Source organism: Leopardus geoffroyi, chromosome C1, assembly GCF_018350155.1.
Source record: "Leopardus geoffroyi isolate Oge1 chromosome C1, O.geoffroyi_Oge1_pat1.0, whole genome shotgun sequence".
Classification (NCBI taxonomy): Eukaryota; Metazoa; Chordata; class Mammalia; order Carnivora; family Felidae; genus Leopardus; species Leopardus geoffroyi.
Genome location: NC_059328.1, coordinates 24953518 through 25023765, shown reverse-complemented (window position 1 = coordinate 25023765; position 70248 = coordinate 24953518). Strand labels below are relative to the sequence as shown.

The following is a 70248-nucleotide window of genomic DNA, read 5'->3' as shown; positions in this document are numbered from 1 at the left end:
GCCAGTTCACTTCCCAAAGAGAGACCAGGGTAGGTTTGTTTGTTTTCATTTTTAATGTTTGCCTCGGTTTCCAAGTATGAACAAAACAGTAATTTGGAGGTGATCTATTCTTGGCCTCGTTTTTATTAGAATTTACTCAAACCTAGTCTCTCCAGGATATGAAACCCAAATCAGATGTGTCCCTTTTAAACTCAAACTCTCTCCCCTCCAGATCTAATCCTTCACCCCTGACTTCATGATGGTGGTAGCCACAAACTCCCCAAGAAAAGATCACCCAAAAATAAGACCACCTATGACAGTAACCGACTTGTATTCCTAACTTCAGCTTCTCAGCTATCAAGCATTTCCTGAGGTCCATGCTGTGCCTCTTGAGCTCTGGTTTGATTTGTGGCAGACAGATGAATTAATAGACTGTTAGGGGCCACAAAACAGTGGCCTCTGGAAAAGCCATTGGAAAACCAGGGGCAGGTCCAGTATATAAGGCCACCTGCCCCAGCATAATCTGCCGACTTGGTGCATTGGGCTCTAGAGTCCCCGTCCCCATCTGACCTGAGTCTCCTGCTGTCTGTGGAACTGTCAGAGGGCTTGTCCCCTGTCCATCTGGAAGCTGGGCATGGGTATGTGGCCATCTTGCTTCCCTTTTGTCTGGTTCAAGTGAGTGCCTGCTAGCTGTGCTCTGCCTTGTTTCCCTGGCTGTCACCTAACCCCACCCATTCAGAACAGAAACCTAGTCTGTCACGGGGCATTTCTGGGAAGCATATGACTTCAAGGAAGAGGAGTGAAACCAAAACTATGAGCTGTGTCTGCAGGGGCCTGGAGTCCTCTGGGTGAGGGTGGCCTCATAGGCCTTGGAGTTGATTGATTCCCCTTTCACTGGGGACAGTTGCAGGCACTCGGCCTCAAAGTTGAGGTCTTTGATTGTTTGCTAATTGGATGTGCATGATCCTTGCTCAAATATTTGTCACCCATCCGTATACATTCACATGTGCATATTTGGGCTGCTGATGAAACTAGATCCTATGGGACACATATGCCCTTTTGGGGGTGGTTAGGATTTAGAGTTTTGCTTCCTTTAATTACAGAGCCTTAACCTTGGCAGGCATGAGAGCTTTCTCCTGACAGAGAAATGTCCAGTGTTTGATGCATTTGGTTGCTGGGGCATGCATGCCAGCCTTCCCTGATATTTACTTGGTTTTTAAAAACCCATTTTGTTCTCTCTTGTTTCCTCTCTGTTTCAGCCTAGTAACAGAAGGCCAGGCGAGACTGCACCACTGCTCATCACCCCGCGGCGTGATCCCTGCTCTTAGGTGCTGGGCGGAGGGGAGGGGTGGTCAGGGTGAGGATGGAGAGGGAAGAGTGGTGAGGGCCCAAAAGGAGTAACAAAGAGCAGCAATGTGGTAGTGAGGCCGTCTCCTTGACACATAATAGAGGAGTCTGGAAGAGTACAGAGGAAGGGGGAAATTAAACTGATTAGAGTGTGTAAGTAGAAATAGGGAAGTGCAGTATTGTTTCTAAGAAATTGAAGTTTGATTTACTGTGGATTCGTGACAATATTTTTTAAAGCCAATGCCCTAAGACCTCAACTTTTATCTCAGAACCTCATGGGCTGCCAGCCTAAGAGTGCAGGAAATCAAACTGTTCTGTCTCTCCTAAAGCTTGGAACAGACAGGGTTTGACTATTGACCCTGACCCTGGTTCCCCGCACCATGAGATCAAAAGATCATCTCCACATGGGAAAGAGATGGGGGGTGGGGGGTGGGCGGGTATGGGGTTCATGGGGGCGGTGTGCTCAGCCAATCAAGTTTACTGCAGTTGTGGGGAAGGCAGGGCTGGTCTCCCTCCTTAAGAGTGCACCACTGTTTACCAGGCCACCCGTTCTCACGGGTCAGCTCTCAGCAGCCACCCAGCATCCCTACACTCTTGCCATCTTCCATCCACAACGTGTGAAGGGACTCTTGTTAATAAATGAACAAGTGTCCTAAGCAACATCATCCAAAGACTGTCCTTACCATCCTCAAATCCTGTGACTGGGATCACTCGTCAGCACTGTGATGTATTATTTTCAATGAGGTGCCTTTCTTAACTGACCAAATGCTGCCTTGTTTGGCCACTAAATCAATAAAGTATGTTAAAAATTTGTATCCCATGTTGTGGCATTTTTTGAGAGGATCTGGGCTAGAAAGATGGCATTGAATTCTGAATCTGGCTTGGAAGCACCTTCTTGTCACGAAACAGGGAGGTCCAAGTGTGTGCTCTTAGGATGAGCCGCACCCTCTTGAGCCTCAGTTCAGATGCAGGCTTTTCTTGCACCGGAGGACAGGGCAGCTTGGCTTAGTGGAGACGGCGCTGTGCCTGGAGCTCAGAGGATGTGCGGTGAATCCCGGCCAATCATTTACTCTGCTCCTGTTTCCTTGTCTGAAAAAAGAGAGGCGTGATGCCACCTTCTCAGACTTGTTGGCATTAAATGAAGTTTATAAAAAGAAGCTTTGTGCTTGGTGGCTGGCACACAGCACACTCTTGATAAATGTTAGTTGGATCCGAATAGATACAAAAATATCTGCTTCATGCCGGGCTAGATAATTGTTGAGTGGACAGTTGTCCACAGCCTAGAAAGCCAGTGCTTCTCATTCCTAGCCAGACTTTTGGCTGCCTCTTCGGCTGCCTCTTTAACACTCCTGGTTGCTTCTTTGTAAATCCATTTCTTCCTCAGCAAAAGTGCCAAAATGAAGCTTTCATGCTCTTTGGAAGGGCTGCCTTTGCCAGTAAGATTTCTTTTCTTTCTTCTTTCTTTTTTTCTTTCTTTCTTTCTCTCTCTCTCTCTTTCTTTCTTTTCTTTCTCTCTTTCTCTCTCTCTTTCTTTCTTTCTTTTCTTTCTTTCTCTCTTTCTCTCTTTCTTTCTTTCTTTCGAAGTTTATTTGTTTTTGAGAAAGAGAGAGCATGAGTTGGGAGGGGCAGAGAGAAAGGATCCCAAGCAGGCTGCACTGTGGTGTCAGCACAGAGTCCAACACAGGGCTCGAACTCACGAACTGCAAGATTGTGACCTGAGCCAAAATCAAGAGTCGGAAGCTTAACCAGCCCACACATCCTTGCTAGTGAGGTTTCTGAGAAGTGACTGCTGTTCCCCAAATCAGAGGAAGCTGTGCTGGAAACACCGCCATTCTTCAGGCTTTCTTGTTCCAGAGAGATCCAGAGTGGTCACAGGCATACTAAATCCTGCTTCCTGAGCCAGCTCCTCCCTCCACTTCACCACATCCCCACCTGTACAGTCATTTCAGGTGCCAACACGACTCATTTGCTCTGATCTTTTCATTCCCTGAGCTGTTTAAATGTCCTGTGAAAGTATTCTTCCTTTCTTTGATCATCATGTAACAAACTGGGGGAAATATTTGTGAAACAGCCAGGAGACCACGTGGTATGATTGAGAAGAATGGCCTGAGAGAAGACCACATCTTTAGGCTTGGTTTCCTCCTCCAGAAACCGATTGGACAAGGGAACCACTCCCCTGCCTGGAGCACCGGTGTCAGGCCAGGTACTGTGCACAGGCTGCAATAGCCACGACCTCGCTCAGTCCTCCCAGAGCATCTGGGGCAGTCGAAACTAGTGTCCTCCTATTTTAAGGTAAGGAAACCAAGACTCGGAGCAGCGAGGTCACACGGAAGAGGCCAAGTTGGCACTCGAAAAGCAGTCTCTGACGCCACAGTCTGTCCCCTTGACCTTGTTGCTGAAGCGATTTAGTGACCTGTGCAGCGCTCTGCAACAAGACGGGCCCCTCCAGGTGGGTTCTTGTTCACGGACGCTCACTGCCAGTCGGAGGACCCAGGGAATGTGTCTTGGGCCCTCTCGTGGGCACGGAGCATTGCAGACAGAACAGAACGGAATGAAGAGCAACCTTGGCCCTCAGGAAGCCTCACCAGTCTTTCTTAGACCGCTAAATGAAGACAGATTCTGGCAGCACCTCCTCCGCCACGAGGCCTCGGGTGAGTTATCTCCTCATCAGTAGAACAGAAATGACCCTTGCCCCTCAGGTGTGCTGGCAACACTGGTGACCCGGATTCCCTGTACACAGCACATGCCCAGGACATGACGATGGAGTTCAGAGAGAAAATGCAAGCATTGGCGACAGCTATCATCTTCCTGACTTTCAGGAACCAGGCCAAGGACTCTTAAGCTAGGATCCACTAGAAGTCCATGAACCTGTAAAACTGCCTGCAGAATTCTGTATTTTTGTATTCTCATGATTACTCACGGGTTAAACGTCTACTTAATGCTTACTGTATGATAGGTTCTGCATACACTATCTCACTCAGTAACCCTGTGGGAGTGAGTGCTGCTGTTACTTCCGCGTGATATCTGTGCATTTTGAGGTCCGCACATCTAGGAGTGACAGAAGCCGAGAGGGAGCCCATCGGCGGCTCCACAGCCTGGCCTCTTACCGCGGCACCGTTGCTTTGACACGTTGCTGGGAGCAGGGAAAGACTCTCCAGGCACTCACGACTCACGATGCAGAGGAGTCCACGAGCCGTACATCTGAATGAAAGGAGAAGAAAGTCCAGGCCATTTGCCAGTGTTGCCCCAGGTAAGACAGTTTTCTATTTCGTCCTTCCCTCGCTTCCCTGCTGTGGGTGCTGAAGCCCCAGTGCACTGGATTTGCAGAACTCTAGGAGCCACTCCTGTTCCAGAAGGCCAGAGGAGCAAGTTCCTGGGGGGAGAGAGGAGCCCGTTTTCCCGGCCAATACCTTCTGGAAAGGGCTGCAGCAGGAGGGTGTCTGTACTGGTTCCACTTCACGGTCACTCCTTTCAGACCTCGGCTCCACACAGCTAGTGGCGTGGCATGATCGTAACCCCGAGGGACCACTGCCCTGCTGGCATCTCAGGAACATGGCAGTTCTGTGCTTAGAGTCACGTGAGGCAATGGGACGATAAGGGCAAGACCAGATCCTCTGCAGGTAACCCTCAGACTGAATAGATCTGCACTTTGGGGGTAAAATCGCTAGGGGGCAAATCATCACATTGGATGGGGTCCCTTAAAGAAAGGCTTTGGGGACAGATTCCTCTGAGCTTAGAGCTAGGAGATCACTTACCTTCCTGTTCAGTTGGTGTGCATTCTTCTACTGGTAAGAAATGCTCCATTTTCTGCTGTTTTTCTCTTTGCCCTGGCTGTGAGGAAACCCCTTGTGTTTGATACTGTGCTTTTCCTCCGTCAGGGTTTCGTAATAAAATTCTTACCCGCCTTACCCAATGTCAGTCATTTTGTTTGGTGTTAATGTGCTTGGACATGTCTCGAGTCTTTCCAAACTGCCTCGAGTCTATTTTGGAGAAGCGGAGAGTGAAGAAAGGGCTGCTTATGTGGTACAGGAGGTGAGGCTGCAGAGAAGAGGGTCGTGTAGTTTCCAGGAGGAGGTGGGACTGGGGCGGCTCTGCATAGAGGGTGGGGCATTCCAGGTGGAGGCCGTTGGCACTAAGGGCTGCTCTTATGTAGTGAACCCCTAGGGTACTTGAGAAATCTGCTTTCGGTTGGAAACCATGTTTTTCAAACAGCATAGGGACATCAGAAGGGAAGTTTTTCTGCTCAAGAACCCGGAAGAGCCAGAGGCAAGGTTATGTGGACAGAGTTGATGGCCACTTTCAGCTTGGCCCACGTGCCATCCTTCCCACCTCTCCCAAACACATAGCATCAGTGCTTTGACTGTGAGTTGGGGTGGCCCTTTGCTGTGGGACTGGAAAGAAGGGAGTCTCTCGGTTTTAATGTCTGCTCTATGTTCAGTCATTTGCCTAGCGATGTGGGCATGGGTTCTATGGTGACAGAGGTGACCTGTGGTTAGATCTTGGCACTGACGTAGCCTTGGGGAGCTGCTTAACCTCCAAGCCTGAATGAACTCCTCTGTAAAAGGTTGACCATAGCACCCATCTATGGGTGGTACAGTCCATACGAATTGAAAAATAGCACCTCAATAAGTAGTCCTTTTTTTATCTTTTTTCCTATGGTTCCTTGCCAAGGAAAAGACCCTGCCATGGCTACCAGGTGTTTCAGACTGTGTATCTTTGTCCCTGTTCCCCAGCGCCATATCCATCTCTCCCTTGGACTGCTGGACCAACCCAGAACAGTTTGCTTTTCACTGGGGTGTTTCCTGAGCTGCTAGATGTGCCCCCGGTGGGGGTGGGAATCCGAGTCTCTTCCCCAGAGGTGCGGACAGGAAGCAGTCTGTCCTAACATGGCGGCCTGCCGGGTATTGACGACCACAATACCCAAAAGTCACTGCGAGGAGGACCTTCTGTCATTGAAGATGGAAACAGGAGCTGTTGAAATCACACCTTGGGCCAGCGGGACCTGCTCGTACTCCATAGACCACTGCAGTGGCTGCCTGCAGGGAGCTGCCCTCCTTGAGGCCAGGATGGGAGGGAGCACGGAAGGGCACCGTTGGGACAGGGTAGATCCATGTGTGCTTGAGCTGGGTGTGACACCAGCGAGGGGCTGCGGTGGGCTGAGAGACTCTTTGGTGAGAATGTGTTGGCTCATCCTTTGAAACCCTCTGACAGTTGTCCTCTAATAAAGGAATGAGATCAGTACTTGTTTCTTGGTGTGCCTGGCAGGACTTAAGTTCACGTATATCCAGGGCTTGAGGACGTTGACGGCTTGTGGTGCTCAGTATGTTGTTTCCTAGCTGGCAGTTCTGGCTCAGCACTTCCACTTTGTTAACGTACCCTAAGGAAATGACTAAGGATGTGCAGCCTTTTTTTATAACACTGAGAATTGGAAACAACCTAAATTTCCAACAATAGGGGAGATAGGCTGTGATGATTCATTCAAGGAATAGTATGTGATCATGAAATAGATTCTTTTAAGACAAGAATTTCAAGATAAACTATTGAGTGAATAAACATAGATTACAGAACAATAGAGAATGAGTTCATTTTGTAAAGTAAACTTTTTATTTTGGAATAATTTTAGGCTTACAGGAAGTTCCAAAGATAGTACAGAGAGTTTCTATATGCACGTCACCCAGCTTCCCTACTATTAGCATAATCATGGTATTTACCAAAACTGAGAGATGAACGTTGGGACGTTACTAGACTCTGACTTTATTTGGTTTTTACCACTTCTTCCACTAGTGCCCTTCTGTTCCAGAATCCAACTCAATATACCACACTGCATTTAGTTGGGGTTTTTTTTAAGTATAGTACATAGAAAAGCATCTGGAAGATTATAGACAAAAAATATTAAGCATGATCATAGCTGAGTCATGGAACTAAGGGAGATTTTTATTTTTTTTTTTAAGTTTATTTATTTAGGCAATCTCTGCACACAGTGTGGGGCTCAAAGTCATGACCCCGAGATCAAGAGCCACACACTCCACCAACCGAGCCAGCCAGGTGCCCCAGGAAATTTTTATTTTTAAGTTTTGCTTGGGTCTTCTAATATGTTATACTCTGTATAACATATCACATAATTAACAGCAACAACAACCAAAATGAATGCCTTCGGGCTAAGCTAAGATTACTCCTAGTATGGCTACTGTGGATTACTTACTCATTTGTCCTCTTTAGACTGAGCTCGGAAGAGGGGCCATGTCTGCTTCACCCCTCCTTCCCCAGCTTACAGCACAGGGTCAGGTGTGGGAGGAGGCACTGACATCTGGTTGAATGAAGGAGTGAAGTCAGAGAAGTTTACTGCTACCAACTCTCAGAGACTAACTAGTCTTGCACTCTTTCAGCTCAAGGAAACCCCAGTCTTATGTTTCCCCAGATTAGTCACCCTCAGCAGAAGTACAGGACCTGTTTGTAAAGCTTGCAGGCTCAGAGCTGACTCTCATGCCCATCACTGAATGAGTTGCTGTGGTCAGTTGGCCAGGCCTTTAGATGACATCCAAAGAAAAGTCAGGGTTCTGCTATTTAAAGGAGGGAGGATAAATGCTAAGCAGGTTACCTATATCAGAGCCAGCCCTCCAAACAGGCATTTTAATCCCTGATGCTGTCCATCAGACCGTAAGCTGTTTGAGGAGGATAGGACCACATCAGTACATTGTGCTTGGTGTGGAGCAGAGGCCTAGTCGGTATATAAGTGAATAAACATATTTGTTGGTAAACACAATTGTTTACTGGATAGTGTTTGAACCAGGATGATTTTAGTTGCAAGTAATAGAAGATCGACTTAACAATAAAGGAAGTTTGTTGGTTCGTGCAACCGAAAAGTCTAGTGGAGCCTGGCAGTCGGGCATGGTTTGATCAGAACTCCATTTCTCTGCTGCTGTCCTACCTCTGGACCCTCAGTATCACCCTCAGGCTGCCTTCTCTCAGTTCCTGGCTGCAGCGGTTCCAGACCTCACATTTGCACTGCACACCATGTGGAGCCACAGAGAAAATAGAATCTGTGCCCCAGCATTCCCAGCAAGTCCTAAGATTCACTGTGGACTACATGAGTTCACCTGCCCACCTGTAGATTAACCCCTAGGGGCAGAGGTTGTTTAGTGGCTTAGCTCAGAGCATGTGTCTCACCCTTAGAATGGGGAGTAGGTGGGAGTAGAATCAGCTTCCCTGAAACTGTAAATTCCCAATGGGAATTGAGACTGGAGAAGGAAGAGCAGTCTAGATCGTGGGGAGACGACCTGGAGAGGTGACCAACAGGAATCCAACTCAACCGAATATGCTGACTTATGCAGCACAGACGAGGGCCCCAGGAGGAGGAGGACGCAGTGAGTGAGGGGTGCGGCAGTCAGAAGGGCGGCTTCACGGAGGAGAAAGGGGTGTGTGGAGAGGAGGGAAGGGCACCCCACAACAATATGTTGAGCATTTCCCACGTGTCAGATGTCACGCTAAACTCTGTATGCATCATCTCGATGAATCCTCACAGTGACCTGCAAGGTCGCTATCCTCATCACATCCATTTCACAGACAGGAAACAAACACGGATCTCACGGTAAATGTCGAAAGTGGGGCTTCGACCCAGCTTGTCTGGCTCAGGAGCCACAATGCTAGTGAGTAAAGGGGGCCACTGTTGCCCAGAAGGTCTGTGCACCAGTGGAGTGGCCTAAGGTAGTGAAAAGTGGAAGCCGGCTTCCAGAGTCTCCTCTCCCAGCCTGTGTCCTCTGTCTGCTGTTGTGAGAAATTAAATGAGTCCGGATAGAGCTCTCAGCACCGAACCTGGCACGTGGTGGCTCTGCAGGAATTGAGGGGGTTTCTTATCAGAGTTGCAGCCTGTGAGACATGGGAATGCCAACCCCACCCAGTGGGGCCTTTGGGGTCCTGTCCTCTTCTACACCCTAATCTACACACCTTCTCCTCAGAGCAGCCAAGAGACAAAAAGGAAGTCATGTGACCTTGCGGTGGGAGTGGGCCAGAGTCCCCCTCCCTTGGGATGCTGGCTAGGGCTGATATGACCCCCTTGTAGGTCCCAGCCACCACTACCCCCTGCTGCTCCTCTGGTCTGAGGCCACCAAGGCTGGGCCCGGAGCCTCCCCTGCTTCTGCCTCAGGCTGGGGCAGGTGTGGGGAAAGCTGCAGAGCTACACGGACTCAGGCTGGAGCTGGGCCAGAGCCGCAGGCCGCAGTGGCAACCGTGCATTCCCTCACGTGCTCCAGGGAGACCAGCATAGCAGCACGAGTAACAGCACTGGGCAGATGCCCAGATTGCAGGGTCCTTGGTCTAGGGCCAAAGGACATAATCCCAGGAGTAGGCCCCAGTCCCCCACAGAACTACACAGCCTTCCCCTTTGAGAGTCCCCACCAGGCCCTTACTCCTGTTCATGTGAGCCCCTGAGCCCCAGGCAAGGAGGCACTGAGCCTAGAGTTCAGATCCTGGCTCTGCTTCTCCCTGACTGGGAGATGGTGGACAAGTCACTTCCCCCTGGTGAGCCTCAGCTTCCTCCCTGTACATTGAGGATCACAATACCTTTTTCAGAATTAAATAGAATTCTCTATATGAGAATGTCCACGCTAGGTCTTCACCCAGTAGGTGCCCAATATATGTCTCTTCCCTTCTCCCTCAAGCATGCCATCGGCAAGGCAACAGGGATCAGAACTAAGGCATGATTCCTTTGAAAGTGTGCCAAGCTCTCACCTTAGCCATCTGAAGCCATGCCTTCTTTCCCCACCAGATGGACTCCCCAAACCTGGGCTCAGTCCTGGTTCATCAAACCATCATGCTGTGCACCTTAAACTTGCAAAAAATTTCCTTTTGTCTGTGCTGGGCCCTTGGACCCAGAAACAAAGATAAATGAGACAGTGCCTGCCATCCAGGAGCTCCCAGTCTAGTAGAGGAGACACATGTAAAATCAGAGACACAGAGTGGGAAGAACAGAGCAGGGAGTGAGGAACCTAGCTCAGGTGGGTTGGGGACGGCCTCAGAGAAGGGTTCACTTCTGAGCCACAGCTTGAAGGATGATTAGGAGTTTACCAGGCAGTCACTAGGGAGAGAGTTTTTGTGTCACATAAACATGTTTTATAAACTGGGCTGCCTTTTCCTGCTAGGCTCCTACTTGAGCACCCATTGCTTCTGTGGGAAACAAATGCCCTAGAAACCCCTCCCCAGGTCAAAAGTGCTGAGAATAGTGGGCAGGGGAGGGATATCATCTGCTAGGCAAAGTCTGAACTCACTAGCCGGCCACACAGAGGCCTGGCGAGCTTCATCTCCCCTTTATATTGTATGCCCTGGCAAAATGGAACCACTTAGTCCATGAAATCAACTCCACCATTTCTCCTCCCTGGGTCTCCCCACACTACCTGGCAACCTCCAGTTTATCTCCTGGAATTGTGATTAGGCCTACACCCAACTCAAGCCACCTGGCACTTTTCTATTCATAAATACACGGACTTGTAAATACACAGACTTGTCCTAGCTCCCCAGGTGACTGGCGCTCCTTCCAGGACAGCCTCTGCCTGCCTCCTTCGCCCCCACCCCCACCCCCCAGTGCCCAGCACTGGGACTGACCCAGAGCTGCATCTGGATGGATGCTTGGAAGTCCTCCCCTTCCACAAACATCGAGCTGCTCCGGCCTGCTGGTGCTGAGCCAGGCACAAAGACAAGGGCAGGGCACAGTCCAGGGAGAAACATTCACAGGTAATTGCAGTGTTGGGTCATACGCTGGGAACAGGACAGAGCAACTACTTCAGCTGGGCGCAGCAGGGAAGGCTTTCAGGGTCACCATCCCATCTGGGCCTGGAGAGTCAAGCAGGGGCTTCCTGGGTGGTGAAAGAAGGAAAGACTGTAGCTCGTACAAGGCACGGAGGCATGGAAAAGCGCAGCAGCCTCTGGAGACAGCAAGTGTTTGCTATAGCTGGAGCATGGGAGGAAGGGAATGGGGCTGGGAGATGAGACCAGGGAAGCAGCCGGGGGCAAAGGAGGAGCAAACTGCACCCTCCTGCCAAGGCGTCTGTGGACACCTGGTCTTGAGCCCATTTATTGGAACTTTTCAAACGGGGAAGGGCTGATGTGGTCAGTTTGTGTTTTAATGTTGAGGACAGAGAGGTTAGAGAGGACAATGAGGAAGTCGCTCTATCCGTCCAGGGATTTGGGCCACTTAACAAGTTAACACTTACTCAGTGATCACTCTGTTACAGGCCCTGTTCTAATTACCTTTTACATATTAACTGATTTAATTCTCCCACAGTCCTATTTGCAAGATTGAAAAAATGAGGGGGCACCTGGCTGGCTTAGTCAGTAGAGCATCTATCTGACTCTTGATCTCAGGGTCGTGAGTTCAAGCCTCACGCTGGGCATGGAGCCTACTTAAAAAATAATAAAATAAAAGCAAAGATATTAAAAATGAGGCATAAGGCAGCTAAGTACCTTGCTTAACTTTGTAGGTAGGGGAGCCTGGATACACCCCCTGGCTGGCACACTTTCAGGGCCTGTGCTTTTAGTCACTGTGCCACGTGGGTTCTTGTTATCACAGTAATAATAATGATGCCATGCTAATGAATGCTGAGTGCATATGACATGCTGGGCTCTGCTCTGTGTACTTCAGACTGTTAACTCAGTTTTAATCGGGTTGGCAAGGAGGACACGGTGCAGCTGAAAGGCCAGGCCCAGAGCCCACAGTCCAGTGGAGACACTGTTCTAGGCCTCGCTGTGTCTGAACCACCCAGTGGGAAGTGGCCTAGTCACCTCCCCAAATTGCTGACAGCGACCTTTTGGCAGGGGCAGCCAGACAGAGCCTCGTGCTGCAGTTGGCTGAGAGCCCGGCCAGAAGGGCTGAGCCAGTGTGGAATGAGCAGCTGCAGGGCCTGGGCCCCTAGGGCCTCCGGGCACCCTGGCTTGACGCCCGAACACTGTATGAGGCTGCTACAGCCCAGAGCTGGGGACCGAGCAGCAGGACCCCTGGGTTTGGAGCCGAGCTTGGTCACTGATGTGCTGTGGGATGTTGGGCAAATCCCTACCCCTTCATGAACCTCAGTTTCCTAGCGGGTGAACGAATAAGGTTGCCCTTGTCCTTGGTCCTTGATCTTCTTCCCACATAATGCCTGATGGTGAGGTACTGTAGATACCAAGAAGTAGTCTCTCCTGCCAAGAAACCCAGGCCCTGGTTACTCAGGACCTTCCTTGGTGTCAGACCCTGTGCTGCTGTGCACTGGGGCTGCAGTGAGGAGCTGAGCTGATCCCTGCCTTCAAGCATTTCCCAGTCAGTTGTGAGGTTGGGGATAGACAGGAAGCCAATCCCAGCCCAGTGTGGTGGGTGCTGTACTGCATAGAGAGAAAAAAACCCAAGCAGCTCTGGGGCCCAAGGCAGAAGCAGCTAACTCCGCATGTGGTGGCCTGCAAGGCTTCCCAACAGGAAGAGCACGGAGTCGAACGTGTCTTGCACCTTCCAGGCAGAGAAGGGGTGTGCACTGCCATTGAGGGGACAATGTATGCAAAGCCCTGGTGGGGGAACAGACCAGGTCTGTTGAGGAATTCGTGTGCTCCCCGTGGCAGATGCTGGTGGGGGGAGTGGGTGTCGGCGAAAGGAGACGAGTGGAAGGGGCAGGCGAGAGGCAGCAAGGGGCTGAGTGGAGCACCAGGCGCCAAGCCACATCTGAAGGTTCTTAGGCCAGAAAGAGCAGAGCCCCCCCACGGGCCTCACAGGCATCTGGGGGCAGCAGGGTGCCAAGCCTGTGGAACCTCAGCTTGCCCACACCACCCCCTCCCTTCCCCCAATGCCAAAGCCATCCTGCCTCCTGGTGAGGGCACTCCCTCCCTCTAGTCTCAGAGAAAGACCTTCACAGGGCAGCCCATCCACCCAGACACTTCATGCTTGGGGCCTCATCCTTGACCTTCTGGGTTTCTCCAGCAGCCCAGTGAGGCAGCTAAGACTCAAAGAACCTGACAGGTGATACAGAAATAGTTATTGAACACCTATGGGTCAGACCCCGTGTCGACCTCTGGAGAACAGGTCAGACAGGATTCCTGCAAGGAGCCCATGGGCTGGCTGGGAGGACAGACACTAAACATGTCAGCATGCCAGTAATGAGCTATTTGTGATTATTTGGGTTGCTTAGAAAAATATAGGTAGCTGGAGAGCTTTATAACAGGAAGCTCACCTCTCTGGGCAGGCGGGAGAGGCATTATTCCTAAGGAAGTGATGTTACAGTTCAACCCTGACATGTGGAGGAGCGACTTCCTCAGTGGAGCAGTGGAGGGGAAGAGTGTTCCCAAGCCCAGGATGATTTGTCCGAGGTCATCTGGCTGTAGGGGGATCTGACTCCCGGCCCACCACCTCACAGCCCCTTCCCGTCAATAATTTTCTCCCATCCTTCAAATGTCAACAGCAAAGAATGTCCATATCTTTGATCTTACTGGATCCTCTGTGAGGTGGGGCCCACAGTCCCCACTCAAAGGCAAACTGAGACCTTAGACAGTCCAAATTACTCGCCCATGTCCACACAGCAAGTCAGAACCAGCGCCAGAACCCACATTTCTGGACTCTGAGCTACATGGTAAAATCGCCACTGTCTTTCTCGGCTTTGCCTTGGGCCAGGCTATCCCTGGGATGACAGACACCCAAGGGACTTTCCTGGAAAAGGACTTCTTGGAGGGACAGAAGAATGGCTCAAGAGAGATTTTTGACTTGGGGACGGCCCTGTGCGGAACCTGAGGGTGCCTAGGAACCCAAGCAGATTTCCCAGCCTTGCTGGCAGCCCAGAGCTCAGAGCAGATACCTGGACTGTAGTTCTTTTTGGCCTTGAGGGTGCAAAAGCAGGACTGTTATTGAATGAAATGGAGCACGAGCCCCACACAAAGTTCATACAGTCCTCTCCAGGGGATGTGGGCACCACCATTAAAAGGCCTATATACTGTAGGAAGCTCTAAGCCCTTGAACACTGGGCCCTCAAGCCCTGAACTGGGATGGGTCTCTCTGGGTCCTTATGGAGAGGATTTTTGGGTTCTGATGAGCAGGTCTTTGGATACTCTGGCCCCAGGGGAGGGTTTCTCACAATAACAGATGAGTTACGAGAAAGACAGGAAGAGCTAGAGTGTCTGAGTCAATCTGAGTGCACGTATTTCCTGTGTCTGTCAAGTTCCTCGGTGCCACTCCTTCCCCAGATCACTCACCCCCATGACTATCTTGTGCCCTCCACATTGGCCTTCCAAGCATCACTTTGTAGAGCTAAAGAGTAAAGCTGGAGAAGTGAGGAGAGCTGCCCAGGACCGCACAGAGAGGGACACATCTGGAATCAGATCTGACCCTCTCCTCTGGTTTCTATCTGCCCTTGTACCCTCTGCTAGCCCACCCTCCCCAATCCAACCCAGCCTTGCCTTTCTAGCCTGTGCTGAGCTGCAAGCCTGAGAAGCCAGAGAACCAACCCCTGCTCTCCGCCCCCATCCAAGTTTTCCTTTCTGAAAAAGCCCTGTCTGGGAATGAACTGGGGGCTCTTATCCTGGCTCTGCCTCCTTTCCCATGTTGCTGTGAGTTTAAGTGAAATCGTGCATCTATAAAAGTACTTCATAAACTGAAAAACACTGCAGCGACTCAAAGGGAAGCCACCCTTTCATGCACAGAGACAAGAAGCTCACAGTCTGGGGAGACAGACACGCAGACCCACAACCCCAACATGGCACAAATAATGCTACAGCCCAGAGGTGTGCCAGGCACCGCGAGACAACTCCTAAGGGAGTCAGGGAAGGCCCTGAGAGGACGCCTCAGAGATGGCCCTTGAGGGATGTGTGAGAGTTTAGCAGGTAGATAAAAGATGAGACAAGGCATGTGTTCCACAGGAGGGAGCAGCAGCTGGTGCAAAGACGGGGTGGAAAGGGAACGGTGTCCAGCTAGCGCTTCCAGTCGGTGGTGAGGACACGCGTCTTGGCAAGGCAGCCCAGGGCAGGGTGGAGGAGAGCGTGGACATGCTTGCAAAGAAGATTCGGAGCTGTTCTCCACAAACAGTGGGACTTCTAGAGGAAGGAGTGGTACTTGTGCAAGGAATCATGGCTTCTATTTTTTACAGATTTCAAAACAGAGGCTCAGAGCGAGCCAGCAAACTGCCCAAAGCCTCTGTATTCGCATAGGGCCAGTCCAAGTCTGGGTTCCCTGTGAGCCGGTCAAGTTGACACATAAAATTAACTATAGCAGCCTCATGGCTAAAAAGTGGCAGGGCTGGGGTTCGAACCCAGGCCTGGGACTTATGAGCACTCTGCTGCAGCAGGCACTGGGCACAGAGAGATCCAGGCTCTCCTTTCCTAGCCTGGGCTCCAGCCCCATGCCAGCTGGAGAGACGCAGACAGTCACCAGCCAGAGTGGGCTGTGGGCCAGTCAGATAGACCAGCAGGGCTTCGGGAGGAACCAACCAGCAGCTTCTCTGTTGTAGGCCAAGCTTTACAACGGCTTTACACCACCTTGGGAGGAGAGGTGAGGGCAAGGGAGCGGGGCCTCCAAGAAAATGCCTGGCAGGAGCAGGGAAAGCCTCCTCAGTCAGGCATCTGAGCAGCCCGCCTCTGTCTCCCTCGTCCTCCTATGGCCTGGCCTGGAGAGTTGTCTCTTCCAAGATTGTTGGAACTAGAAAAGCCCCCAGCCATGCTTTTTTCGAATCAATTCCACACCGTTAAGCAAATGACAAAACACAGGTCCAGAAAGGGAGAAGGCTTCCCCAGGGTCACGCAGCCAGTCCGGTTCTCTTCGACCCATGTTTGTAGGCCTCACTATGTTCTACTGGGTAGGGGGCTTAAAATGTAAAGAAATTGAATAGTTGAGTCCAGGAGTGTGGTTATGTGACCCTCTCCCCACCAGCCAGGGGGCCCTAAGGATAGACTGACCTACCTCCGTGCCTCCAATGGCAGCACAGGGCCCAGCATAGGGAAGGTGTGTGCCTATTCAGTAATGTCCCCACATGTTTCACAAGGTCCCGGGGTACATAGGATGGACTCCCAGAGAACAGAGTCTTCATGACGTGGGCTAGTATAAATGTGGTGGTGAGGAAAAGGAGGATAATACGCCCCAGGTTCCAGGCTTCCGCTCCTGGGTATGTGGGGATAGCCTTGTCTAATTTCGAGAACAGTCAGAAGAGCAGATCTTGATAACAAATACAGCTGGGACCCTGAAATCACAAGTAAAGGGCTGGGGGAGGAAGATTTGCTTGAGGAAGTTATTGGTGTATGTTGGAGAGTGAGGAGAATTAGATCTGAGCGGGAGAGGGTTTTGAATGGAGCCTGAGGTTGGTGCTTGACCCCATCTGGGCAGAGAGCCCCTGGAGGTCTTTCAGGGGCATGGATCCCAAAGGTCACTTCCAGCCAGCACCATGGGAACAGCACACCCCAGATTCAAGGTGTGCTTTACAACGGCTGTAAAGGAGGTGGGGGGAGATGAAGTTGGGCTGTGCCTCTATCCTGTTCACTCCATTTGAACTCAGTAACCCTGAGAGTGGGGAGGGCTAAACAGCCCATTAGCAGAAGGAGAAACTAAAACGTTTCTTCTTTTTTTTTTTTTTCTTTAATGTTTTATTTATGGGGCTCCTGGGTGGCTCAGTCGGTTAAGCCTCCGACTTAGGCTCAGGTCACGATCTCGCAGTCCGTGAGTTCGAGCCCCGCGTCGGGCTCTGGGCTGATGGCTCAGAGCCTGGAGCCTGCTTCCGATTCTGTGTCTCCCTCTCTCTCTGCCCCTCCCCCGTTCATGCTCTGTCTCTCTCTGTCTCAAAAATAAAATAAACATTAATGTTTTATTTATTTTTGAGAGCCAGAGACAGACTGAGCGAGGGAGGGGCAGAGAGAAAGGGAGACACAGAACCCTAAGCAGGCTCCAAGGCTCCGAGCTGTCAGCACAGAGCCAGACAAGGGGCTAGAACCCATAAGCTGTGAGATCATGACCTGAGCTGAAGCTGGACACTTAACCGACTGAGACACCCAGGCATCCCGAAATAAAGACGTTTCTAAGATGGGGAGGTGAAGTGGCTTGCCCAGGGTCACAGCTAGGAAGCAGAATCACAGTACCCAAGATGCTTGGAGCCCATCCCCCTCCTGTTTTATAGAGAAGGAACGAGAGACCTAAAAGGGAATGTCCCTGTTCTGCTGATGAGGAAGTAGAAACACAGGAAGGCCAGGTCTTCTCCAAGCTGTTCAGTGAATAGTGATCAAGCCCTCCAACTATCCTGGGTGTCTTTTCATCTGCCCACGGGGCTGGGCCTTTCTACTGTCCCCAACCCCAGAGTTGACAAAAATATTTGGCCACAGGATCTTGGGTTCACGATCACGCCACTGCAGAACCAGATACAACCCACTGTCGCTCAGCACTGAGATCCAGAGAGGGGAAACAACCTCCTATGTCGCCGCACAAGCCCGGATCTAACTCCCAAGGCCATTTCCCTGGGCCGCCTTTGGAGGAGCACAATAGAGGCGTGGCTAGTGGGCCAGCCTCTAGGAGACCCTGGGAAACTGCTCTGAAGAGAGAGAGGCTCTGAGGCCCAGAGAAGGCGAGTGGGCTGGGCTGCGGCTCCTCACGCTGAGGCTTTGCTGCCGCCCCATGAAGCACCGGGGGAACACCTGGTACTTTCTGACCGCGGTGGGGGCCGGCTGGGGTCACAGCGCCCGCCACAAGAACGCACCCAGCTCAGGGAGCTTTTTCAGTCCATCCCCGCGAAGTTGCGCCACCACCCCCAGTCTCACCACAAGCATTTCCTTCTCTAAAAACTCCCTTCTCGGTAGGCCTGAGGCCAGCACGGCGGACGCACACTAGGTTCTTGGTGTGGCGGGCACACCAGCTCAGGAATGTCCCCGGGGGCCCTCTTACCCCGCCTCGCCACAATTCAAGGGTTGGGGGGCAAGGGCGGGGTGCTGGCCTCAGGAAGGGCTGGGCCTCCGAGAGTGAGAGTAACCGGCTCCCACCGCTTGCAAGCAGTTTACAGGCAACGGCGCCCTGGGTCCTCACTGCGGTCCTGGGGGCGTGGCACGGTTACGGTGGACAGCCGCCGGCTTACAAATAAGGAAATTGAAGGCAGGGAAGGAGCCAGGGGCAAGGCGGCTCTTTTCCCCACGCGTCTGACTCAGCTCTCCGCTCCTCCTAAGGGTCTATCTACTCGGTGGTGTCAGGTATCAGGTTTCGATTTTGCTTTCGCATTCGGAGATTTTTTTGGAGGGAGGTTGCCTGGGAAAGAGTTAAAAGACTTAATCACGCCAAAGCGGGAAGGGTTTCCCGGGATGGGGAAACGGGAGCGGGAACGGAGACCTGGGTCGGCGAAGGTTCCACAGCAAGTGAACTGGCTGGCTGGGGCAGACTTGGCCCGGCTGCAGCCTCCCACCCACCCACCCACCCCTAAAGCCTCAGTTTCTCAGCCCTCTAGGCTGGGGCTCCTCCAGAGCGCACGCCTCGGGTGGGGCCGCAGAGTGCGGGAGCTGCGTGTGCCGGAACGGGTTTGGCTGTGTGGGTGCACAGATTCCGGCCCCGCCTCCCCCAGCCCCGGCTGGCCCCCCCTCGACACCCGCCCCCCCATCTCGAAAGGCCCCGCCCCCAGAGACGCTCCCGCTGTGAGGGGCAGGGTGTCAACGCAGCCGGGGCCAGGCAGGAGCCCCGCGCCCCACCTGAAGGACCCACCCAAGAGAAGGGGTTTCGCTCCCCCTGCGAGAAAAGAGGGTTGGGCTGCTGGACGACGCCTACTGGCTCCTGACTCATTCATACCTTCTTCCATTCACGCGTTTGGTCTCCCCATGTTTATTCATCCATTCTCTAACATTCTTATCCATCCCCTTCTTTTTTTTTTTTTTTTTTAATTCTTTGTTTTTTAACTGAATTTGAGAGAGAGAGAGAGAGAGAGTGCATGAGCCGGGGGAGAAGAGTGGAGGGAGAGAGAGAGAGAATCATAATGTTTATTTTTGAGAGAGAGAGAGAGAGAGAGAGAGCAGGGGAGGGGCAGAGAGACAGGGAAACACCGCACCCGAAGCAGGGGAACTGACAGTGCGGAGCCTGACCCCAGCTCGAACTCATGAACTCATGTGCAGTGAGATCATGACCTGAGCCAGAATCAGGCGCTTAACCGACTGGGTGCACTTAACCAACTGTGCCACCCAGGCGCCGAGGGAGAGAGAGAGAGAGAGAGAGAGAGAGAGAGAATCTTAAGCAGACTCCATGCTCAGCGCAGAGCCCGAGGTGGGGCTCGATTCAGGGACTGTGGGATCGTGACCTGAGACAAAACCAGGAGTCCCATGCTCAACAGACTGAGCCACCCAGGTGCCCTTTATCCAGCCCCTTCTAATTCTCTCATTTGATGTATCCTGACAGCGACTCTGGGGCATGCCTTCTGCTGGACCCTGCCCTAGGGACACAGAAATGAACAAGGCGAACATAGTCTCTGCCCTGGAGGAGTTTAAGAGTATAGGGAGTACAGCATTGTGTGTCTGACGCTATAGCAGAAGGATGGTCGCGGGACAGCCACAAGACAAAGGGAGTGGGAGGTATGGGAGCTGCCAGGGAAGACTAGAAAGGAAAGAGGCAACTGACCTGGATCTGGAAGGGAACAGCAGTTGGCCAGGTGAACAGTTAATAATAGTAACAACCCCAATATAAGCTCTTTGCAGGCTCTTACTGTATGCTTTATTTCCATTCATTTTCATGTTGACCACAATCCTGGAGGATAGATATTAATACCTCCATCTTACAGACAAGGAAGCTGAGACGCTAAGAGGTTTAATAAATTGTCCAAAGTGATACAACCAATAAATACAGGAGCCAAAATTTGAACCAGGTCTATCTCCAAATCCAATGCTAAGTTTAGACCTAAATTTAAGTTTAAACATACAGGATGTTAACTGTAAAGTCCTGGAGGCTATGCCCCAAATACTGGCAATGGTAGTCTCTGGGAGATGAGTTGGCATTGTTATACACTGACATACGTTTGGATTATATATTTCTAGCATATATAGACATATCTATATATGCTAGAATTCACAATTATCCCCAGGTACACTAGTTTTGTTTTCTCCAATTCTTTTTCTTCCCCCAGAAATGAAAGTTGCTTAAGTGTGGGTTTTTTTTTTCTTGATTGCAAAAATATAGGATCATTTTAAAAAAATCAGTCCATATTTGGGGCGTCTGGGTGGCTCAGTCAGTTAAGCATCTGACTTCGGCTCCGGTCATGATCTCACAGTTTGTGGGTTCAAGCCCCACGTCGGGCTCTGTGCTGACAGTTCAGCGCCTGGAGCCTGTTTCAGATTCTGTGTCTCCCTCTTTCTCTGCCCCTCCCCTGTTCATGCTCTGTCTCTGTCTCAAGAATAAATAAACATAAAAAAAATTTTTTTTTTAAATCAGTCCATATAAAAATGACCATCACCAGTGATTTTTTTTCCCCTTTCTCTTTCCTAAATTACTGCATCAAGGATGTATTACTCTTGTCATTCAAAAGTAAATGTTATTTTTAAGAAATAAACTGCACGTGGGGCACCTGGGTGGCTCCGTCGGTTAAGCGTCTGACTTCGGCTCAGGTCACGATCTCACGCTTCTTGAGTTCGAGCCCCACATCTGTGCTGTCAGCACAGAGCCTGGAGCCTGCTTTGGATTCTGTGTCTCCATCTCTCTCTGCTCCTCCCCTGCTCTCTGTCTCTTCTCAAAAATAAATAAACATTAAAAAAAAAAAAAAAAAAAAAACCATTAAATAAATAAATAAATAAATAAAATTAAAAAAAAAAAAGAAAGAAAGAAACTGCACGTGTCAAGGACTGGGGTGACCCAACCAACCAGACCTCAGGCAGTTCCTAAGAAAAAGGCCTGGGGGTTTTGGTCAACCTCAGAGCAGAGTGAGTCAGCAGGGTGAAGTAACTGCCAAAGCTAGACAGACGAGTAGAAACATAGGTCCCATATGGGAGTAGGAAACTTCCCCTGCACCCTCATCTGAGGCTCAGACTTGCTAGAGAGCCCCTAAGCACTGCTGAGGGGTACCTTGGAGAAGAGACACCCAGAGGAAGGTCTCTACGGCACGTGCACAGTGGGTATGCAGGTATGGGAAGGGCTTGACCAGGCGGCTTAACCTGTCTGGAGAAATAGCGAGCAAGGACAGGTGGGAAGACCGCCTCATTGTAGGGCAGCTGTGTGGGTGATAGGTTGCATTAGGAGACCTCCCTAACATGTACGGTGTTTGTAGGATATGAAGGGGGAGGGATACACGCCCAACTCAACATCTCAGAGGGAATGTGCTGGACCTATCAATAGTAAGCACTGGGTGGCTCAGTCAGTTAAGCTTCTGACCTTGGCTCAGGTCATGATCTCACGGTTCATGGGTTTGAGCCCCATGTCGGGCCCTGTGCTGACAGCTCAGAGCCTGGAGCCTGCTTTGGATTTTGTGTCTTCCTCTCTCTCTGCCCCTCTGCCACTCATGCTCTGTCTCTCTCTCTCTCTCAAAAATAAATAAACATTTAAAAAAAGCAAAAACCAATAACGAGAACCATTTGTTGAGTGCTTATTGTATGCCAGGCTCCTTACACCTAGCACATTATATGTAATACAATATATAGCATATTAACTATGTTAAGTGTATCTGTAACATATGGTATGTTATACAGTACATAATATAATTATGTATAGGCATATATATAGGCAAGGCATAAAGGCATATATATAAATGGCTTTCAAGCTTGAGCTACACTAGAATTCTCTGGAAGGAATGTTGCAACATAGATTTCCGGGCCCCATTTGAAGAGTCTCTGATTCCATATATCAGGGGTGGGTCTAACTGACAGGTAATATTAATGGAGCTGGTCTTGGAACCACACTTTGAAAACCACATTACATTATACATTATCTTATTTATTTGTCACGACTACCTTACAATGGAGGTTCTGTTATTATACCCATTTTACAGATCAAAAAACAAGCAAAACAATGTATATCATCTGAGTCTTCTCCCAGAGGTAAAATTACTGGGGTTTTGGGGTGGTTTTTTTATGTTTGTTTGTTTGTTTGTTTTTGTGAGAGACAGATCACGAGCAGGGAAAGGGCAGAGAGGGAGACACAGAATCCGAAGCAGGTTCCAGGCTCTGAGCTGTCAGCACAGAGCCCGATGTAGGGCTCGAACCCATGAACTGCAAGATCCTGACCTGAGCCCAAGTCGGACACTCAACCAACTGAGCCACCCGGGCACCCCTAAAATTATTGTTGACAGCTAGTAAGTGGCAAAGCCTAGGTTTGAATCCAGGCCTTCCAGATTCCAGATAAGTTCATGCTTAACCGAAACAGTTCTTCTGTTCAATTCATTGATAAATAGAAATCAAGATTCTGTCGTTTGGCAACAAACTTATAAACCGTTTATTCATGATACAAAATAAGAATAAAAATTGTGATGCCTGGAAGAGGCTGGAGCAGGAGTTACCAGTATTCTGGGGGCAGAACAACAGCAATGCCTTGGGGGAGGTGGGGGTGATGCCACACTGGAGGGGCTTTGGGCTATACTCTGCCCAGATTTTCTCAGTTCTTGCAGCTCTAGGATCTCATGTGTGGGCTCTCTGCTGGAGCAGTATTCTTCCCTTTCTTATGATGCAATTCACCAAACATGTGTTGAGTGTCTTGCTCAATGGAGCAAGTCAGGCTGAATAACGGCCAACCAAAGATATCAGATCCTAATCCCCAGAACCTGTGAACATGACCTTATATGGCAAAAGTGACTTTGCAGATGTGGTTAAATTAAGGATCTTGAAACTGGGGAGACCACCCTGGATTATCAGGGTGGGGCCGTTGTAATCACAGGGCCCTTGCGAGAGAGAAGGCAATGTGTGGAGACAAGCACAGAGAGAGGTCTGAAGGTGCTGTGCTGCTGGCTTTGATGATGGAGGAAGGGCCAGAGCCAAGGAATGCAGCTCTAGAAGCTAAACAGCCCAGAAAACAGATTCTTCCTAAGGGTCTCCAGAAGAAATGCGAAGCTCTGCCATCACCTTGATTATAGACCCTGTACGACCCGTTTTGGACTTCTGACCTCCACCTGTAAGACAGTGAAACTGTTATTGTTTTAAGCCACTCAGTTTATGGTAGTTTGTTACTGAAGCAATAGGAAATTGATTCAGTAACAATTGCCTCTGGTTTTTGCATAAGTTTCTGCACAAATCCACACATATTCACACTCACACTGCTGCTGGCCTTATGTATGCAGGGGAGCGGGTGCAAATTGATGTTTAAGTGGCTTCCAGCCTTGGGGAGCATCTATAGTCACCTAGACCCACACAGACCACTGCCGGTCTTATTTCCACAAGTGAGCAAATGTGATTCATTCCCTTGACTGTGCCCAGCATGGCGCTGGATATGGGTACAGAGAGATGGACCCAAACAGATCCTCGTGGGGTTTCTGGTCTAGGAGTGGGAGAGGGGGTTAGAAATCCAATACCCTCTCACATGGTGAGGGTTGTCTCTGAAGGAGGTTTACCTCTATAAAGTCAGCCCTCAGGTGGAAAGGGCATAGCATTCAAAATTATATTTAAAAGCCCTTAAAGTGCCTATAATGCACACTGAATCTTTTGCATACTTGGGTCTGAGACCTGGGCTGAAAGAGGTAATTAAAGCCATCTTGAGATATTGGGACATTAATGCTTCTCTCCCCTTAAGAAAAAGACTCTACCTTTAGGGACGAATTGAGGTGGAGCAGAGAATTCAGGAGTGCTCCTGGCAGCAGCAGGGATGATTCCAATCTGTTTTTCTATTAAGCGTCATCATCCTAGTGTGTGTTAAAAGATTAGTTTGTGGGGCACCTGGGTGGCCCAGTTGGTTAAGCGTCCTCCTTCGGCGCAGGTCATTTCATGGTTTGTGGGTTCGAGCCCCGCACCAGGCTCTGTACTGACAGCTCAGAGCCTGGAACCTGCTTCGGATTCTGTGTCTCCCTCTCTCTCTGCCCCTCCCTGCTCATTCTCTCTCTCTCAAAAAAAGATTAGTTTGCTTTTGTGGGGATAATATCAAATTCTGGAGATGCACCTGGAGGTCAGTGGCTGGAAGGTGAGTTCTGAGGTTGGTGTTAGTTAACTGTGCCTCTGATGCGAGTCCACAGGGCAAACTGGTGTCAGTGCAATTATGGAAAAGAGCTGGACTCACTAGACTCTATGGTTAGGAGACCGTGGGGGCTCCCAGAGCCCTTCCCAGAGGAAGTTACATTAAATTGACATCTGAAGGGCAGGTGGGCATTAACCAGCCAAGGCAGCTGAGAGGGAGAATGTCCTGGGCACACAAACCACCACAGCGAGTGATTAGAGATGACACCTCCACGGTAGGCCCCAAAGAGTGACACAACATGGCCAGCCGCCTTGCTGCCTAGAGGAACGCTAGGACGCTCAGCCCTAACCTTGAAACCTCAGGATATCCTGGTCTTTCAAACCCCAGGCACTGTTCTACTTCCTAGGAAATGCTGGGGATTCCTTAAGATGGGATTTGTTGTTTATGCCTAGGGCACTTTCTGTTTTCTGGAATGGTGAGGTGAAGCTTTGGCGAAAGTGTTCCTAGAATCTGCTCTCATATTGGCTTGCTATGTGACCTTGGGCCAGTCGCCAGTCCAGACCTGTGGGCCTTGATTTGTCCATCTATAAAGTGGGGCTTGGGGCAGGCTGAGCCTTTCCTGCTCCCTCCCCCAGAGGGACTGTCATTCGAACCCCCAGACCATGGCACTGGCTCGGAGCGTGAGTCCCGACTCCATCATTTACTGGGAACTTGGGCAAGTCATTTCACCTCTCTGAAGCTCCATTTCTTCATCTGTAAAACACAGGCCTTTGTTCCCATCCCCCTGGACTGCATGAGGATTAAATGAGATCACGGACATAAAGCATGTGTTGCTGGGCTCGGCAACTGCTGTCATTTTTTGTAATGGTTGTGAAATGGAACGTGTTGACTCTGCTGATGGCTGCAAAACACACCACCCTCAGGGTTTACCATCCATGCAATCTCTGCAAACAGCATCAGAAGGTCCTCTGATGGGTGTTCAGGGAAACACCCAGAGCTGGGTGGCTTCATTTTGGCAGGAACGGAGGAAACTCCCTACTCTAGGTAGGCGGTAGCTTCACTGACTCTGCCTAACTTGCGAGTCCAAAGATGGTTCCCAGACTGAGCTGCAAGAGTGGGCCTGGGATGGAGTCTGGCTGGCCTGAATTTGCTTGCTGCGGGGGAGGGCGGGGAGAAAGGAAACATCCCTTGCCCTCGGCTGGTAACCAGAGCCAGGGCAGGCTAGCACAGGACAGACACTGCTCTCCCCCACGACTGGCCCTGCCATCACTGATTCCAGCTATCTAGTGTCTACTCATATTGTGGCTAACACAGTCTGACCGCTCATTAAACAAGGGATGGGAAACGGAGTCCCAGAGAGGGGCAGGGACTTGCCCTGCAAGTCAGAACCAGAATCAAGGTCTCCAGGCATCAGATCCAAGAATCTCTGACAGCATCAAGGCAGCCTCCTTGACTGTCAGAGTGAGGGAGTAGCTAGTTGTTGCCTGGCAACTGCAGCAGGCCCAGATGTTTTCCTTCTCCACATTTCCATGGGAATCAGGCCACCCAGTGACGGTTGGGCTCAGACCTCAGAGACCAAATGTTTCTGGCTTTCAGGGCAACAGGGAGGAGGGCTTCTCCTGTTGAAGCACAGACCCAGGCAAGAAATAGTCCCCCTCCAGGTACTGGGACTCCTCCCAGGCAGCCCAGACCTGTCTATCTTTCTGGCTTAGGGACAGACTCCCATCATTCCTTCTGTCTAGGCAGAGCTGAGCTGTGGGCTGTCTTCACAGACAGCAGCAAGTGCTGGAGGAGAAAATCGTGCCAGAGCAATGTGGAGAGAGAGCAGCGTGGAGTCCCACGTGAGCCCTGGCTCTGCCACTCGTTGGCTACACAAGCTTAGTCAAGTCACTTCACCTCTCTGAGTTGGTTCTCTCATCTGCAAAATAGGATTATTAATAACTACCTCTCAGGTCTGTTTAAGGAGTGAATGAAATAAGAAAGGTAAAGTACCAGGCATAGAAGTAGGTACTCAATATTGATATCTGTAGCAGTTAGCTTGCTCGATTATAAACAAGAGTCCACTCTAGACTGTCAGGCAGAAAAGGGCCGGAGAATCACTCTGGGAGGCTATACAGCAAGGGACCATTGCTTGAATGCTACTCCACTGAATGCTGCTTCAGTAGAGAGAGCACAGATATGGCAGCATGCACGAGGGATGCTGCGGGCACCCCGTGCGCTTCTCACTTTCCTTTGGGGATCTGGTACAGGAGAAAAGAAGGAGAACATCAATATCCAACACATATATGAGCACTAAACACCTGGTACTGCTTACAAGTCTTGGGGAGAGATACTATTATGATGCCAGTTTCCAGGTTTGGAAACTGAGGCACAGAGAGACTTCCCTAACTTGCCTGAGATCACCCAGCTAGTAAGTAGTGAAACCTAGAATGGCCATGCAGCCCAGCTCCAGAGCCTATGCTCTTAACTATTACCTCTGCCCTACTATTCTGAACTGGAACTCAGAATGAGGTATCCTGAGAAATAGTGTTATACGTGATGGGGAGTTTCTATCATAAATATGACTAGATGGATGGATGAATGGATTTAACTCATTAACTCAACTAGAATTAAGCACTTTCTATGTTCTCTGTGATGAGCACTGAACAAGACTAACACGTCCTCTGCTTATAAGGAGCTTAGCGCTAGTGAGGAAACAAGAAGTAAGCAAACGCCCAAATAAATAAAACAATCACAAATTATGATAAGAGAGATGGTGGGGGTGCCTCAGTCAGTTAAGCATCTCTTTGTTTTAGCTCAAGTCATGATCTCACAGTTTGTGAGTTCGAGCCCCAGGTCGGGCTCCAGGCTGACAGGGCGAAGCCTGCTTGAGATTCTCTCTCCCTCTCGCTCTGCCGCTCCCTCGCCCCCCACTTGTGCTCTCTCTCTCTCTCTCTCTCTCTCTCTCTCTCAAAATAAATAAACTTTAAAAAAAGAGACGAAGGACACACAAAGCACGGTATGAGGAAGAATGACTGGGGCGTTATTGGGGGTATGAGGACTCTCTCCCTGGCTCCTTCTGTTCCAGCCATGTTGGCCTTCATGCTACTCTTTGAAACCACCAGGCACACTCAGAGCTTTTGCATCGGCCGTGGCTTCTGCTTAGAAAAGATTGTCCCTGGTTATCTACATGGCTAACTCCCTCACCTCCTTAACGTATTTATGTAAATACCATCTTCTCGGTGAGGTCCCTGACACCACTGTTTAACATTGGATCGCCTCTCCACCCCTACACCCATCTGCACTTATGCTAACGGTACTTAGCCCTTATACGTTCTAACAAAACTTAACTGTGCTTACAGTTTATCTGCTTCCCCTTGTAGAATATAAGCACTAAGAGAGCAGGGATCCTTCTTCCGTTCACTGAATGGTGTGTGGCACATAGTGTAGTGAGTGTAGGTGCTCAAAAATAGTTGTTGAATGAATGTAAATAACACCCCGAGGTCACGCAGCTGGGAAGCAGCATGGCTGTGATTTGAATCGAATTTTTTTGTTTTGGTTTTTGTTCCAAAGCTATAGAATCTTCTTTCTAGGGCTGTTATGAGGCTCAAGTGAGTTCACATGTGTCAGTCACTTAGCAGAGTGCCTGGTACAAAGGTCAATGTACCATGAACCTGAGCTATCATCATAATCACCATTATTATTATTATTATTATTATTATTATTATTAATGCTCCCCTCTCCTCCAGGGTCATTTTCCTTTTTCTTTTTTTTTTTTTTTTAAATGTTTATTTATTTTTTAGGGAGAGAGCAGGGGAGGGGCAGAGAGAGAGAGGGGAACAGAGGATCTGAAGTGGGCTCCATGCTGACAGCAGAGAGCCCCATACAGGGCTCCAACCATGAGATCATGACCTGAGCCCAGGTCGGACACCTAACTGACTGAGTCACTCAGGCACCCACTGGGCTCATTTTTCTAAATTCCATAATAGTTCAGTCAGCTTTTTGGGGTGGAACTTCAGACCTAATTTTGGCAGACACACTGACATGAGCCCCAGGAAAGAAAAACCCCCCACATCTCTTGCCAGCTCAGGTAGCAGGGAGCCAGGCCCCTGCAGGACCCAATCCTCTATGTGGCCCCACCCACTTTGTAACTGACCTGAAATTGTTCTCCCACAAGTGCAAACAACATAGGCTTCCTGTGTTTTAAGAAAGGGGAAGTCCGGTCAGCAATTTACCTTGAGTCATTTGTTTCCAGAAGGAAGCCTCCAGATTTGGCAAAAGGTAGGAGGAGGAGGAGGACTGCCAGAAAAGAGAAAGGAGGCCTGGCTGCTAGGAGTGCACCCACTTCTCAGCTGACTACAATGATCAAGCCCCCTCTCTGTCCTTAATTTTCTCACATGGAAAATGGAACAATGATCTTCAATTCACCTGCTTCTCTGCCCAGTACTAGCATGGATGTGGGAGCACGTGTGAGTGTGTGTGTGTGTGTGCGCGTGCACGTGTGTGAAGTGCTGGGAATATGAAAGCACTATGCCATTGGGAGGGCTTGCAGTGGCCTCTAAGTCCAGAATTAAAAATACACAGATCTGTGTTCAAATCCTGCCTCTATCACTTTCTAGCCATGTGTCCCTGGGCAAGGAATGGAACCTCTCTAAATCTTGGTTTCTTTTCATATAAAATGGATCCTTGGTTTCCTCAGCTGTGAAACGACAGCTTAACTCCTAATCTGGCTTTGAGGGTTAAATGAGCTATGCACATCAAGAGCCAGGAAGGATCTAGGCTCAGAGCAAGCTCTCAGGAACAGTGGTTCTTGTTTTTAATCCTCGATGACCTCTCACTTCCTCCCCTCTGCCCTCTATGCTGTCTTGTTCAGCTCTGGCTGTGCTCAGGGCAAAACCCCTTGTCAGATTGCTTCTAATAGACCCTCTCCCACACCTGTGAGGCCACACAGAATTGTTAAAACGGAGGATAATTTTATTTTTATTTTTACTGATTACACAAATAGTCCATGGCAAAAAAAAAAAAAAAGTTTTAAGCAAATAAGTAAAAAGAAGAAAATAGAGATTACATGTAACTTTACCCAGAGATAATCACTATGGATGGTTGGGCGAACTTTTCTTTCTGATTTCTTTTTAATACATGTATCACAGGGTTTTAAATGCAAGTTTCCTGTCACTTTGCATTTAGAGCGGAGGCAACAAATGCCAAGGACCACCCAGACAGGGCATGCCAGAAGGATGGATAAACTGGTTCTACCCGAATTAACCCATCACCTACCTCTTGTCACCATGGAGTGTGTTTGTGTTAGAGAGAGAGAGAGAGAGAGAGAGAGAGAAACTGAAACAGACACAGACACAGAGATACAGAGACAGAGAGGCTGGTTGTGGGGGGATTTCTTTTGGACAGGGCTGTTGATTATTGTCTGGTCCCCACTGCAACAATCCCCTCTACCCAGAGAGGAGGGATGAAGGTGTGCCTCCTCCTCACTTTAGGGTGGAGGGATTTAGAGGTTTGGCAAGTTTGTGCCTCAGGGGTCCATGGGCCAGAGAAAGGCAAGGCTAAGGCAACAGCCACTCTTCTATCACCTCCATCCCCCCAGCAGAGAGATGATCATGCTGAATTGTGAGTGTCTGCTGAGTTGTCTGCCTCCCCAACTTGACCTGTATCCCCTGCCCCTGCAGGAGGCATAGCACCTAGTTGATGCTTGATAAATGTTCTGGCGAACAGAGGAAAGACTGTTGGAGCCACACAGATCCAAGTTCAAATCCTGCCTCTGCCACTTTCCAGCTGTGCTCCCTTTGGGGAAGTCACATCATCTGTCTAACCTCATTTTCTCACTTGTAAAATGAAAATAACCGAGTATCTGTTCTTAATAACACAGAGCTTTATTTTCCCCTGAGCCGTCATTTTATTCTGACACAGATCAGAGGTGCCCCCCGACAGCACCTTCGTACCTTCCCTCAGCCATGGGCCCACTGGTGGGGGTGCAGGGGTGCCGGCAAGCACAGTGGGCATGGGCTGTCAGTAGCCAGAGCCGGGGACCTGGGCCAAGCCTGTTCTAGCTCCTTCTTGCGGGAACAGAACCCCATCTGCTCCTCTAGGAAGGAGATCTGTTCGCTCAGAGGGTCGATGCGGTCCAGCTGCTGGAAGGGGTGAGCCAGGAAGCTGCTGGGGTCAGGCCGCCTGTGCTCCAGGGCCCTCAAGGCCAGGCTGTACAGTGTGGCCAGCAACAGCTATAGCTTCTGCTCCAGCACATCCACCCTTGACCGAAGCCGCCACACCTCCTCCTCTACCGCACTGTCCATTCCTGTTGTGGGGTTCAGGGCTACCCTGGGGGTCCCTCTCTTGGACAAACAGAGCACACCATCTGGTGATGGGCCATGCCTTTCCCGACACTGGCAGCAGTAACTACCCACGGTGTTGACACACCACGGGGGACAGGTGCCCCCTCCAGCACTGCATTCATCCACGTCTGTCTGGCAGGTGTCACCCTGCCATCCTGCAGGGAGGTGACAGCAGCCTGGCTGGACACAGTTCCCCCCCGTTCTGCCACAGTGGCTGGCATACTGCTGCTCCACGGGCCCTGGGGACACTGCTGGTCCTCTTCCAGCCAGGGCAGCAGGCATGGCAAAGCCTGGCGGAGGCTGGCCCAGGGCCGCGGCAGTAGGCAGCCCTGTAGATGGCCCAGTAGGGGCTGCAGGCTCAGAACTGTCACAGGTGGTGAGGAAGGGTTGGTACATTCGCTACACAAAAGTCTCGACTTTTGTGAGACTCCTTGGGAGCCCCGATGGCACACACCCTGTGGCCAGGCCGGTAGACATGCTCAGGGCCACCCACTGCCGGCACCGAGAACCACAGCAGAAGTAGCTCCCTGGAGTCACACATGCCCCATGTTTGCAGGTGGGATGGCCTTCTCCTCAGGGCGGCCGCTCCAGCCGAGAGCACACTGAAAACCAGAGTGTTTATTGAAATGAGATCAAGTATTGGCACATAGTAGGTCTCCCAACAATGATGAACGTATAAAGACACAGCAGTCTTGGAAGTTGCACGCCGGCAGGCCCTCCTGAGAATTTCCCATCTGAGCTGATGCAGTGCTGGAACTTCTGGATCTTGGTTTCCTTCCCTGCTCCTTCCTCAGTCACCACCACCATCATCATCATTAGCAGCAGCAACAGCTGCCGGTTGTATGGCAATTTCCAGAAATTCTATGACTTGGTCTCATGTAAATCCACCAATAATCCTGTGAGGTCTGTATATAATTCCTATTCCACAGAAGGCATCTAGGCCTAGAGAGGGTGTATGACTGGCTCAAGGACACAGGGATTTGAGGCTTGAGGGCACTGCTTTTGACCCTCCTTAAATGAACTGACTTACTATGTATTCAGTACCCACTGTGTGCCAGGCACGTCAATTAGCAGCATGGCTCCTGTCCCCTCACAGTTGAGTCGAGAGGACAGGCATGCAAGGCAAAACGGTACTTATAACTCTGCACGGCAAGTGCTGCCCATGAAAACCCCAGACAAGAGGACAATTTCTTTTTGGGGGGGGGGGCAATCAGTTGGAGAGCAGATCCAGTCCACTTTTTTTTTTTTTTTTTTTTTAAATCTCTGTGGCTTTGGGCAAGTCCCTTCACTTCTCAGGGCCTTGATTTCTTCATCTGTAAAATGGGGACTGTGAGGAATGCCTCATATAGGAGAGTATGACTCTCTCACACAATCACTGCAGAGATAACAGATAATGCATATGTGTGGCACAGGGGCACAAGCAAGAACTCGGCGAATTGTAGCTGGTTCTTCATTATTGCAACCTAGATGTGAGCCAGGGGCCGCCTGACCCCTTGAGATCCTCACAAGATGAGCCCAAGCACCCACTGCAAAACCCTCTTCAAGATTACTGCAAATTCCTGGGACGCTTGATCTCTCCTGACCCAGCGCCTGCTTCAGCCTGTACTGTCTTTGGTCAACATTATACCAAAATAGATGTAAAACTTGGCCCCCTCCACTATTTCCACAACACCCCAATCTAGGAAGCCTCAGTGAGTATAGGAGGCTTTTTTGAAGGTTTCCAGGGATGGGAGACAGAGAAGGGCATCACATCATAGTTACAAAAAACCTCAGGGTGAACTAAAAATAACTTGGTTCCCTAGATGGCCTCAGCCTTCTCTTCTGCTTCCTTTTCCATTGTCCCCAGCCCTTCAGCCTTGGGACAGCTGCCATAGTTTGGCTATTGTCTCCAATTCCCTCTTCCTAAGGAGCTCTCCAATTTCCATTCCGGGCATTATCCCACCGTGGGAAGCCTTAGAGGTTGGAAGGGTTGGCTCTCCCTCCTATCTCTCCCTCACCCAGCCCCCCATGACACCCCCATGAGTAAAGCACCACAGGGTGCCTTTCCCACCTTCTCATAGCCCCCACAGGAAGGGAAAAAATGTTTGCAATCATTCCTGGTAGTTGATGCTGGTGGGTGGGTGACCCTGGCTAGCTGCTGGCTGCAGACCTGCCTCCCCCATTTTCAAGACCCAGTCCTCCAGTTTCTGGTAGATTCTCTTGAGTGCTCGGTAGCTTAAAACATCCAGTGTCGTTTTAGGAAAAAATTCAAATCCTAGTCCACTTTCTTGTTGCCTCCACAGCAGCTGTGTCTCAGAGCTTCAAGAACAAACTTTCACCTTCAACAGTTTTTCAAAGTGTTTTCCCAACCAAAGCCATCCTCTTCTCTAGGACAGGAAGTCACATGCTGAGGATCTATGAGCTGCAACTGGCCCGCAGGGATGTTCTTAAGAAATCGAATCAACACTTAAAAATTCAAAGATTACACATGAAAATCTGGATTTGTGGCATTTCATGTAAACTCGTAATATCTGTCATCGTAGGACCCACATTCCTCCCAAGGAGCATGTTGGCCTGAATGGAGAGCAGAGTCTCTGCCCTTTAGACAGGTTTTTCTTGTGCTGTCACCCACTGGCCTTATTTCTCCTGCTTGATCCCTGTAGGCTTTCAACTTTGTGACCTTTGTTAAAGGGCATTTCCCCACCGGTTTCCACCCTCCACTGTGTTATTACAATCAAATTGGGTCTATAAATGTGCTAGGTTCGCAAAGGGTACCCTAGGCAGAAGATACGGCAACAGTAGTCACTTAAGTATGCAATCAGTGACTGTTCCTGGAAGGGCAAGGGGTCCGGAGGAACTGGGTCTCTGGGCTAGGGGGCTGTAAAGGGTTAAACTGGGGCTTGGTTCAGTAGGGCCTTAATGCTCTCTTACAGGACACTGGGAGCCAGTGTGGGGTTTAGAGCAGGGACACAGCATGGGGTGTGCATATGAGAAAAGGGGCTGGGCAGCTCGTGAACGGGATGGACTGAAACCCTCCCATCCCTCCGAATGTCCCCCCAGAAAGCCCAGCGAGAGGCTGAGGCCGTGATCCAGGAGGGCCCGGGACGCTGCGGCCAGGAGCGGCGGCGGGAATGGCTGGGACGATGGCAAGGGAGGGACTCTGGAGACAGCCTTGCGCGGGAACGGGTACGCCTGACCTTGACGGAAAACACTGCAGGCGCCGCGGCCGCAACGCGTTCGTCTATCCCCCCCTCCCCTCCCCTGCGCCGCAGCGGACTGCGGCGGAATCCCGGCCCCTCGCCTCCGAGCCCTCCCGCGCCGCTGCGGCACGCGAGGGGCGGGGGCGGCGGGGTGGCGGGGATGCCCGTCTTCCCTGGAAGGCTGGAGAAGGGGGGGGGGGGGGGGAGGGAAAGGAGGCCGGTCACGTGGCGCCGCCACCAGGCGCAGCCCGATTGGCGGTTCCGCGGCCCTGCCTGCCCGGCTGCTCGGATTTCCAGGCACGGAGCAGCCCCTCCTGCGTGTCCGGGCTCGCAGGGGATGCTCTGGCCCAGCGCCGAGCAGGGTAGGGCGGGGCCCGGGCTCTCTGTCCTGTTAACCGCTGCCAGGACCCTGGCTTCTCGCCGAGATCCTCACTGCAGCTTGGGAGGTCTGATTATTGTCTCAGTGAACACATCCCTTCTCTGCGTCTCTCCTGCCTTCCCCCATCTGTCCCTTTTCCTACCGTGCTACCTGGAGGCCAGCTTTGCGAGGACTGGCTGAAGCAGGTTTGTGTTACTTGCCACAATGTTGCAGCTTTGGGCGAATCAGTTAACCTGGCTGAAAGTGGGGAAGATTCAAATAGAAATCCCACAGACACTCTTCCTCTCTCTTTGCTCCTCCCCTGCTCACGCTTTGTCTCTCTCTCTCTAAAATAATAAATAAACATTAAAAAAAAAATTTTTTTTAAAGGGGGTGCCTGGGTTGCTCAGTTGGTTGAGCCTCCGACTTACGCTCAGGTCATGGTCTCGGGGGTTCATGAGTTTAATCCCCGCGTCAAGCTCTGTGCTGACAGCCCAGAGCCTGGAGCCTGCTTCGGATTCTGTGTCTTCCTCTCTCTCTCTGCTCCTCCCCTGCTCACGCTTTGTCTCTCTCTCAAAAATAATAAGGAAACATTAAACAAAAAATTTAGAAATCCCACAGACACCTCAAGACCTGCACATCCAAACCCACCGCAGTCTCTCCCGAACTGCTCCTTCTTTGTTTCGCCATCTGTTTTAAGCAAAAACCCAATAGCCACGTCCATCTTGCCATCCCCCATCAAATTTATGACCGAAACCTATTAAATTTACCTCCAAAATATTTCTTAAACCTCAGAACCGGGTATTTTCCCTTGGGATTTATCCCAGTTTATACTGTATGTTTATTTGTGTGATTGTTGTTGAACAGTAAGCTCCATGAGAACAAGGACCTTGTCGTTTTGCTCATCACTGTATCACCAACACAGTACCGGCACATACTAGGTGCTTCATAAATTTTTATTAAATGAATAGATGCACGGCAAGTCCCGTGCTAGGTACTAGCCGTGGAAGGGACAACAGAATTTAAGGTGAGACACACAGTTCTATCCTCAAGAAGTCATCTGTGTAACAAACGTGCCCTGGGGCCTTCTCTATGTTAGGCCAGTGCACAACACGAGTAAGACACCATTTCTACCTTTCATCTAGGGGGACCACACATGACCAACCTAAACAACAATAAGACTCTGGTATTGGAGGGGTCAGGTGTGGTGGTATATAATGACCTCTAGAGTCAGAAGAGTCCAGGGTTTGGAATATAATGATCTGGCTTCCCAGGCCAGCTTTGTCTCCTTCTGGCTATGTGACCACAAATCTCCTCTCTCTCAAAGGCTCCATCCTTTCATCTTAAAAATGGGGGATAATAATACTATCTAAAAGACATGAACAAGACAAATGAACATGTTAAGTGCCAGGTTTTACAACAATGTCAGGTATGGGTGGGCGACTATACCTCCTACTTTGCCTGAAAGAGACCAGCTGACACCTGTTGAACCAGGGCAGTTAATTAATAATAGCGTTCCTGGGGGCACGTGGGTGGCTCAGTTGGTTGAGCTTCTGACTTTGGCTCAGGTCATGATCTCATGGTTCTTGAGTTGGAGCCCCATGTCAGGCTCTGTGCTAAAATCTCAGAGCCCGGAGGCTGGTTCAGATTCTGTCTTCCTCTCTGCCCCTCCCCCACTCACGCTCTGTCTCTCTCAAAAATAATTAAACATTAAAAAAAGTAATAATAATAGCATTCCTGAGGCTCCTGGGAGGCTCAGTTGGTTAAGTACCTGACTTTGGCTCAGGTCATGATCTCGTGGTTTGTGAGTTCAAGCCCCACATCAGGCTCTCTGCTGTCAGCACAGAGTCTGATTCGGATCCTCCGTTCCCCTCTCTCTCTGACCCTCCCTGCCCCTGAGTGCACGCACTCTCTCTCTCAAAAATGAATAAACATTAAATAAGAAAAAATAATAGTGTCCCCGTTCATTCTCAAAAGTGTCCTGGGCTTGGACGGTAAATTATATGGTCATCCTAGTAATAGGTGTGATACTAGAATTATCTACACCGTGCCCTGGGGACACAAAGGTGGGAGGGTGGTGGGGCTGACTGTAGAAAGGGGGGCTGTGACCATGGAAATGAGCCTGGAAGTATGCATGCCATTACACCAAGTGAAGAGAGACAGGAAGGGCGTAAGAGGCAGAGGGACCAGCATCTGCAAAGGAAGCAAAACTTGGTAATTCTGGGCATGCCTAGATAGCATCAAGAAGGCCAAATGGTGCTCGTTTTGGCAGCATATATACTAAAATTGGAATGGCACAGAGAAGATTAGATGGCCCCTTGCACAAGGATGTCATACAAATTCGTGAAGCCTCCCATATTTTTAAGGGGCGCTTGGCCGGCTCAGTCGGTAGAGCCTGTGGCTGTTGCTCTCCAGGTTGTGAGTTCCAGCCCCATGTTGGGTGTAGAGATTACTTAGGAAAAAAAGGTCAAATAGCTCAATTCTAAGAGGCATGGAAGGAGATGAGGCTGACAGTGAGAACTGTAGAAGGGATTGGCATGAGTTGGTGGCTTTACAAAAGAGTCCAACCGAGGAGCTGGGGCCAAAGTCCAGGCAAGAGAAATAATGAGGCCTGAAGCCAAGAGAGGTTCTAGAAACACTTTAGAGGTTAACTGGACTTGGGGGGTTGGAGGACAGGTCAGGGGCAGGAGAACGTCTAGGGGAATAGAGAGGCCATTCATTGAAGCAGGTGGGGAGGAAGGGCCAGGAAACCCAGGAGACAGGAGGTGACCCAGATTGGACTGCCAAAAGTAGGGGTCATAAGAAGTAGGGGTCACTTCTGAGGCCAGGGAAAGGAGCTGGGGCCCAGTTGGTATTCAGGTGACATCTGAATAAAAATTACCTTTCAGAGCAACCTTGAAAGGCAAGAGAAAGCTCAAAAATAGAGGCTCAAGTAAAGAAAGAGTTGATTTTGCAGACCAACCTCATTGTACATATCGCTCTCCTTGATCAAAATGTTCCCACAATGCCCCGCTGCATAACAGAATAAAAGCTGAGGTCCTCAGCTTCGTGTTCAAGGCTTCTGGTGACCTGGCCCCAACCTATCTCTGGTGAACGTTTCATATTTCACCTGGTCACTTTTGGCCCCTCCCTTCTTCGGAAAACAAGAATTGCTCTTCCCCTGGCCTAACATATGGTCCAGGTGGGAACTATCAATCATGGCATCCCATTCCCTATGATCAAGGGTGTGAGTGAGCATGTGACCAAGCCTGGTCAGTCAGAATCCTCCTGCGGGATTTGGGGGATTTGGAACAAAGGGAAGAGAATTTCTCATCTCTCTGGTGAGGGAGCTAGAAGGCATGAGCTGGGGATTGCTGTTGGGCACAGTTCCAGCCTAGAGAGGAAAGTGGTCTGAAAAGCCACAGTAGGGAGATGAGAGGGTTATTGTTTAATAGGTACAGGGTTTCAGTTTGAGAGATAAAAAAGGTCTGGAGATGCATGGTAACAAAAGTTGCACAAGCAACGTGAATATACTTAATGTCACTAACTGCACACATAAAACTGGTAAAAATGCAGGGCAGCTCGGTGGCTTAGTCCATTAAGTGTCCGACTTTGGCTCAGGTCATGATCTCACGGTTTGAGAGTCCGAGCCCCGCATCGGGCTCTCTGCTGTCATCTTTTTTTTTTTTTTATTTTATTTTTATTTTTTTTTTTTTCCCAACGTTTATTTTTGGGACAGAGAGAGACAGAGCATGAACGGGGGAGGGGCAGAGAGAGAGGGAGACACAGAATCGGAAACAGGCTCCAGGCTCTGAGCCATCAGCCCAGAGCCCGACGCGGGGCTCAAACTCACGGACCGCGAGATCGTGACCTGGCTGAAGTCGGACGCTTAACCGACTGCGCCACCCAGGCGCCCCTCTGCTGTCATCTTGAAGCCCCTTTCAGATCCTCTGTCTCCCTCTCTCTCTCTTCCCCTCCACCATGCTCGCTCGCTCTCTCTCTCAAAAATAAACACTAAAAAAATTGGTAAAAATGGTAGATTTTATGTAATGTATACTGTACCACAGTTAAAAGGAGGAGGAAGAGGAAGAGAAGGAGAGGAGGGAGCTTCCAGGCAGAGAAGCAAAGATGAATGATGGAGGAGTGCAGGTGGTTCCCTGGTTGCAGTTGGTCCTTGGGCCCCTTTGCTGTAGTACTTGTCTCAAAGGATTGCCTGAGTCAACCTCCTCTTTTAGTATCAGCTAGTTCATGTTGGGTTTCTCTTCCTTGCATCCAATGGAGTCATAACACAGAGGCTTTCCATTCTCTCTTCTCTCTCGCATCCTTTCGGACATTCTCCACTCTTGTCACACGCTGCTGTCCACACTTGTCAGACTGATCCTGTGTCTGTACTCCTATGCCTTTCCTCCAGACTCCCTCTGCCCTTTCCCCTACTAACAAGTGTCAACTCCCTACTCGTCATTTGAGACCCAGCTCAAAGGGCTCTTCCTTGGAAAGCCATCCCTGACTGCCCCGAGCAAGGCTTGCCATTGCCCTCCTCTGGCCTGCCCATGTCTTTGTCACCTAGTATCCCAATGACCTGCTTTCCTGTCTGCAACCCTCATTAGGCTCTGTTTTTCATCTCCATGATCCTAGTGCCTGACAAACAGCCTAGCACAAGGGATCATAAATGTTTACTGAATGAGTGAAAAATGAGTAAGAATCCTTCTTTCTCTCGTGCCATCCCCCTGAGTCACTACTCAGTCTCCACCAAGTGGAGACACAGGAAAAAAAAAAAAAAAAAAGTAGGAGGAATTGCTTTAGTCCCTCGATTCAAGGGTGATGGATCCAGGAGGGAAGAAAACCCAGTAGGAAAGGAATGGGGCCATTGCAAAGTTCAATGGCATTTATGAGAGGTCAGCTTTCTGCCAGAGCACTGATGGTGGCAGCTTTGAGCTGAGGCAGAGTTTGTTTGGACGCCAGTGCCAAGACAAGCAAACAGTCAGTGTTGAGCTTTTCAGCAAGCTTGGATTCTGACAGCTGTGTGGGGAGAAACAACTAAAAGCCGTCTGGGTCTGCCTGGAATCAGGAGTCCCTGTCTCCTTCAGACACAGTCTGACCCAAGGAACAAGGCAGCCTCTTCTCTACCCTTCATCCCCACCACAGGCACACACCTCCTTGAAGGGACCCTGCCACTGATCAGGACATTTGGCACTGAGGACGGAGTAAAAAACAACTCTAGGGAGCTGTGGCTTTGATAATATGGCTTACTAAATAGTCCATGGCTTCCCCCCCTACAATTCCCAGCCTCCCTTGCCGTTAGATTCGGCTTGTGTGACAAGGTCTGGTTAATAGTCTGAATGGAAGTAATGAGTGTCATTTCCAGGCTGAAGTCTCTCATTGCCAGTACATTACCTTCTATGTAGCAACCTTTCCCTTATTGAGGCAATCCTGAAAGCCTTGTTTTGAGGTTGTAGAAGTGGCCTGGATCTCTGAGTTACCCAGTGGAGTAGAGGATCAGTAGGCTGGAGAGCACCTTGAGCCATATCAGGCTTTGCATGAGTGACAAAAATAAACCTTTGTTGGGTTAAGCCATTGAGCCATTTGGGTTCTTTGTTACCATAGCAGAGCCTAGCCTATTCTGATGAATATATAGAAATTGATTGTCGTTTTAGCCATCCAGTAGCAAACCTCCTTACTTGAGGAGAAACAGGCCCCCTCCTTATGGTATTGGTCACTTCTCTCTTCTTTCCTGACTTCTCAGCAGCAGTTGTCACAATTGACAATCGCAACATTTCATCTTGGTGTCTGTGACATCACACCTGTCTGGTTTTTCTCCTCTCACAGTCCCTGCTTCTCAGTTTCCTTTGCTGGCTCCTCTTCCACTGTTTTACCTCAAAACTTTGAAGTTTCTTAGGGCTTATTCCTGGGGACCTTTCTCATGGTTGTAAATGCCACCGATGAGAAAGACAGCTGGTGCCTTCCAGTATTCATTCTACTATTCTCTATCAATCACAGAGCCTCTATTTTTAGCCAGGCACATTGCGCCTAGTTAAAAGGCGACATTTCTCATCGTAGCTCATTATTTTGGCCAATGAGATGTCAGCAAAAATGCGTGGGACTTCCAGCGCAGTCTCTTAAAAAGAAAAGGGTGCACTTTTCCCCCTCTCTCCTGCATGCTTCCAAAGGTGGAGCACAATGAGGTAAACTTAAGATTGGAAACCAAGCGCTGAGTGTAGCAGAGCAGCTCAAAACTGCCTACCTTTGGACTTCTTTTTTGTGAAGAAAGAAATCAATTTCTATCGTAAGTTATTATTTTTTTTTCTTTTGTCATTTGCAACTGAACCTCATCCTAACTGATCGTTCCTGTCGCTGTCGTAGTTGCATGCTCACATCCCACCAGGAAGCCTGCGTACAGCAGAGGACAGACACCTCCAGGGGGAAAGAAACGCTGGGCCTCCTTCCGCAATTGTAAGTAACCAAGCTACCAGGAGGATAGGATGGGAGGTGGGCCTAGGAATACAGTTTATTAGCTCACAGAGAGCACTGAATGCTAGATTAAGGAATTCGGACTTTATTCTGCAAATCCCTTGCGGACAGGACACCCTGTCTGCCTTATCTAGTAATGCTTCCACTTTGTAGATGCTTAATGAATGACTATATTCTTTATTAATGAATGCTGTTAACTTAAACGACAGAAGAATTGTTGCGAGGTGGACCAGTTGGGAATCACCACCTGATCCACCCCTGTCCGGGTTTTACAGGTGAAGTAACCTAAGTCTCTTTTGCTGGAAGTGGCAATCAGCCTATCCGCGAGGAAAGGCAAACCGAAAACTCCCATCTCGAGGATGAAGGCGGTAGGGGGTACAGAATTGGGGAACGGGGCGGAGAAAAGCAGTTGGATGTGTGGCTCCTCAAGATGGCTGCCCCGAACCCCATGACCGGGAGGAAGCGGAGCTCCGCCCCAGCGCGCCGGGCCCCACCCCACTCGGCCCCGCCCAGCGCCCCTCCCCTCTCCGGGGGGGGGCGGTGAGAGTTGTGAGGTGTCTCAGCAAAGCGCCTGCGCAGTGGGCAGCGGCGCGCGGGGCGGAGGCTTTATAATCACTTCGACGCGGCCGCTCGGCTTCTAGCTCGGGGAGGGCGGCCAAGGCGGCGGCGGTCGCCGCGCCGGTTGAGGGGGCGCTGAGGCGGGAGCAGTGGTGGCGCTGGGCGCCCCTCGCTCCTGGGCCTCTGGGGGCCATGGGCTCCGAGAAGGACTCCGAGTCGCCGCGCTCTACATCTCTACACGCGGCCGCGCCCGACCCCAAGTGCCGCAGCGGCGGCCGGCGCCGGCGCCTCACCTTCCACAGTGTCTTCTCCGCCTCGGCCCGCGGCCGCCGCGCCCGGGCCAAGCCGCAGGCCGAGCCGCCGCCCCCGGCTGCACCGCCGCCGCCCGCCCCGGTCCCGGCCGCGGCCCAGGCCCCGCCGCCCGAGGCGCTGCCCGCCGAGCCGGCCGCCGAGGCGGAGGCGGAGGCCGCGGCGGCGGCCGGGCCCGGGTTCGACGATGAGGAGGCGGCGGAGGGCGGCGGCCCCGGCCCGGAGGAGGTGGAGTGCCCGCTCTGCCTGGTGCGGCTGCCGCCCGAGCGGGCCCCTCGTCTCCTCAGCTGCCCGCACCGCTCGTGCCGGGACTGCCTCCGCCACTACCTGCGCCTGGAGATCAGCGAGAGCCGGGTGCCCATTAGCTGCCCCGAGTGCAGCGAGCGACTCAACCCGCACGACATCCGCCTGCTGCTCGCCGACCCGCCGCTCATGCACAAGTACGAGGAGTTCATGCTGCGCCGCTACCTGGCCTCGGACCCCGACTGCCGCTGGTGCCCGGCCCCGGACTGCGGGTGAGCGCGGGGGCGTGGCCGCCCGGGCAGGGGCTGCGGCGGAGGGGGACCCGGGCCCGGGGACCGGACCCCACCCCGCGTGTGGCCGGCCCGGAGAGGCGGTCGGCGGCGCCCAGGGTGCGCGTGTGTGGCCCAGCACCGAGGGAGCGGAGAGGGATGAACAGCGGGAGGAAGGAGAAGGCGGCAAGTGCGGCGGGTTGGTAACCGGCCCCCATCGGCAAGCCCAGACCGGTGGGGGAAGGCACCCACCACCCGCGCTACCCGAGGGCTTGAGGTGGGGGCTGAGCGGTCCCCGAGGGCAAGGGAGCTGTCCATCAAGTCAGGAGGCCTGGAGAGGCTTTTAGGTCGGGTGAACGCCCCTCTGTCCAGAGGTGTAGGGAGCATGTCTTAATGAGGGCTGGGAGGGAATGACTGGCAAAGGATGGAATGAGAATATCATTCTGAGGGGCTCGCAGCAGTCGGAGGGGTGTGTCCCTTTGGCCATGGGCAGACTTAGCAGCACTGCAGGAGAAGGTGTGTTCTGACCACCGCGGCTGAAAGTTGGAATGGAGGTGATGGAAATGGCACCAAGGGGGAAAGGACAGCTCACTGGCAGCTCTGGGGCACCCGGGGCATCGTGTGCCTTCTGTGCTAAGCTGTTGGGAGGCCCGCTGTGGTTTTACACTGCTGCCTTGGGCAGAGTGAGGGGTGGACGGGCCCTTTCTTTGTCCAGAGAAGCAACGGGGCACTGAGAAGAAGGATGCCCAGAGGTTGATACGGTAGGAGAAAATGTGTTACCCGGCCCCTCTGATCGTGAGTTCTTGATGACAGTCTTTTTCATGCACCGTATATCCTGAATTTTTAAGGTCAGTGAGAAAATATGCAGTCTTTACAGGGACAGAATTCCAGCAGATTTTGCTATCTAAAGTATTCAGTGGAGACCACCCTCCCCCCCCCCCCCTTGAAAAAAAATCTGTGTGTTACTGTCAGTACAAACCATGAATGGTTGCATGCAGCAAAGAAGAGCTTATCTAAGTGGTTGGGAGTCAGACCGTGCCATTTACCAATTCTGTGACCTTGGGCAGATCATTTTATTCTTGTGTATTATGCTTTGGGGGCAAAAAGATGCTAGGGACTCCTTGCAGTGTGAGAATGTAATGCCAGTAAAAAGCTGCATGGTCCTTTGCTTCAAAGGAGTTAAGAAGGGCTTTTAATTGTAGCCTGTATATCAAGGCTGTTTTAAGATTTCCCCGATGCTATTTGTCTCCTTCGAAAGAAGCTGTCTTAAGAGTGTCTAGAAGAGTTAACTTCTTTCTATTTTGCCAGACTTGTTTAGAGATGGGTGTGTTATTTAACCTCACTGAGATGGAGTTTCTAAATTACTTTGAAGGGTTGTAGTCAGAGGTATGGTGTTTGTCTATGGTAGATCACTTTCGCTTTCAATTAATAAGTGTCGGAGGGAACCTTTTAGGCTCTTATTTCTGGTGGTCTGGTGATCTTAATGGCCTTTAGAGGTTAATATACATGTGATATGCAGGCATCATACATACTGTTGATCTATTTTCTGAACTAAAAGAACATTAGGAGAACATTGCATGGTTAATTTTGGAATAGTATATTAAACTACTTTTTTGAAATGTCTTTCCTTGAATTTTAACTGAGAAATGTGGCATCACTGATTATCTTTCTGGAAAAACTCCCTTTTTGTTTTTCTATGAAATCAGTCACTGTCTTTGCTCACATCAATAAAAATGGACAGGAATTAACTTACCATCTTGATGGTAAAGTGTAAGCCATTACTGAAAGCTATTAAGGAATTAAGACCATTTCTTATTTCAGCCAAGTATTGGATTAGTATCATCCAGAGTTTTTTTAATTAGTTAAGAGAATTATAAAAATTATATAACTATATTTTTAAGTGTGTTATGTGTGGGTTTAAAGAAGGTAGAGTTTGGAGAAAGCAAGCAAGCTGGCAGCTGAGTATACATGTGCCAGGCATACATAATTGAATTTGATTCTTACAACATTGTAAGATAGATTTGATGTAGTTTTACAGATGAGAAAAATGAAATTTAAATAAATTGAGTGACTTGTTGAGGGTCATATAACTAGTGGGTGGTGGAACCAAGCTTGAAACACTTAACTCCAACCAAGGCCAATATTCTTTCCTCTTAGCTTTTTCTTTTTAAAAGCATGAGATTGTTGGCATTATTGGGGATGCTACTGTTTGGATCATTTTGTCAAATGTTGTAGCTTAAGGACAACATCGAAAGAGCCAAGGATGCTAGAATCTAGTTTCTTTTCTGATTCTTTTTGTGAAGAGCCACTTATCTGCTTTTTCTTATCTGAAATAGGCCTAATCCTTTCCTGACTTGAGAGGCTTATTAATTAATGTTTACAAAGTGTTTTGAGGGGCGCCTGGGTGGCGCAGTCGGTTAAGCGTCCGACTTCAGCCAGGTCACGATCTTGCGGTCCGTGAGTTCGAGCCCCGCGTCGGGCTCTGTGCTGATAGCTCAGAGCCTGGAGCCTGTTTCAGATTCTGTGTCTCCCTCTCTCTCTGCCCCTCCCCCGTTCATGCTCTGTCTCTCTCTGTCCCAAAAATAAATAAACGTTGAAAAAAAAAAAAAATCAAAGTGTTTTGAGGTGTGCAGTTGGAGGTGTTAGATAAATAGAGAGTAACTTTAAAATTCTGTCACTTCCCAAACAAGTGTCTGAGTTCCCTGGGGATGTGGCCAATGATTTTGCCACCTCTTTTTATTTTAATTTATTAAAAAAAAATTTTTTTTAACATTTATTTATTTTTGAGAGAGAGAGAGAGAGCATCAGCGGGAAAGGGGCAGAAGGAGGGAGACAGGATCCAAAGCAGGCTCTGTGCAGTGAGCACAGATGCAGGGCTTGAACTCACAAACGGTGACGTCATGACCTGAGCCGAAATCCAGAGTCAGGCAGCCACTTAACTGACTGAGCCACCCAGGTGCCCCACCACCTCTTTTTAATGCCAGGAGAAAAATAGCTTATTTTGTTTTGTTTCAATCAAATGGTTCTATTCTTCTATGTCTGTTAAAATTCTGGATGAGCAGTTAGAGAAGCATAATCCCCAGTTCTCTTCTTGAACCTGACCACCTTTATTCATAAATCAACTTCTCGCAGCCAGATTTATCAAGTCCTCCCTTTGCTCTGTGTGTGTATATGTGTGTGTATTTGAAGGAGGCATGTAATTGATCTTACAGAGTTCTGATCGTTAGGTTCACTGTGATTATGATAATGAGAACACTGTATATTAAAAGATTATTTGTTTAGGGGGCGCCTGGCTGACTTCAGTCTGAAGAGCGTGTGACTCTTGGGGTCATGAGTTCGAGCCCCTTGTGGGTTGTGGAGATTACTTAAATAAATAAACCTTAAAAATTATTTGTTTACAAGGTATTTGTAGAGCAAAGAGTCATGAATTTTCCTTTTCCCATACTTGAATATGATTTTATTTTAATCATAAATAAGAGGACCAGTTTCAGTGGGGAAACATTTACGTTATTATTTAATATTATTAAGTACAGCATTACCAAGTACATTTAAAACATACTTTCTAATAGGTAAAAGTAACTGAAAATACAAATAACTGATCTTTTTATAGTTCTTTACGGTAAATTTATTTTATAGAGGAGAAACCAGCCCAGAGAAGTTTAAGTGTGGGCTTCTATGTCTCAGTGCTAATAAGTGGTGCAGTTGATTATAACTGCTTAGAGTCTCTGCTTAAGCATGAGGTCTTTTCAGAAACCCCCACCTCATGTAAATATATAATGTTTTCCTGTCAAGTACTGTGTTGCCAGTTTTCAAACCCTTTCAGAATCTCCGGAAGACTGAGGGTGAGCAGAGGAGGCAAAGAAAATTCCTGGTGTACAACAGCAGACCTTCTGTACGAATGAATAGGAGATAAGGCTGTCTTGACCTAAATTCTTTGTGCAGGTCCACCACTCCAGCCTCTCATTGCTGGTTCTCTCTCAGTCCCCCCTCCTACGTGACCCCAACAGGTAGTATCAGCTGTTGGTCTTCCTGGAAAACTGGACTGGACCATCCTGTAAATAGGAACCTTCTGTTCATCTCTAGCACACGTATGAGCAAGACAAAATTCTCAGTCAATGAGGGAGGATTTTCTTTTCCTCTCTGCAACCTTCCTGGACATCTTTTATCTCTCTCTTTGGGTGTGTGTGTGTGTGTGTGTCTTTCTTTCTGGTATGACATGTAAAAAATTGAGATAAAGTTGATCTGGACGTTTTCTCTTAATTGATGTCTGTACCTTCTATTTCACAACTCTTAAGTCTCTTAAGCCTCTTAAGCCCCCCATCCCTCGCTTGTCCATCTGCATCATCCTCCAGCTCCATATATCTTTCCCATATTTGCCAAAGTACTCATTCTAAAGTGGAACATCTTATATCACTCCCCTGCTTAGAACTGTTCATACCTGGGGCGCCTGGGTGGCTCAGTCGGTTAAGTATCTGACTCTCGGTTTCGACTCAGGTCATGATCTCAAGGTTTCATGGGTTTGAGCCCCAAATTGGGCTCTGTGCTGGCAGCACAGAGCCTGCTTGGGATTCTCCATCTCCCTTTCTCTCTGCCCCTCTCCCAGTCACACTATCTCTGTCTCTCTCAAAATAAATAAACTTAAAAAAAAAAAAAACCCTGTTCATACCTGACATATAAGATGACTTCTTATGTCTTTAAGAAGTGATTATTTATATGATCTACCCTTATAATGCAAGCCCCATTATAGTCTTCTACCATCTTTTCATGTTATTTTCCGTTTTTCACCTACAACAGTTATTTTCCAATGTATATTATACATATTACTGGAAAGGAAAACGTTTTGTGACCAAATAAGCTTGGGAAATACTGGCTTGAGCAAAAAAATATTTCTGAGCTTTCTGGACCCTTTAAACATGCTAATATACACTGTAAATTTTGCTAATGCTAATAAACAGTGTAATTTTCAATCTGGTGTAATTTCCCCAAACTTAGACCAACAGGAAACATGGTTTTTTTTCGATGGCATCTTTAACTGAAACTTTCCCTATTTGCAGTTTTCCAACTCCTTTAACAGCTACTCTGTCTTCTGTTAGTGTCCTTATTTAACAATGAATCTTGTACTCTGAATAGATTAAGAGCTCCTCTAGACTAGGATATCTGTATTCCAACTTTTTCCACAACACTATGAACAAAATTTTTCAGTTAGATTTCAGAAGAATGGGATATTGAATTTAGATAGTTGAAGATAGATAAAGATAATGAATAGCACAGTTTTTGGAAGAGAAGCAGATAATGAGGGGGAGGGTAAGAAGAGGACAGATGATCATTAAGTAGACACTTTTGAGAATTATAAAGTGTTGAACCTTAGGTAAATACTGGGTATTACAAAAAGGACTTAGACATGGTCCTCTTGATAGGGAGTTTGGCCTGTTAGAAGAGATGATAGGTAAGTAGGTAGGTAGGTAGAGAGATAGAAAGAAAGAGAAAAAAAAGGAAAAGGAAGAAAGGAAGAAGAAAGAAAGAAAATGCAGTGTAACACATCCTAAAGAAAATACAAATCCTCGGGGCGCCCGGGTGGCGCAGTCGGTTAAGCGTCCGACTTCAGCCAGGTCACGATCTCACGGTCCGTGAGTTTGAGCCCCGCGTCGGGCTCTGGGCTGATGGCTCAGAGCCTGGAGCCTGTTTCCGATTCTGTGTCTCCCTCTCTCTCTGCCCCTCCCCGTTCATGCTCTGTCTCTCTCTGTCCCAAAAATAAATAAACGTTGAAAAAAAAATTAAAAAAAAAAAGAAAGAAAATACAAATCCTCTTAGAGGATAGATGAAAGATTTTGTATGAGGGTGTCAAGAAAGGGGTGCCTAGGTGGCTGACTCAGTTAAGCATCTGACTTTGGCTCAGGTCATGATCTTACAGTTCATGGGTTTGAGCCCCACATCAGGCTCTGTGTTGATGGCATGAAACCTGCTTCAGATCCTCTGTCTTCCTCTCTCTCTGCCCCTCCCTTGCTTGTGCTCTCTCTCTCTCAAAAATATATAAACATTAAAAAACTTTATTAAAAAAAAGACCTCGCAGAGCAGGTAATATTTGATCTGGGCCTTGAAGAGTATGAGTAGTAATTCCTACAAGGCAAATAAAGATGCAAGTAGAGAAAAAAGCATCTTAAATCAGAGGGTTATGAGCAAATACATAGAGGTATAAAAATGCAATGCTAAGTCTGGAGGCTAGTTTGGTCAGCCTCTGGATGCACAATATGGAGAGCATGATCTGGAAAGTAACTAGAGATCAGTCTGAAAATATAGACTGGATTCAAGTTGATAGCCCTATCTAAGCCATGCAAAGTTTAGGTTTGAAAGACTTTTTTTCTTTTTCGTTGAAGGATTTTAAATAAAAGAGTAACATCATGATAGATAACTTTCTGGAATTAGAATTTGGATTGGAGTGGAGAATAAGGAGACTAGATAGTAGACTCTTAGAGTTGTCTGGCCAAGAGGTGACATGAGTTTGAACCAAGGGGGTGGGAATAGAGGGGGGAGAGATAGTAAGAGAACAGCTCATGACAACTTGGTGCATATCTGCTACCCTTACACATGCTCAGGGTCCATTTGTAAATGAAGTTACATGGCCTGGAGCTACAAAGTGCAGACATAATATAGGAACACATTTCTTTTTTTTTTTTTTATTTTTTATTTTTTTTTTTTTAACGTTTATTTATTTTTGGGACAGAGAGAGACAGAGCATGAACAGGGGAGGGGCAGAGAGAGAGGGAGACACAGAATCGGGAAAAGTTTTCAATTAGCAATAATCGCGCCTCGGATAAACCTCATTGGCTACGATACTGCCACTGCGCAAAGCTAGGGAGACACAGAATCGGAAACAGGCTCCAGGCTCTGAGCCATCAGCCCAGAGCCTGACGCGGGGCTCGAACTCACGGACCGCGAGATCGTGACCTGAGCTGAAGTCGGACGCTTAACCGACTGCGCCACCCAGGCGCCCCAGGAACACATTTCTTTAACTACTAGGGTATGTGGAACGTAATCAAATAATAATGGGATTTTTTTTCTCCAGGGCTGAAGTTAGGTAATACTGTGGTCTAGCCTGTCACACATATTTCTGAAGACTTAGGAAGTGAATAAAATTGGTAAATTTGTATGAAATTAAGGGGAGGGAGAAGGACACGTCTGTTTTCTTAGCAGCATGTAATTTCCAACACCTATTTAGCTGCTGCTTCTCCCTCCCCACCCCCCATTTAGCTTCTAATTAGCAAGCCTGAGTGCTTGGTTAATCTAAGAGCAGGGTGGGAGAGAGGCTCCAGTGTGGGATATGGAAGAGAAAGAACAAGATCATCAAGGTAGATTTGGTCTCAAGGATGAAGTTTTTTTCAACTACCTGTGGAAGATTACCCTATTCAGAATTTAGGAGTTTACTCCTAAAATGGGCTTAGACAAAGTTTTAGGACTAAGTTATAGTACCTGGCATATAATAAACCAGTAGATACATGGATAAAGTTTAAAGATTGCTTTAGGACAGAGTAATGGTCCATGAGAAGAGTTAGAATGGCCTGGGGAAAGTAAAGAACTTAAGCAGGAGAGGGTCTCTATCATTCGTTGAACACAAGCATTTTAAGCATGAACCAGTATACTATACCCTGAAGATTAAAAAAAAAAAGGATGATACTTTTCCTTGAGTCTAGTCTGGTTGGGGAAGCATATGTATAAACAAATAATTAGAACATAATGTGATAAGTAATATGAAATAATCATACATAGACATAAAGTAGGCAACCAGCCGCCTAGAGAGATTAAGTGGATTTTATAGGGAGATGAAATTTGAGCCGGTTCTTAAATGGATAAAGTATTTGCCAGGGCAAGAAGAAGAAAGGAAAGAACATTTCTAGGCAGAAGGATTAGATTATGCAAAGGCTATGAAGTAGGATAAAATGTGCTGTGTTTTTATACCATACCTTTCAGGGCAAGATCTCAAATGCAGTTTTAGAGTATGTGTAGTTCCACTTAAATGTGGCAAGCACCTATACCTCCATTTTTGGAGTAGAGGTTAAGGCTTGGAGATTTAAATTAGCTCAGTGTCATGCAGTATGAGTCAGGGACAAGGAGCCCAGACCAGGCGCCCAAAAACAGGAATGCCAAGTCTCGTGCCCTGAGTAATTCTGTGTCATGGTAATAGATTGCTGTGTGTTCGTGAGTATTTGGGGTTATTTTACTTCCTTAGAACCAAATTCTACACCCAAAATTGACATTATCAATCTTGTCAAATGTTCTTTAAAGAAAAAATAAAAGATTCTGTTAATAAATATTTACTCCCACCATGTGAGGTAGGAATGGATCAGGAAATGATCAAGGCTTCCTGACTGTGTAATTTGTATCATCAGAAGTTGACTACTTTCCAAAGGCCATCCAGTACCTTTCCTATAACCCAGAATAGTAAGGAAGTCACTTTCTTCAGGAGAAACATTGTTTATCTGTAGTAGTTATTTTGCAGCGAGGTGGGGTAAATTTACTCAGAACTCCTACAGGATATGAATCATTTGCATTCATACATTGACCCCTTTGCTGTTTCTGAGAAGAGATTTAATACAGACTATATTATGTAACATAGATGATATGTCATCGATACCTTCAATGTCATTCTCAAATCAACTTGCAGAATCTATAATAAACCTGAGAACTTGAGTTGCTGTTATGAACATCTAATGTACATTCAAATAAACAGTAGAAGAAACCCAAGAAAACTTTTATTAGCCTTCCATAAAAGTTGTTTAAGGTCTTTGGCAATTGGAAGAGAAAGTGGAATAGGGGACAGCAAAGCCCAATGGCAACACCTAAGCCTACAGTCATTGACCTGTTTAAAAATTGTTTGAACTTTCACAACTGCTATTTTCCCTTCTTTGTTTCTTTAAATTACTTAATTTTTTTTTTATTTTATTTTAAACAAGCATTCACTTGTTAGGGTAATCTGAACATTTAGTTGACATATTTAGAACTAGTCAGAAGTGCTAATAGTTATTAATATTTTGGATTGTGAGAGAGAATTCTTGGAAAATAAACATGAATTATAAGAAACAGTTGACGTTGGTGCAGATAGATTCTGAATTGCCCGTCTTTACTAAGAATGTGTATCAGAAGAGAGAAGGAAGGAGAGGGAGATAATAACCTTATCCTGTATTAATTAGTAAGGTAGAAGAATGATATTCTTGGACTCTGGAGCCTGTCAAGGAAGTAGATATTTCAAGGTATAGATTTGAGTTAAAAAAAAAAAAAAAAAGTTTGAAAGATAAAATGAGCTTTCAATAGAAGCTGGTCATAATCCATCTGTGGCTCTTGTCTCAGGCTGTGTGTGGTCAGACCAACTTCACTGTGGAACTTAAAAATAAAAAAGTATACTTTAGTTTTTGCTATAGCTTGTTTTACAAATGTTCTGTCCTTTAATGTAAACAAATTCTAATCTCTCTAAATATAGTAAACCATCAAAAGGATATAGTTTTGTACCCTGTAATTTATGAAACTTGCTGTGGGAAACTGCCTTTAAAGCAGCTTGAACTGTGACTGAATATGTGCTAGAATTCAGGCTACCTATGGTATTTTCCCCTATTTTTTCACAAATAAGGGATTTGTGTTTTTTTAGAATCTCAAGAAGAAATTTACTTTCTCACACAGAATATGTTTTACAGTTTGTTCGGCATGCTTGTGTGTATATGTTATGTGTGATATGTGTACTCTTTTCTCTCTATATCATGTGTAGTGACAAGGAGTGTCAGTGTTACCCCACTGACACTGATGAATAATGTCTGTCTTGTTCCGATCTTTCTTACCTTACTGATCTCTCTTCCTGTGTCCTTACCCAGTTATGCTGTTATTGCCTATGGCTGTGCCAGCTGCCCAAAGCTGACCTGTGAGAGGGAAGGCTGCCAAACGGAGTTCTGCTACCACTGCAAGCAAATATGGCATCCAAATCAGACATGCGATATGGCCCGTCAGCAGAGGGCACAGACTTTGCGAGTACGGACCAAGCACACTTCAGGTCTCAGTTATGGGCAAGAATCTGGACCAGGTATAAGTTGGCATTTTCTCATTTTTCTCTTTATTTGATATTTCATAACATGAGCCTAAAGCTAGGAGAGATTATCTTAATGTATAACCAAGTATTTCCTGGGATCAGAGAGCAGAACATATTTGGTAATACCTTCAACGTTGTATTTGATATGTAGCTTCTCTCTCTAATAACTATAGGTTTTCCAACCTATAAATTGGTAAAATTGGAATGCAACAAAATTGAATTCTCTAGTTTCTACCTTCTAAATTTTTTTTTTTTTACATTTATTTATTTTTGAGAGACAGAGAGACAGAACACAAGTGGGAGAGGGGCAGAGAGAGAAGGAGACACAGAATCCGAAACAGGCTCCAGGCTCTGAGCTGTCAGCACAGAGCCCGACGCGGGGCTCGAAACCACAAACCACAAGATCATGACCTGAGCTGAAGTCGGAGGCTCAACCGACTGAGCCACCCAGGAGCCCCTCTAGTTTCTACCTTCTTAGTAATATGTCTCATATTGGAAAGTAATTAGGTCCTTCTGCTAAGGACTTTTTCAAAACCTTCATTGTAAGCAGAAAGACATTTAATTAGTATTAAACCTCTATTATTTTCCTACCAGCTTTAAATGCACCACTGCTTTTGGAAATAGGGTACAGAGTTAAGGAAAGGAAATAATATTAGTATGGATTAATGATTAACCTTAAAAGGAGGAACCTTGGCAAGTCAGAGTAAACCTACTTAAAAATTTCACTGAGTTTATTGCCTTTTATAAATGTATTTTATTTCACTGATGTCATTTGGGAGAGGCTGGTAGGAAAGATTTTACCATTTACTTTTTCCTGGCACAGCATAATCTCCTAAATTGTCATTTTAATAGGATAGTTCCTAGCTTGCTGTGAAAATTACTAGGTGTGTGCTACATAGCATACCCACTTATATTTAGGTTTTGAATTTGAAAGTATCATGGGAAGGGTCTGTGGGTTGTGTTAATAGCAAATCACAATGATACTTACTGAGACTGAGAAACGAGTTTTTTGAGCTAAAGTTTTTTTGCAGACTGTTCCTCCTGCAGGACTCTGTTTTGAATTCTGCCAGCCTATTGGCTGATGAAATTCCATTTTTCTTGGAACGATCTTTCTCTCTTGGGAAGTATTCTTGCTCAGAGTGTGGCTTAAGTGCTGTGTAAGATGCCAGTTTGGGGGATAGGCAGCTCAGTATGAGACAGGATCCATTTTATGAAAATTCCTGAGGTCTAGACATAGCCAGCCTTCCAGTGAAGTGGGTTGCACAATTTGGAATTCTTAGTTGAGAGTTTTTGACTGCCTCCTCATTTTTTATATATATTCCTAGGAATAATAAATCAAACTAGGTTTAACTAGGGATATTTTTCTACCCGATTTTCCTTCCCCTCTTAGCAGATGACATCAAGCCATGCCCACGATGCAGTGCTTACATTATCAAGATGAATGATGGGAGCTGTAATCATATGACCTGTGCAGTGTGTGGCTGTGAATTCTGTTGGCTTTGTATGAAAGAGATCTCAGACTTGCATTACCTCAGGTGAGAAGGCAAATGTGTCCATTGCTTTATAATCTTGTTCTTTTACTGATTGAGGGGAAAAAGGAGGTCAGAGAGACATAGTTGTCTGTCCTCGCATTACAGAGTAAGGAAGCTATAAAAAGTTCTTCTGAAGCACTCCTGTGACCATGTTTTTTTCGAGTTCAGCAACTTCCAGGGACTGTTTTCATTACCTTCCAGATAGAGTTCAGTTTCCCTAGCATGGCTTTAAGTCTTTCCACAATTTGGTCATCATCTAATTTTCTCGCTTTTTCCATGTTGCTTTTATACATGCTATATATTACAGGTAACCTGGGCTTGCTGTTCCCTGTGTCTGCTCTGTGCTGTCTTATTGTTCATGTTCTTTCATAATTGTTTATGTTCTTGCCTCTGCTCAGAATGCTTTCTGATCACATCGCCCTCCCAGCAACCTCTTTTTATCTCAACCTGTTCAGTTTTTATTCACCTTTCAGAGGTCACTTAAATGCCATTTTGTCTATGACGCCTTCCCCAGCTTTTTCTGCCTCATTCTTCTATATTGGCATTCGTTAAATGTTTGTTAATAAACATCACTACTTTTGCTTCATATACAAGTCTAATTTTGCTAAACTGCATAAGTTTATTAAGGTCGGACTTACCTTTTTACAGTTTCTTGCATGTAATGACTTCCTAAAGGATTCTAAAGGATTCAGGTTGAATATTAAAATATTGTCCTGAAGGAGTTAATATTTACCAACTTAACATTCATTGTGTGCATGAAGCATTTTCATTTCCAATATGGCAGGCATTGAGTACTGACACTATACCGATTATCAGTGACATGAGTGTGTAAGACATGATCCCTACTTTCAAAATTGCTTATCCTGTCTAGTCAAGACGGGACAAAGGGAGTGAGCAAAAATGGTTGAACACATAAGGATTGGGTATAAAAGTAGCCAAACTCGGAATATGAAACTGACATAAAGGGTATGACAAAGTCTTTTTATGTCCTTTCCCAGGAACATAGTTTACACTATCTATTGGATATGGGTAGGACAGATGCCAAGAAAACTATGCAAATCAGTGTTTATTAGCTGCCGGGCACAGTGCTTTTGGATGCGATATCGAGCGTGTAGGTTGTTCAGGATCCCAAGTAGTATATCAGTCAAGGAAGCGGAATCAGTGTTGATAGGTTAAGGAGGACAGAGTTCAACAGAAAAGAAAGGAAAGAGGTTTCAAGGCTGGAAGCGTACCTTTACAAAAAGTAAAGGGCCCAGAGCTCTAGTAATCTGACCTTGTCTTTTGCTCCCCCTCATATGATATATTCATTTCCTGTAACCTCTTGTAACTATTAATCATTCCTGTTGAAAAAGAAGGCTCTTGCTCTTAGTAAGCCCTCTGGTGACAATAGCTGCATTTGTAATATTACCATTAACTTCAGCATGTTTCCTCTGCAGCCCCTCTGGCTGCACATTCTGGGGCAAGAAGCCGTGGAGCCGTAAGAAGAAAATTCTTTGGCAGCTGGGCACACTGATTGGTGCTCCAGTGGGGATATCCCTCATTGCTGGCATTGCCATTCCTGCCATGGTCATCGGCATTCCTGTTTATGTTGGCAGGAAGGTAAGACATGCTGAGTTCTATGTATGTTCCATCCCCAGGTTTGCTGGTAAAGGTTTGAAGGAAATAGGGAGGAGCTTATATTTCAGAGCTTCCTGAAAACCAGCTGGTTCTTGGATAAAAATAACCTTAATTTCTTAAATGGATTTTCATAAACCCCGAGAGATCTGGAAGTTCTTATTAGCATCCTGGGCCTGGTTTGTCTCGGTGACTTAAAGGTGAAATACTTTTCCTCACTCCTCTGAGTTATTTTGTCTCTTCTTGGATTAACTTTTTCTGTATTACTTTATGTCACCCTGGTCTGAGTTAGGTTCAAATTGGAGTAAGATGGCCTCTTGGTGGGTGGGGGATATATTTTAATACAATAGAATATTCACTTGTCTTTTTTCACCCTAGCAAAAAGATTGATATCCTAACCTGCTGACCTGAATTTTATTTCTTCTTCTTAGATTCACAGCAGATATGAGGGAAGGAAAACCTCCAAACACAAGAGGAATTTGGCTATCACAGGAGGAGTGACTTTGTCTGTCATTGCATCCCCAGTCATTGCTGCAGTTAGTGTGGGTAAGCTAGCCGAGACCACAACTCTTCTCCTTCCCTCCCTCTCTTTTCTTTAGCACTCCCCCCCCATACCTCTCGCTTTCCAACTATAGCAGTTTAGCCAGCTGGCCAGATGCTTCACCTCGGAGGCTCCTACATTCTATGCCAAACCCACCTTGGGAGTTAACTCTTTTAGGCACTATCATTGTGATTATCAGCTGCACTAAATTGTCACACTTTGGGATCTTTCATTCTTAAATTAGTGCTTAGAACTCCATCTGGCACATAGAAAAGTTTGATTTAAAGGATATCACTTTAAGGCCTAGTTTTTCACCTTTCCTCTCCACTTGCCAGGGAACCCACAAAATAAAATTACTTTTATTTTGATTTGCTTAATGCCTCGTAGTATTTTAAGAGGCATGAGGGTTTGTTCTAGAATAAGACTATTATAAGTAACATTTATTACGGCTCTCCATGTGCCAGGAGCAGTTCTGAGTGTTTTGCATGTATTAATTCATTTGATCCTCACAGCAGCACAATTGTAATAGAAAGGTGCAGTAATTTGCCCAAGGTCACTTAGCTGGGACATGAATCAAGGCAGTCTGACTTCAGAGCCTGTGCTCTTAACTAAGCCATCCTGCCTCTCACAGCAGTAAGATTTTGGAATTAACACTCTGCAGGGGTGGGGATTCTAAGCCCCCACTTATTTAATGTTTGATTATTGATTGTTTCTTGGATTAGCATGTCAGCAGTGAGTAGAAGAGGGAAAATAAAAGCAACGTGTACTCACTGTGCTGGGCACTGTACATACTTTTCTTGTGGTCATTGACAACCCTGGGAAGATATGTCCAAGGTTATACAGCTAGTAAATTGGAGCCAGGATTCTAATCCAGGCCTAATTCCAAGTCCAGTCATCGTCTCTTAGTCCCACCTACCTCTTTAGGATAAGCCATCTTCTGTCTTTCTGTGGCCCTTTATGAAGTGGTTTGTCTGTGCTCAGGCTGGAAAGGAAAATTTAGGGCGGTTGAAACCTGATGGCCTGCTGACTTGTTTCCTTCTCCTCCCCCAGGTATTGGTGTCCCCATTATGCTGGCTTATGTCTATGGGGTTGTGCCCATTTCTCTCTGTCGTGGAGGTGGCTGTGGAGTTAGCACAGCCAATGGAAAGGGGGTGAAAATTGAGTTTGATGAAGATGATGGTCCAATCACAGGTAAAGGGAGAATTTTAATTTCCCTTTAAATTTATGGGACGGAAGATAAAAATCAGTAGAATTCTGTACATTTTACAGAGAGATTGTCATTGGATTACTTTGGGTAATGAGCTTTGTAGGGGGTAAAGTATTTTTAGCTTTTCATTTCTTTGTTCCAGAGTTATTAGGTTAATTCCTCTGGTACTTGGCTCTGTGTGGCAGGTACAAACTAGTAGGATTCCAAGTAACTCCAAGTATGCTGGTAATAGTAGTGATTATAATAAAGTCTTATACCTGCACAGTACTTTATAATTTTCAGAGGACTTTACACAGTTATTATCTCATCTGGTTTTTATAGCAGCTCTCTGAATAGGGAAGGCAAGGGCTATTATCATCTGCATTTAATGGGAACTTCTTTAAGCTTTTGTCTCAACATCTGTTAAATGGGTTTAAGAGCTTCTGCAAAGCTGGGACTAGAGCAAGTCTTTCGACTTCTTCCCTGCCTCCCCACCCCCCCAACTTCTACTTTGATGTTTTTGCTTTACCATATTAACTAAGCTAGGGCACAGAGTCCCACAAGTTTTTTAAGCTTCCTACTAGTATCAGCACGTGACCTGAACATATTTTGAAATCTTCATGTTTGATTAGATGGCATCTGTGGTATAATAGTGGACTTAGAATCCGAAGTGTAGTTTTGTGTGACCAGCCATGAATGGGACAAGTCATCTACTTCTAAGATTTCACTTCCTCAGCTGAAATTGGGCCTGTTATTGCCGAGTTATTGGGAAGATTAAATATTAACATATGTTCAAGCATTTGACATGTAGTGGCTGCATGTAGTAGCTGTTCATTAAGTGGACATACGAGTATTCTTCTCCATGAATGCTCTCCACTCTGAAGAGTCATTACAGGAAAATAACAGACTTTGTCTTGATGCTGTGTTATCTTCAATTGAGATATTTCGTTTCTTCCCCAGTGGCAGATGCCTGGAGAGCCCTTAAGAACCCCAGCATTGGGGAGAGCAGTATTGAAGGTCTGACTAGTGTATTGAGCACCAGCGGAAGCCCTACAGATGGACTTAGTGTTATGCAGGGTCCATACAGCGAAACAGCCAGCTTTGCAGCCCTCTCAGGGGGCACGCTGAGTGGTGGCATTCTTTCCAGTGGCAAGGGAAAATATAGCAGGTAAGCAAATAGATAATTTCTGACAGAACCAGTTGGAATCATAAGAAGTAAAATACCTGTTTTGAGTCATTTCTCTGTGCTGGGCACATCTCCTATGTCATCTCATTTGATGTAATCACCAGTGGAGCCGGGGGGTTTTGTGTTTTTAACTTCACAATGAGGAAATGGGCTCAGAAATGTTAAGTGAATTACAGAAAGTTTGGTGTTCTTCCCACTGCACCATAGCGACTCCACGTAAAGAGTAATCCTGACTTCAGCTCTTCCCTCTACTACATTAAGCTGCCTGCTTCTGGAAGGGAAAGCACACGTTTTTGTGGCAATCACTAAAGTGCACTCCCCATTAGGCTTGTCACTGACTTTCAGTTGAACAGCATTCATGCTGTATGTTGTTGGCTTATTGGTGTTGTGATCCTTATTACCTTCTTACTCCTATTTGATAGATAAGGAAAATCAATTCTATGAACACGTATTGAGACTATGTAAAACTTTATGACTAAAAACGTTTTGATCTGCTCAGTTATTTTACCAGTGAGATAAACCAGAACATATTCAGATAGCTGAAGGACCTTGAGTTGGAAGAAGCGATTCTGACTCATGCCAAGAGGTAGATTAAGGCAACTTAGCAGAAGTTAGAGGGAAACTAATTTTGTGTCATTATAGAGATTATAGGGAAAATCTATATAAAAATCCAAAGAAGGATTGGATTGGATAACCTTGAAAATACTGAGCTGCCTATCCCTGGAACTATTTAAAGTAAGACCAGATGGCCATTTGGCTATTAGGCCTTTTGGCTAAGGAGTCAAGCAACAGATGACAGATGGATTGGATCCCACACCTGAGTACCTGTCAGTCACCTGGGAGCCTCTTAAAAATAGACTTCAGGGCCCTATCCCAAAATGAATAAATTGAATCTCCTGGAGTGGAACCTGGGGATCTATGTTTGGAAAAGGCTCCCCAGGTGATTCTAGCACAGTCACTGTACAAGCTGGCATCTGGGAAGCACCTAATGGATGGTGTTTGTGAAAAGTCTCTTCCAATTCTCCGAATCTGTGGAAGAGCCAAAACTAGAACCCAAGTCTGTGATCTGACGCCTCATTCTCTTGGGCCGTGGCACATGCTTGAGGGCATCTGAGGCCGGAGCTACAGAGCAAGGCATAGGCAGCAGGATGGTGGTTGCTCAAATGTGCAGCTGAAGGCTGCTGCTGACCTGTCTGTATCTCATGACTCTGGCCGTCTCTTGTTAGGGGATCCCGCCCCCACATGCCAGAGAATTCACTGCTGGGCTTTCTTAAAACCATCACCCTTGTAAAGAAGCAGACAGACATAATTGGAGACTGACTTGCTGAAACTGCTGCTTAACCAGTCTAGCTGTTCCAGTTCTGTGAAAGCCTTTTATAGGAAGTGCATGAGTCAGGTGGGTTTGACTGTGAAACCTATTAAGAGGAAATACTTAAGGTGAACTGCAAACTGGTGTTACAGCCAAGAAGGGAAATTGTTATGGGTTCTCAGCTTTGAGACACAATCGGGGAAGCTTGCTGCTCTTGTGGGAGATCGGATCCTCTGTGTCCTTCAGTCTCATCGCCTGGAGGTAATTTGATAGCTAAGTGTTTGAGTTCCCATGTGCAAGACGTAATATAAATGAGATGTGGTCTCTCCTTTTTTCGGAGCTCACAGATGATTGGAGGAGAGATGCACGAATTGATTTAATAAGTACGTAGGTGCTATGGGAGCACTTAACAGGAAATGACTGGTTTGCTAGGAGAATGAGGGGAGATGATACCTCCGTTGTTGTTAAGGACTGAATATGAGTTTGTCACATAAAGAAAGGAAACTTCCAGAGTGAGGGAATGGTATGTGCAAAGTCATGGAGTATACAATGTATATAGGTGTGTAAGGAAAGAAAGAATTCAGAGTGATTATGATCTAGGACTGTGGTGAGAGACGAAACTGGAGAGAGAGCTTGGAGGCAGATCAGGAAGACTTTAAATGCCTGTTGGCAGTAGAGAACCAAGAGAGGACTGTTAGAGTGATCGGGTCTTTGTCCACCTTGGCACTGATCTGGAAGGTGTTGGACTTGGACTTAGGGCTGCTGGGGAGAGAACCCAACTGCAGTTTTCCAAGGAGGAGATGTTGAGCACCTAAAGTTAAGTAGTAGCAATGGGGATAGAAAGGAGGGGACGATTTCAATAGGTATTCAAGAGAGAAAATATGTGGGCATCTATCTGAGCTATTTGACAATTGGAGAAGATCAGATCAACTCAGTTTGCAAGAGAATAATAGAAGAGATGTGTGCCAGGAAGCAGACTGTCTCAGAATACCCAGGTCTCATATTAACGTGAACGTCCCCTCTTTACACAGGTTAGAAGTTCAAGCCGATGTCCAAAAGGAAATTTTCCCTAAAGACACAGCCAGTCTTGGTGCAATTAGTGACAACGCAAGCACTCGTGCTATGGCCGGTTCCATAATCAGTTCCTACAACCCACAGGACAGGTATGTGAACAGTCAGAGATGCCCAGGAGAGGTTGGAGTTTGTAGTTGGGTATAGGCCTTCAGAAGCTCAACGCCTCCTGTTAGGGCTGCGTGTGCTATCGGATGGGATATATCGTGTGTGCCCTTTGAGTTCACCCGGCAGGTTCTTGGTATAGGAGTGTCTGAGATCTCTTGATTGATTCTTCTTGTTAGCACTTGATTTTTAGAGATTTTTTTCTTTCTCCCTTTTCTTCCTCCCCCCCCCTCCCCTTTTTGGGGTCTTTTTGGCTATTGTATAATCATTCACATGAAACTTAAGGAGCTCGGTTGCTGTTCACTGATGTCTGTGGGTCTGTGGTTTCTGCTCTCATGTTGCTCATTGCTTGATGTGACTCCCGTTGCCTATTTCTCTTTATTTTTGAGGAACTAGTGTAACTGACGTGGTGTGATTGCAGCACCCCCTGCTGGAGGGGTTCTGGTTCCTTCCAATTGTGACACAATAGCAAAACACTATGAATCTCCTTTCACTTTCATGTTTTGAGTAAGATAGTGTGAGGGTCCGACCCTTAGCTGAATTTTGAAAGCTCTTTTGTAGTTGTATAAAGAAATTGGCAGAGGTGCGTATGTGTTTTTAATCATCGAAAGAGATCTAGTTCTTCACCATCTCACTTGAGAGTTAGGTTAAATTTTTATGTTTGCCAAAAGTGAGCTCTCGTCTCCTGACTACCTGTGTTTCGGACTTTCTAATTCTCAACCCACAAACTGCTTGTACCAACAGGTATAGCATGACCCGTACGTGACTCAGCAAAGTGGATTTTGTCTCCACAGAGAATGCAACAATATGGAGATCCAAGTGGACATTGAAGCCAAACCAAGCCACTACCAGCTGGTGAGTGGAAGCAGCACAGAGGACTCACTCCACGTTCACGCCCAGATGGCAGAGAATGAAGAAGAAGGTGGTGGCGGTGGCGGCAGTGTCGGCAACGAAGAGGACCCCCCCTGCAAACACCAAAGCTGTGAACAGAAAGACTGCCTGGCCGGCAAACCTTGGGACATCAGCCTGGCCCAGCCTGAGAGCATCCGCAGTGACCTGGAGAGCTCGGACACGCAGTCGGACGATGTGCCGGACATCACCTCAGATGAGTGTGGCTCCCCTCGCTCCCAGACGGCAGCCTGCCCCTCCACTCCCAGAGCCCAAGGTGCACCGAGCCCAAGTGCCCATATGAACCTCTCTGCCCCAGCCGAGGGGAAGACTGTCTTGAAGCCAGAAGGTGCAGAAGGCAGAGTATGAAGTGGAATGAATGCTCCTGTTCTGAGAAGCACACTTGTAACTGCATCTTTTGGAATTTTTTTTTGTGGTGGGGGGGGGGGGGCGGGAATTTATGTATTTTATTTCAAATATTCTCTGGTCACAGGTTTTCCCCAGGGAAATTCTGAGAAATTTGCTATTTCTTACCAGATAAAACATGGAAATTTTTGCCCTTCGTCCCACCCCCCAACCCCTTCCCTCCTTGTTTTAGTTTTAATTTATTGGTTAAACTGAAAGTGGCAATCCGTGAGGTGTGTCAAAGAGTGTACAGATGTATGTGTGTATATTGTACGTATGCTAACATATTACTGAAAGAAACACATTTTAATAAAGATTTCTGTCGTAATTCAACTCCTCTCATTTTCCTTGGCTTGGGACAGTCCTACAGAGCCAAGTGTTTGATTGAGTAGACCAGTCTCAGGATGGGAGTTTTCCTAATCCCAGGGAAGAAGCATTGTGTTCTAGTTAGACTGCAGTGGAGCCCCCTATACACCAACGACTCTGAGCCTGACAGGAAGCGAAGCTTGGCTTGTTTGGGACTCCGGGGTCAGACTGCAGAATTAGCTGAGTCAGCTGTATGGAGAAGCTGTAGATTAAAATGAACCTCGTTTGTCCTCTGGAGGCAGCCTGCAGTTTTCCTGTTCAAGCTTTACTTCTTTTCCGCACTGTAGCCGCCAGTAGGAATGTGCTTCAGAGGAGAGAAGGGGTGGCTGTGCCAGTGGCTCTTCAGAGAGTCCCAGTGAATGATGTGGGGTTACAGGCTGGGGACCGAGTATTCTTACTGGAGGAGGAAAGGTACTGGTTTTGCATAATCACCGAGCAATAACCCCGAATGTTTGTTACATTCCCGGGTACACATTCCCCGTTCCAAAAGGCTTTCTTAGTCTTGCCAATGTAGTTTGAGTAAGAGGGACTAAGGAATGTGACTAAAACTCGTAATGAAAGGAGATAGGAGACATGCCATCAAAATCTCAACATTTGATTTTATCTGCTCTTATAAATTTGTCAGAATTGAGCTATGTTAGTACTACTTGGGGTTTTGGCCTTAGAAATGAGAGCTCATACATAGTGTGGCAGCAAAACTAAAAGATTCATGAAACCTGGTGTAAGATTCTAAACCTGGCAGTAACTTACTTTGTGACCTGTGAGTCAGTTTTTCTCTCATGCTCTGAATTTCCCCAACTCTTCCACAATATTTAAGGAACTTCTTTTCTTTAGCACCTTAGCCCTGGGCCCAGAGGAAGAATTGAAAACACCCTTTCCCTAAGGACCAGATGGCTTTCTGTTTCCTTCCACAGATGCACCCGCTCCTTGTCTTCCTGGCCTGTGCTTTGCCACAATGAGGATGATGAGTCTGGACAACAGACAACTTGGAAGACTCTTATCTCTTGGGCACTGCAGCCAGACTGAGCACATTTCCCTGCACCCGAGATGGGAAATGCTCTTAGTGGACTTTGAGTCTCTGGAAGAAAGTGCCCTGGAGGGTGTCCTTGTGTGAAAAAGGGAAACTGTTGGAAAAGGGGGCCAACAGTCTGCAAATCTGTGAAATGCAAATTATCAGCTCAAGATTGCAGTTCTCTTGAAGCCTTACCAGGACAGCAGTTAACTTTGATAAACTCGAAGAAGTCTTTGGGAGGGGCAAGAATTGGCAGCCAGACCTGTGTTCTTACCTAAGCTCCACTTCTTCCTGCTGTGACACTTGGACAGTTGCCTCTGAGTCTGCTGTCACTCAACCAAAATGGGGAAAATATTAATCGTTAATTATGGGGTCGCAAAGATTGACATGGTGTACTGAAATGCTTTTGGTAAAGACCCATGTTTTTTTCTCCTGCAGGAATAAGAATAAATAAGTTAAGGGAGATTATGGGGGTCATCTAAGAAAAGCCCAGAACTCTAGACCAGAGGCTATGAAAAACTAAGCTTATTCTAATCCTTTGCAACACTACTTTGTATAGCCTAGACGTTAGCTGATGAAAAGGCCCTTCGGCACCACCTGGAGGAGAACATGAGTAATGCGTTGGAAAAGTTGGTTCTCCCTTTAGAAAATGGGGAAAGTTTAACTTCTTTGTACGGCATTCGTTCGTTTTGAAATGCCTACTACATTTCAAGTGTAGCATGCAACAACGAAGAAAACACAAAATTGTTGTCCCCGTGGAACGTACACTCTAGTGGGGGAAAGACGATAAAATAGATGATCTGGATGAGGATAAGTGCACTGGAGAAAACAGAGTAGAGAGAGTAAAGAGAGTGGTAGATGGAGCCACTTCAGATGGTAGTATAGGTGTCTTTCATGAACATTTGATCAGAATCCTAAGGGGAGTGAGAAAGAACCAAATGGTTCTTTCTATCTAGGGGAAGAACATAGCAGGCATTGGGAACAAAATACAAAGGCCCTTTGGTAGAGCATCCTTAGCCTGTTTAAAAAACACACACACAGCTTAGAGACCTATTTGGCTGGAATATGTGGACCAAGGAGGTTGAAGAGATGGCTGGGGGTGAGATTGTATAGATCAGCAAAACAACTCTGAAGACCAGGAAATTGTAAGTTTCTCTGAGTCCAGGAAGAGAGGTAATCTTCAAAGCCAGACAGATGGGATGCTTGCAGTCAGCTTTCAAATGGGCTAAAACTGGGAGAGGGTGTGTCACCAGTCCGACTTGAATGGGGTCATGTAAAGAAACTCGTGGATATGGTAAATGCGTACTCATTCATTCTGACCCTTTCTAATACACTTTCTTGTACCCAGAGGCTGGAAAGCTAAAAGCGATGGGTTTTAAACGTCCTTAAACCAAGGTTCTGAATGTAATTTAAATTTTGCCAATTAAATGTATAAATAAGATGTGGAAGGAAGAAGTGATTGTGGGGCCATCTTCAGCTACTTTGTTGCTACTGCAAGGACCTAAAGACCTTGGGTTTCTCTTCAGTGGTACCCAATATCCGCCCGTAGTTTTGTGAGTGTTGAAGGGCTTCCTGATCATAAAGAACAGTGATGTGTGTTCTTGTAGTCAGCCTGTGGTGGCCTGATGATTCCTCATCTTGATGGTGGAGAGGGAATGCTACCAGGGTAGACCTGGAGATCCAGTCTAGAGCCCACTGCTCAGGCTTTCCAGTTCTTGCAAGCACCTAATTTACTTGCGTTGAATCCTTTGCTACTTCAAATAGGTAGAAGGGTTTTGTGTCTTGCAACTACTAAACTCCAATAACCCTGTTTGTTTCCGAAAGTGGTTATAGGCAGTAGGCCCTCACAGATGGCACTCTTAGATTAGTTATGACTGTTGGATTTGAAGGAAATGAGGATAAATTGCCATTGGAAAATAGTAGACAAAGATTACTTACATTTGTGTTTCGGTTGAAACGAAAAGTCTCTTGGAGGACGTCGGCAGATCAAATGGCTGCCACTACAGACCATCATGTAAGAAATGAGGGCCTAGATGGTGGTGGCGATGCTAAAGAAGTAAAGGAGAAAGCGAAAAACCCAAAGACCCCAGAACTTTACATTTTCAGCTCCAGGCATGTATAGGAGAGCCCCAGAAGAATTTTGTCTCTTGCAACTGCAAGGCCGATGTACATGAAAATCAGAAGGAGATTCTGGGTTACAGAATTACAGCATGAGTTAAATTCATAGCCTTACCATGTCTCTTATGTGAAAATCAGAACCTTGTTTGGGAGAGAATGGGACCCTGAAACGAGAAATGGGGACATTTGAGTGGATTTAGGTAAGTCCCAGTGTTCTGAATCCAGATTCCACTTAGTGTCTCTCACCAGCAGAAACAGCCTTTCTTCCCCTCACTAATATGGCTGGTCCTGTCTTACTTGGAGACCTTGGGTAGTTGCCTTGAAAGGGAATGCCAATACTCATGTCCAACCCACTACCCCGTGTTGCCACCAGATCTGTAACTAGAGTTAGATCCAGATGTGCTTCTGGAAGGCAAACACAAAGTCTGATCCGAGGGAAGGCTTACAGAAGAATGGTAAGACTTGGTTAATTTGAATCAGCAGAAACCTGGGTTTTAAAGGTTTAAATTAGACCAGGAAGAAAAGAACATAATTTTATTTCATTTGGGTTGAACTTATGGATATGGAAATTCTAGAGATTCTGGATTCAGTATATTGGCTTTAGCAGCTACGAGTGGCTCTTAGCTGGTTGGTTAGATGGAACCTGGACTGCACACGGTGTACATTCAAATTGAAACTCCTAAAACTCCTTAGCATAGCAGAAGATAAATCCAAAAACATGAAGATAGAAATGTTGATGCAGATTTGTCATATGTGTGACTTAATCTAATTTTGCCTTCTAGAATTGCTCAGAGGATGTTCCTTTCACCAAGGAATTGGAAAGTATGTAGATAAGAGGAACACCTTATCTTGGAGAGTGCTGTAGTTTATATCCTCCATAGGCTGGGAATGAAGCTAAGAGATGCTGCCGTTGAAATGGAATCCCTGACGTCAGTAGGAATGATGGGGTCAGTAGGAATGATGACGTCAGTAGGAGTGGAGGAGCCAAGGGGCAGTACCAAGGCAACAGAGCCGGAGTGATGAAATAGAGCCTTCCAAGGTCCTATTTGGTTGGTATAACCCAAATCAAGACTCCAGATCTGGCAAAAAGAGACCTGTTTTGAGTCACCAAAATGGAAAATTACGAACTCTAAATTCTCGGTCCCAAGGTCCTTGAATAAAGGGGTGCGGAGTACCCTGGAGGTAGCACCCAACAATATAACTATCACTGTAATTGCAAATCTTTCAGTGTTCCCCAAGGGAATCTTAAGCCACTTATCTATGTTCCTGTGCTTAGGGGAATGGAAATACCCAGGCCTTTAGGGAATACTTAGAAACTAGCCCTATGCTAACAGTAATCCCCAAAAAGGTCTGTGTTCCACTAGTTAGAATTGAGGTTTGTGGGGTATCAAGGGTTTGGAGGGGTGTCCTCCAAAATGTATGTGTTGGAACCCTAACCTCTCATACCTCCGAATGTGATCTTATTGGAAATAGGGCTGTTGCAGATATAATTGCATAAAATGAGGTCATACTGGAGGAGGTAGGCCCCTAATCCGATATCATGCGTGTCGCGTGAAAAGGAAAAATTTGGACACGGAGACCCAAAAACAGAACGTCATGTGAAGATGAAGCCAGAGATCGGGATGATGCAGTAGAAGCAAAGGAACTGCGAAGATTGCCAGCAAACCACCAGAAACTAGGGGAGAGGCCTGGAAGAGATTCTCCCTCAGCCCTCAGAGGAACCAAGCCTGCCCACACCTTGATCTCAGACTTCTAGCCCAATAAAATTGTGTTGTTTAAACCACCTAGTTTGTGGTACTTGTTATAGCATATCTGGCAAACGAACATATGGGGATCAAAGAATTTTTTAATGTCTATTTTGAGAGAGAGAGAGAGAGAGAGGCAGAGAGAAAGAGAATCTCAAGCAGGCTCTGTGCTTGACAGCACAGAGCCGGACGTGGGGCTTGACCTCACAAACCATGAGACCATGACCTGGGTCAAAATCAAGACCCAGACACTTAACTGACTCAGCCACCCAGGCGCCCCGGGGATCAAGCCATTTAAAAGGAATGTTGGCCCGGGTCTATCTCACATATTCGTCCTGTGGTTACTTCCCAGTTCGAGTGGTCACAGTTGTTCTAGACGTACTTGGCAACTGGCAGAATCTTTCATAACGACCTGTACAGTTAAAGCTATTGTGGTGAGAAGAGTAAAAGAAAGCCCCTGGAACCGTCCCTCCCTACCAGAATAATCCAAGAGCAGTAGTGCGCCCCTGAGGGCATGACAGATACTGCTGCCGCGTCAAAGACTGAGAAATCCAGGAGTGCTGATTGATCTCTATCTCATCTCCATTTAAAATTATTTGTTTGCCCTGTACACGACTTGCAGCTGTTATTTCAGATGTAATCTCTTCATGAAGCAAGTCAGCACCTGCCCCAGCACCTGCAGCCATGCAACTGTTGACCTGAAAGATGCTTTCTTCTCTTCTAGCCCTAGGAGCAGAAAACGTCAAAAGTAGAATACTTTTCACCTATCAGGGCCAACAGTACATCTTACTGTCCTACATCTGGGTCGTATCACCTCGCCAGCTCTGTTGAAATCCAATCTGCAGGCACTTAAGTCATCTCGTTTCCCAGAACACCGCTCTACATGGGATGAAATCATGTTTCTGGACTGAATAGGAAGTAGCAGGTGTCTAAATGCCTCGATAAAGCACATGTGTTCTAGAGGCTGGGAGATAATCCCCGTGGGGATTAAGGGCACTTTCTCCTCCATGAAGTTTTTAGGAAACCAGAGCAATAGTGTGGAGCATGGCAGGATGTCTACAGTGCAAGATAAGCTATTGCACTCACTGCACGCCTGTCACCACTCAGAAACCCTGAGAATTTGATCTCTTTTGATATTGGAGGTAATAGGCCACGTCTGGTTATGCTGCGCTGACCTATTTGCCAAGTATCTCACACGGCTACCAACTCCAATGGGCCAAGAAGAAAAGATGCTCCCCCGTTGGTATAGGCTGCAGTGTAAGCAGCGTGGGTTTTATGATTCAGCGGATCCAATGGTGGGCAAAGCCCCTTGGCAAATGAGGATAGTGTATACATACACGCCAGCAAACTTCCATAAGAGAATCACAGTGCAGGGCCTAACGATGTTGGAGTCAAGTTGTGCGATTTTGGCAAGGCCTATCCTTTTTATTTATTTATTTTTTTTTTTTAATTTTTTTTTCAACGTTTATTTATTTTTGGGACAGAGAGAGACAGAGCATGAACGGGGGAGGGGCAGACAGAGAGGGAGACACAGAATCGGAAACAGGCTCCAGGCTCTGAGCCATCAGCCCAGAGCCCGACGCGGGGCTCGAACTCACAGACCGCGAGATCGTGACCTGGCTGAAGTCGGATGCTTAACCGACTGCGCCACCCAGGCGCCCCGGCCTATCCTTTTTAGAAGCTGGTATTGGCTTACTACTGAGCCCTGCTCCATCGTCTGGGGAGATGAGCTGCACATTTCGTAGCAGATCAGCTCCCTCCCATCACAGAGGACACGGGGATTTTCCTCAATGGAAAATCAAGATCTGGCTTGTTTCCATGAATGTCAAGCCTAAAATATTCACAAACTTGAAATAAAATTTAAATTATTACAAAACCAGAGACATCCCCCCCTTCCCATTATTCTAAAAAAAGTTTTTTTAAATGTTTGTTTATGTTGAGAGAGAGAGAGACACACACACAGAATGTGAGCGGGAAAGGGTCGGAGAGAGAGGGAGATGCAGCATCCGAAGCAGGCTCCAGGCTCCGAGCTATCAGCACAGTGCCTGATGCTGGGCTCGAACTCACGAACAGTGAGATCAGACCTGAGCCGAAGTCAGACACTTAACTGACTGAGTCACCCAGCCGCCTGCCCTCCCCGTTATTCTAAATTTGCTTGTACTCTCACAAGCATGGTGGTTAAGAGGATAGACTCCAGAGCCAGAATGCCTGGATGGGAATTTCTAACTCTACCTTTTAAGTAGCTTATGACTTTGGGCAAATGATTTAACCTCTCTGTCTCAGCTTCATCGTTTGGGACTGTGAGGATTACATGAATACTGAGAATAGTGCCCAGACTGTAGTAAGTGCTTTATGTATTAGCTAATATTTTCCTTTATCATCATCATCATCATCATCCATGAACTTACTGAATGCCTTATTCATTGTCTGCACACCGCCTCTCATCAAATGAGCTAAGTAAGCTAAGGCCAATGGGCCTGTTCGTGACATGCCATTTTGCTAGCGCTGGTGGGCAATCAAACTATAATAATAATAAACTCCTGGAAAGTCTGAATTGGAAGCACCTTTGAAGATCAATGACCCAACCCCTTCATTTGTCAAATGAAGAAGGGAATTGAGACACGATAAGGACAACACACTGTCCATGAAACCGAGTGCCCGCGGTTCCCTCAGCCTCCTCCCAAGGCCCGTGGACCTGAGCTGGTCTTGCCTCATGGAATCACTGCGATCTAGGTCATGTAAATCCGATGAAGCCAGCCCTGCCGACCTTCCTGCAGCTGATTGGACACAGGATTTGGGCCCAAGCCAAGTGCCGCTGTGAACAACCTAGATGTGCTGGAGGCCAACTGCCTGTGTGAGACGAGACTGCCAGACATGGGAGACAGAAGCATTAGAAGCACACCCAGAGCTCGTCACCACATCATCGTTCCTGTTCCCCAGGGACCTGCGTGGGCTACCGGGATGGCTTCCCTGCCCACTGTACTTCCTCACTGCCCTTTCCACTGCCCCCATTACTGTCAGTCGTCCGAGCACGGCTCTTCCTTGCACACCTGAAGAGGCTCGTGA

At 47.4% G+C, this 70248-nt stretch overlaps 2 protein-coding genes, 1 non-coding gene and 2 pseudogenes across 6 annotated transcripts in view; 3 read left to right on the top strand and 2 right to left on the bottom strand.

The window, feature by feature from the left end:
* AK2 (adenylate kinase 2) overlaps positions 1–2141 on the top strand; it is a 21196-nt gene extending 19055 nt beyond the window's left edge. The window contains exon 7 of the mRNA XM_045476569.1: positions 1239–2141. Coding sequence (XP_045332525.1) covers positions 1239–1243 — 5 coding nt within the window. The 3' untranslated portion in view covers positions 1244–2141. The remainder of the gene's footprint in view (positions 1–1238) is intronic.
* A 27784-nt stretch (positions 2142–29925) lies between these two features.
* Positions 29926–32245, bottom strand: LOC123597555 (annotated as a pseudogene).
* Positions 32246–36465: 4220 nt separating this feature from the next.
* On the top strand, positions 36466–36572 carry LOC123600140. Its single transcript, XR_006713519.1, has one exon. It is a non-coding gene; the product is annotated as a U6 spliceosomal RNA (small nuclear RNA).
* Positions 36573–40339: 3767 nt separating this feature from the next.
* RNF19B (ring finger protein 19B) lies at positions 40340–62274 on the top strand. 4 transcript variants are annotated; one of them, XM_045476567.1, is made up of 11 exons: positions 40340–40471; positions 40549–40638; positions 40932–42038; positions 51893–52098; positions 53495–53639; positions 55073–55235; positions 55682–55796; positions 56842–56982; positions 57938–58145; positions 60504–60635; positions 61393–61502. In XM_045476567.1, the coding sequence occupies exons 3-11, from the start codon at positions 41407–41409 to the stop codon at positions 61412–61414; spliced, it is 1764 nt and encodes a 587-aa protein (XP_045332523.1). In that variant the 5' UTR covers positions 40340–40471; positions 40549–40638; positions 40932–41406; the 3' UTR covers positions 61415–61502. The 4 variants fall into 4 exon arrangements, with proteins under 4 accessions (XP_045332523.1, XP_045332521.1, XP_045332519.1 ...); XM_045476565.1 differs by lacking the exon at positions 60504–60635 and having other exon boundaries at positions 40344–40471; positions 61443–62274; XM_045476563.1 differs by lacking the exons at positions 40340–40471; positions 40549–40638 and having other exon boundaries at positions 41193–42038; positions 61443–62274.
* Positions 48804–48886, bottom strand: LOC123600082 (annotated as a pseudogene).
* Positions 62275–70248: the final 7974 nt, after the last annotated feature.

What these genes read in the sequence shown, in the direction of transcription:
- RNF19B (XM_045476563.1), top strand. Translation starts at nt 41,407, where the DNA reads ATGGGCTCCGAGAAGGACTCCGAGTCGCCGCGCTCTACATCTCTACAC. An exon ending in CATTGCTGCAGTTAGTGTGG is followed by an intron (nt 55,797 to 56,841) that starts GTAAGCTAGCCG and finishes CTCCTCCCCCAG; the next exon opens with GTATTGGTGTCCCCATTATG. An exon ending in AGATGATGGTCCAATCACAG is followed by an intron (nt 56,983 to 57,937) that starts GTAAAGGGAGAA and finishes TTTCTTCCCCAG; the next exon opens with TGGCAGATGCCTGGAGAGCC.